Source organism: Pongo pygmaeus, chromosome 3 (assembly GCF_028885625.2).
Source record: "Pongo pygmaeus isolate AG05252 chromosome 3, NHGRI_mPonPyg2-v2.0_pri, whole genome shotgun sequence".
Taxonomy (NCBI): domain Eukaryota; kingdom Metazoa; phylum Chordata; class Mammalia; order Primates; family Hominidae; genus Pongo; species Pongo pygmaeus.
In genome coordinates this window covers 123,411,426-123,483,514 of record NC_072376.2, presented here as the reverse complement: position 1 = coordinate 123,483,514, position 72,089 = coordinate 123,411,426, and the positions used below count along the sequence as shown (strand labels likewise).

General features: G+C 43.5%; 1 protein-coding gene across 6 annotated transcripts; it reads left to right on the top strand.

The window, feature by feature from the left end:
• Positions 1 to 28,528: 28,528 nt before the first annotated feature.
• PITX2 (paired like homeodomain 2) lies at positions 28,529 to 53,291 on the top strand. 6 transcript variants are annotated; one of them, XM_063663975.1, is made up of 5 exons: positions 28,529 to 28,732; positions 37,654 to 37,709; positions 38,182 to 38,319; positions 49,325 to 49,530; positions 52,027 to 53,291. In XM_063663975.1, the coding sequence occupies exons 2-5, from the start codon at positions 37,664 to 37,666 to the stop codon at positions 52,588 to 52,590; spliced, it is 954 nt and encodes a 317-aa protein (XP_063520045.1). In that variant the 5' UTR covers positions 28,529 to 28,732; positions 37,654 to 37,663; the 3' UTR covers positions 52,591 to 53,291. The 6 variants fall into 6 exon arrangements, with proteins under 6 accessions (XP_063520045.1, XP_063520048.1, XP_054341215.1 ...); XM_054485240.2 differs by lacking the exon at positions 28,529 to 28,732 and adding an exon at positions 33,082 to 33,881; XM_063663976.1 differs by lacking the exon at positions 28,529 to 28,732 and adding an exon at positions 33,595 to 33,881 and having other exon boundaries at positions 38,221 to 38,319.
• The last annotated feature ends 18,798 nt before the right edge of the window (positions 53,292 to 72,089 follow it).

Sequence of the window (72,089 nt, the reverse complement as noted above, 5' to 3'; positions counted from 1 at the left end):
AAACAGAAGGGATGCCTAAGGTGGTCAGCAATTCTAATAATTTCAGCTGAGCCATACATGCAAGTCAGAGAATGCCATTTTTCTCAGAACTCGCCTCTAGGAGGGCAGAAATGATTCTCAGTATCTGGGCATGATGGCACTCACTGCACCATGCAAATAAACGCATAATTATGCACTGTCTTAAAATGTTTTCTAAGACTGTGCCTGCCTTGAATGACTGCAGGGCTCTCAGGGCAGGGCCTTGATATCTACAGCTTTGATGACCCCTGCAGCACCAAGCTGTAGTCTAAAGTATTGACTGATTGCTTGGTTGACTGATTGATGTAACAACTGGCCCTACGATCTGCTTAGTTGAGAGTACAGCCAGCCCGCTCCCCAAATGCAGATGTATAATGGTTGCACGTTTACAGGTGCCAGAGCATGACTGCCTGGGTTTGAAGACTGCCTCCTCCATTTTCTGATTATGTGACCCTAGGCAATTGACCTCACTTCTTTGTGGCTTAAAAATCTCTAAAATGGGAATCACAATCATCTCTAGTCTGATAATTAATTAACTTAATAATATAAGTGCTTAGAAAAGTGTCTGGCTATAAGAAGTGCTTAGTAAATGTTAGCATTGTTGACTGGCTAGCTCAATTGACTGAAAGTGGTCTCAGTTGTCCAGTCACTTTATAGTCATATGGTGTGTCCCTGTCTGAATGTTGAGCAGAAAAGAGCTTCCCTTCCTTTTGTGAGTATAGGCTATCCGTCCAACAGTTCCCATGGCAGCTGTGCCCTGCCCATCACTCCAGCAGCAAATGTGTGCCAAGCATACGTACCTCCATGAATCATTTTGGCTGTTAAGAATCATTCACCAACATGACCTCTTTTCTTCTTGAGCCATGCTAATAAGGCTATACGACTCGCCACCCACTCATAAATATACAAGTGAAAAAAATTAATCTTGCAACAATTATATAGACTTGTCCTTGAGCACTAAGAAGAATATCTGTTCTTTTATTCCCTTATTCTGACAGTAAACATTTATTGAGTGTTCTATATCTAGATCCAGGGCTAGACATTGCAGTTATAACAGTGGAAATCTAGTTTTAGACCAGAATTTATAATCTGAGGGAATGGAGACAGGGGAGGTATAGCGGAAAAAGAAGTAAATAGGCAAACATAAAGCCAAGTGGTAAGTAAGCATAGGATTTTAGGGGAGGGTGGGACAGTGAGAGGGGGAAGAGGAAAAGAAAGGGTGGGTTTTCAAAAAATCAGGCACCAAACAAAAAAAAATCATAGGTTCAAAAAAGGTTTCCCAAGAGAAAGTGGCCTCTAAACTGTGATCTCAAGCAAAGCTATGTTAATTCTCACAATTATTCTATTGTGTAGGTGGAGAAACTGAGGCAGGAAGACACTGGTCTGAAGTTGTAAAAATGTATGAGAATGTATGAGTCTTGGGAAGAAAACATTGTCCTGAAGACTTGGAGTTCTTTGCTTCCACCATCACACCATGCTCCCTCCCTCCAAAAGATCTAAACATTTTAAGTTTATGAGTCTGACAACTTCAATGGCATTCCTTACCCAGGCTATAAAATTCTAGCCCTGCCACCACAGAGCTGTTTTTTCTGAATTTCACAAACTTAGAGATAACACTGACTCTAGTTTTCTTTCCAACAACAGTAATGAAGCCCAGGATCTCGGTTTATATTTGAAGACTAACTTTACAACTGCAAAAAAGCTGTTGCCTGTGAAATCCAGGCCAGGGGGTGAAGGTAAAAGAAAGGCGCTTTGAGATTCCCTGATTTGGGAGAGCTAGAACTCTAATAATTTCGTAAATCTTGGATTTTCCTTCAAAGTTATGTTTTTAGAGCATGTTTATATCAAAATACCATGTCATAGCAATATCTATATAATAATAAAAATGTACTATCTATTCAAAAATAAACACTGAAAAAGTTAAGTAGCTATGATATAATTATTGACTATTCAGCAAAAACAAAGGGGTTAGATCGACATGTCACCTTTGCACAAAGGAATCAACACATAAACATAACTCATATAACTGAGTTTATCAGTAAGATGATAACTAAGATTTTCCCTATGTTTCAATTCAATGTATGTGTCCATCCTCTTGGCTCTGATATAATACAAGCATTTACTAACCAAGGAACTTCATGTGCCATGGTAAAATTGGTTCAACCAAATATTCAGATCCTTTGCCAAGCATAGGAAAGCTATTGCTGTTCCAGCCAAATCTGGCAGCCTTCCACTTTTACAATCATGTAATTTGACAAATGACATACCCCTAACCCATCCTAATATATTCAGTCGGACTGGTTCTGCTGTATCAGTATAAGCGTATAACCAAACAAAGAAATGTATTCCTAGAAGAGAGAAAGATATTATTTTGGCATAATTTTAATCAGTGACCTGAGGCATGCCAAAGTTAAGTCAATAAAGGTTATTTATAAAGCATGAGGTACCACAGTACTGTTAGGAATAAATAGAACCCAGGACTTCAATGCCTGACTTCAGCTAACAGTTCTTTCTCAACTGACGTAATTCCTTCTGAAGTTCTAAAAAAGCAATGCTGAGAAGAATATCATCAGCAAGACTATATTTTGCATTCTCTATTGAAAGAATATTTTAGAAATGAAATGTGATAATGATCAGTTGTTTACTCTTACAAAGAGGAATGGAGTCATATCAACTTGTGCTTTCTTTGTCTGGTTGTAAACACTCTATGTCTGCAGAGCTGCAGAGAATCCAAGGAAGGATATAGGCCAAAGTGCGTGGGAAGTGCAGAGAGAGCTTGAGGCTAGAAAGCACATTCACTCAGGGTAACGGCCATCTTTCTTTGGTACTTTGCAGTTTACAAATTTTGTTTTAATTTGACCAATATCCAAACGCCTTCTTCGTACTGGTGTTGTCCCAGGAGCTCTGGTGTCAGCGGTGAACAAGTTAATCAAAGTCTCATCCCTAACATCTTATTTAATCCTTGAAACAAACTTATGGGAGGTAGATGTTGTCCCCATGTCATAGTTAAAGAAAAGTGAAGGTTAGCATGATTCAGTGATTTTCCCAAGATTACAGAGCTATCTTATTACTGGGAAATAAAAGATTACGAGCTATTCTTATCACTGAGAAAGTAATAAGAATCTGAAAGCTGATTATTTGACTCCCAGGCCAGCACTCTGTAAAATACATCTCTTCACCTCCGGGAGGTGCCCTCAAACCCTTTGTGGCCATTCTCAGAGTTTTTTCTGTTTAAGCCACCTATTTTTCTGGAGAACAGCTCCAGCAATCAGCCAACTGACCTTTGAACAAAAGGTTGGGCAAAAGGAAGAAGGTTCAGAAACTGAAGACAAGGATTGGGTAGAAGGGGATGCTGTAAAGAAAGTGAGGTAAGACTCCCCTGCCTCAACCCTGCTCTCCTCCCCCGTACCTGAATAAGGGGAAATTAAAGTTTGTCATTATTTTAAAGTAGCTGTTAATTCTGATATTAATGTGTTAACACTTATTTTTTAAATAGGCTTGGCATCCATCAAATTCTGAATTTACTCCTAGATTCAAAATCATTTAATATCCAGCCAAATATCAACCAATAACGAATCCCATACTAGGCATTAATATTTAGGCCATGTTTCTTAACACCGGCCGAACATTAGAATCACCTGGAGAGTTTTTAAGCATTACCAATTCCCTAGAACGCTCTACAGGCTAATTAAATCAGAAACTCTAAGGATGGAACCCCAACTTGGAGAGTGCTTAAAAGCTCCCTGGGTGATTCTCCTGTGCATCAGAGATTAATAACCCCTGCCTTACAGTGGTTCTCAAAGTGTAAACCAGGAGACCAGTAGCATCAGCATTATCTGGGAACTTGGTAGAGATGCAGATCTTCAGGCCCCATCCCAGATCTACTGAATCAAAATCTCTGGGGGTGGGGCCTAGCAAGCTTTATTTTAAGAAGCTGCCAGGTGATTCTGGCACTTGTTCAAGTTTGAGAACCACTGCCTTACAATATTTTGTCAAAGAGCTATCCTCTACCCAAACACTGAAAACAGCTTCAAAGCCATTTTATTCTCTGGAATTAAAAAAGCTACTTGAGAAACATACCTTGCATTTGAAAAAATAAAAGCCACAGCAAATAAATCCAAACTAAAAGAAGGAGGGGGGAAAATTCACTTAATTCATTTTTTCTTCAGTTTCCCTTCATTTTTCATAGATTTTTTTCCCTTCTTTTCTATTGATCAACTGCTGGAGTTTTCAGAGTGCTGGCCTGATGTAAATAAGTCCCCTTTCTCTTTAATTGTGTGAGACACATGTGAGCACAGAAATATGAGTTACAGATTTACATGTATTAATCTTTGTGAGAGCAGCATTCTCCAAGTATCATGCAAGCCTCATGTGACCTTCTTGGGTGCCACAGGCAGGCATAAGTTGTTTATATTAGCAAATATGTTTCAACTAAAACACATGTTGGCAGTTAGCACTCTCTCAGCTCCTCATATAAGCCATTCTGTAGAGAGTGAGACTTTGTTAGAAGAGTTTGAATTTGAAGTGTCTCTTTTTTAATTTATTTACTTAATATTTATCTATTTATTTTATTTTATTTTATTTTTTTTTTTGAGACAGAGTTTTACTTTGTCACCCAGGTTGCAGTGCAGTCGTGCATTGTTGGGTCACTGCAACCTCTGCTTCCTGGGTTCAAGCCATTTTCCTACCTCAGCCTCCCAAGTAGCTGGGATTACAGGCACCCGCCATCACACCTGTTTAATTTTTGTATTTTTAGTAGAGACAGGGTTTCACCATGTTGGCCAGGCTGATCTCAAACTCCTGACCTCACGTGATCTGCCCGCCTCAGCCTCCCAAAGTGCTGGGATTACAGGCATAAGCCGCTGCGCCCGGCTAGACATAAAAGTGTCTTTCATATCTAACAAATGAAGAACTCAATACATTTGGATGTTAGATTTTCAAGTGTCCATGGAATATGAGGAGTTAACATGACTGATCCAAAGCTGTCAAGTAAGACATTTAGAGCTCTCTGAGCCACAGTTTGAGTAGACATCTTAGTATAAACGCTTGTGGGAAAGATGTACAGGAAATTTATTATTTAGAAGCCAACAGAAAGAGCCCCTCTTGTGGAATTGGGGACATCAACAGTCTGGATATGTGCAATTCTGAAGAGATGATGGTTGTCATTAGAGTGACAAAGGCTGAGGACAAGCAAGTCATTTTCATAAGGCGGAACTGCTACTCAGCTTGTGGGGCCAGCCTTTTGCTACAAAATGTAAATATTTCTATATTGACCCGTAAATAGCTGAATCTCTGAGCTCCCACAATGTGACCTCATTGAGCTAGCCACCTTGATGCCTCCCCGGGGTCTTCTGATGTCCCCACTCTTATTGCCTAGCTGCAGAAGTGATGCCAGGCAGGGCAGGGTGTTCCTGGGCCCTGCTGAAACAGTGCATCTGACATCTGTTCTGATGACCAGTGCCCAAGCCATATAGCTTTTTATGTGTTTGAGTAGCACTCCTATGTCCATAAGCCTCAAAAAATGACCCAAAAAGGAAGAAAATAAATTTCAAGTGATGTAAGAAATTTTTAAGGTATTTAATGTCTCAGCTTCACACCAATCTATTTTTGTTCTACAATGAAATGCCCTTAAACATGTACATTCTTAAAAGCGGAGGTAGTTTCCCTCCAACAAGGCCCTGTTCCTAATATTAGCATGGGCATTGGCAGTGTTCACAGTGGCTATCATGGTCACAGTCATGGTCACAGTTGTATTGGCATTCCACCCTCCTTGCTTCTCTCACAGCACACATCTCCTAACCAGAGTACCATGGGTCACCAAACTGAAGAGGGTTTCTTCTCTCAGAGCAAGTATTGAAAAGAGCACAAAGGGGCTTGGAAAAAAATGCATAAAAATTGCAAGCTTTATAGTTTGATTGTGAAAACTTGTGTGATCTCTTTTTTTTTTTTTCTGCCTTTATTTCAAAGTGTTTATTTCTGCTATACTGAAAACACAGTTTTCCCAATGCACATGTCCTGATCAGCTGTCGATGAGCTACGTTGCAGATTTGTAAGCCAGGAGTCTTTTTCTGATTAACCATCTTCACCCTTCTCTTTCAAGCCTATCTGGATAATCCAGAGAAAGGGGAAGCAGTGAGGAAGCACATGGTACTACACAGTCAAGCAGAGTGTCAACTCCTGCTTGACAGTAGGGCCTGACTGTCTGAAGCAGGTTCGGCCACAGTCATATAGCCTCTGAAAAATTGCTTTCAAGCCCTCACCTCCCAAACCTGTTCAATCAGCTTTGCCTGTTGTCTAATACACACCCACCAATTCTCTCCAGTTCTGCTTTCATTCTCTGCCAGCTCTCTAGGCTAGAGGCTTTACCAGTTCCTTTACTTCCTGTTCCACCCTTGACCCCTGTGTCCCATGGCTTCATACCCTACGGCCTCAGAACAATGGCTCCCACACATCCAGCCTCAGCTCCTGGAAGCCCACATGAGCAGCACCCCCAACACAAAGCCCCTGCCCCCAAACTACTGCTTACTCGAAGGGAGAAAAGGGAGGATGTCCAGGTTTTTTTCCACATCACTATGACATTTTCACAAGGGGAGTTGCTGACCTCAGGATCATTCACTCCTCTCCACCTTGTACTGCCATTTAATCAGCTACTTTTAAGCACCAGCTCTTTATAAGTTGACTTCTAAGAGCTTTAGAATCCATGCCTTACCAGAACTTAAATTATTAGTGGAATTACTGATGAGTCAGAATAAACACAAAAGAAAAAGGCATTTTAAGACTTCTGCCAAAAAAAAAAAAAAAGATTCAAGTAAATGTAAATATCTATCATTTTCAGCATGGAAAAAAAAGTTCCCTTTATATGCCTCTTTCTTATGTAGCTGCTAATAAGGAATTTCTATTCAATATAAGCCCCCAAAGCATGTGTCCCATGAAAAGTTCAGCTTCCTTTTCTAGGTTTTTCATTTTTTTTTAATTCTAGAAAATGACATTAGTTTAGAACCCAAGACTTTGCTTTAGTCCTTTCATCCAAATTCTGATGAAGTTTACTATGTAAAGAGGATTAACTTTAACATTTAATTTAAACACTATAAGGATTATATTATCCATAAATGTCAGTAAATAAGTATTATCTTTATCATTTGGTATACAAGATGTAACACTCTCGTGCCCCCCCCCCCTTGCTTTTTCAATAACAGTTTGCAAGCTTGGTTCAGGGTGGAGTTTTTAAGAAACTGGTGTGTGACCAGCAATATAGGTTAAAGTTCCATCCGGCTATTAAATTCCTTTATTTTTTCCCATTTAATCTAGGCTTATGTAAGTTCTGGTTTTTAATGAATCAGCCTCATAGCAATACTGCTCAGACCTGTGTTGCTTATCAAGCACTTCTATATCAATCCCTGCCAGCGAGAAAGAAACAAGAAATTAGATTTACCACAGCAGCAGGAAACTTCAATCTAGGAATCTTTGCTTATCAATTTGTTCTTTATCACAAATATTTTTTGATTCTTCCTAATTTTATTATCACATTCCCTGTTGTTATTATGACTCCATTGACAGATCTGGCTATAAATTCATTAAAACTAGAGCTCTTGACAAACTCACTATAAAATTATTCACCTTAGACCATTATCCCAAATCTCACCTCTACTGGAATTACAAGGTTAATAAAGAGGATTAGATTTCTAACATCACCCAAAAGTCTTACTTTCCTTATCAGTTATTTCATTTTGCAATATCAATATCAGTATTTTACACCACTTATTAAATGCTTCCAGAACCTTCTTCAGTGACCTTACCTAGACACGGGTTTACAAAATAATATAAGGTATTAATGATGTTGCAAGGCAAAGCATTGGAATACATAAAAGTGAAAGAAGAGGGATGAAAATTAACCAGTGCTCCCTTGATTTCTAATGTTCCAAATCAGAGTTTTCACTTTGGAAAATAGCAAAACAAATAAAGATATGCTTCTTAATTAACTGTGTTTAAAATTGAACTAGATTTCAATAGGTTCCCCCTAAAGTGTATTAATAATAATAATAGCTACCAGTAATTAAAGCATGATCAGCCACCTCTTCTCTGTTGCCTTTGAGCCTCTAAGCATCAGCTGCCTCCGGACTCTTGGCCCTTTATTTTGCTCCAGGTGCTGCCTCTATGACCATCTCCAAAGGAGCTCCTCCCAGCCACCTAAGCTCACTGTACCTCAACACCACCCAGAGCTCCTCACCCCTCATGGTCTGCACACCTCTTACCTCTCATCATGCAGAGTCCCTGCTGCCTGGAGTACAAAATGTTCAAGACTTCCTCCTCAACACACATGAGCAACTCCAAAGTGAAAGAGAGTTAATACCCATGCAACAAACATGGAGACTAGGAAACAGTAGATAAATTGTTTTCCTTGCCATCTCCATAAACTTCCCTAGGATGCAGCGATTCACGTGCCCTTTCAGGAGACAGTGCCATGAGACTGTCTGTACACCAAGTAGATGCAGGCTTGGTAACACCTACTTATATTGGCTTCTTCCTTCATCGCCTTTTTTCCCTTACTCCTGTTTCCCTGGGATTGCATTCCTTTATTATGTCTTTTTATTTAAAACAGGTGTTACATAAGCTTTTGCCTCAGTATATTTTCTGGGAGACGTTGTTACATTAATTAACTATTCCTGCATGGCAAACTACAAAATCTCAGTGGCATATGAATAGAAGGATTTAATTCTCACTCCCAAATTTGCCAGTCAGCTGGGACAACTTTGCTTCACTCCGCAGTTGTTAAAATGGCTCTGCTCCTAGCTGTGGGTCTGACTGGGCTTAGCTCCTTGCTGCATGTTGTGCTATAGTCAACTCCACATGTATGCATTGATGTATTAATTATGGAGCTCAGACTGAAGGAGCAATGCTTTCCAAGGGAAGTTCTCGTAGAAGTGGCATTAGTACAAGATGTCAGCACAATGGCAAAGCACCATTCAAGCCCCTGCTTGTGTCACATCAGCTAACATCCCATAGACAAAAGCAAGCCACATACCTGAGTCCAGGTAAAGAGGAGGAGAGTGCATCTAGTGAGAAAATGCAAAGTTATATAGCAAAAGGCATGGGTATAGGGAGGGATGTAGAAATTAAACTAATAATTCAATCTACCATACCTGGTTAAGATAAGTAAGCAACCTGGCAACATATTTAAACAGTTATCTCTAGTTTACAAAGGAAAAAAATAACTGTCCCAAGAGATAAAGGAACTTTCCCAAAATCCCACTTATGACTGAGCCAGAATGCTAACACAAGTCAAGTCTATCAGACTCAAAAGCCTTGTTTATTCACAGATTGCAACTGGATGCCCACAGTGATCCAGGAAGCATGCAATGTATTAAGGATACCAAGGCCTATTAAAAGTATCATTCTGTCCTCAAAGAGTATACTGGCTAGAGGCAAGAAAGACAGGCAGACAAATACAGTACAATAATTGCTATAATGGTAATATGGGCAAGCTTGGTTGAGTGTGTGGAAGATGGGTAGGCAAGACCGAACTCTAGGGACAATTAGAAGAGCCCTCACTTTTCACATTTTCCACCACAGCAAGCTGCTTGTTACCAGCGCAGCCTGTTTCCTACCTAACCAGGGTATTTGTTCTTCAAGTACATTAGTATAAACAGAGCTAAGAAATTCCTGCATGCCTTACTGTGTAGGAATGCCTTGGGCTTTATTTATGGAAAAGATAGAAATGTGGACATTCCTTCTCCAATTGAGATCAGTTTCTTGTATATAAGTAACAAAAGATAAAGTAGACCTTCCTGACACTCTTTCTTGCTGGGAAAACTGGCTAGACATATGCAGAAAACTGAAACTGGACCCCTTCCTTACACCTTATACAAAAATTAACTCAAGATGGATTAAAGACTTAAATGTAAAACCCAAAACCATAAAAACTAGAAAAATACCTAGGCAATTCCATTCAGGGCATTGGCAGGGCAAAGACTTCATGACTAAAACACCGAAAGCAATTGCAACAAAAGCCAAAATTGACAAATGGGATCTAATTAAACTAAACAGCTTCTGCATGCACAGCGAAAGAAACTAGCATCAGAGTGAACAGGCAACCTACAAAATGGGAGAAAATTTTGCAATCTACACATCTGACAAAGGTCTAATTTCCAGAATCTACAAGGAACTTAAACAAATTTACAAGAAGAAAAGAAACAACCCCATCAAAAAGTGAGCAAAGGATATGAACAGACAATTCTCAAAAGAAGACATTTATGCAGCCAACAAACATATGAAAAAAAGCTCATCATCACTGATCATTAGAGACATGCAAATCAAAACTGTGTATCACATTCTAAGAACAAGAGGAAGCCATTTAGTATTTAGAAGTCTAGAGAGGAGGTGAGAAAGAGTGACAAGAACCAATTTATCCCAATCAACATGGGAATGAATGCTCCTCCTAAACCCCGCAAGAGACATATTGAGAGTAAAATGTTCACCAACTAGTGAATCTCCCACTGGTGGAATAATTTAATAAAATTTGTATGAAAATGAAGCATATATTTGTAAATCATGCACACAAAACACACTGTCACCTGACTAAGGCCCATTCATACTGGTGGTAAATCAGTGTGATACACTTATAAAAGTAAGTCAATACCCAGTGTGTTATTTTAATAACTGACTTTAATACTGTGCCATTCTGCAAAATTTATAAATGATGTTTGTAATAGCTTATTTATTGCCAAAGCTAAGTGTTGTTTTTTGTTACTATATGAGCTAAGTTCCTTCTGAAACGAATGAAATACTCGTCTATTTGCCCAGGAAAGGTGGTATTATTTTAAGCAAAAACCATTAATTTGATTTTCATTGATGAACTTTAGCCAGTTGACAAATCTTCAAAGGGAAACTTATACCTATATATGAGCACAATTGGATTTCTGGTATGTTAATAAGATTGCTCCCATGAAGACTCTCAGCAAGATATATAAACTGTGGGAGAAAATGCCTTTTTTTCTAGATGACATATTAATGGTTTTAATGACTTCTTCCAAGCCCGGCATAAACATAGTGCCCAAGAAGAAATTATTGGGTCTGTGTTTAAATTATCATTTTATGACTTAGCTAAATCTCCTATTTATTTTTAAAAGTGTTGTCCTTTGTATTAATTTCCTCAGGCTGTCATAACAAATACCACTAACTTGGTGGCTTAAAACCACAGAAATTTATTATCTCAGTGTTCAGAAGTCCAAAGTCACCATATCCATAGGCTCTAGAATAGCACGTGTGAATGTGCTAAGACAAAGAGTCTAGCTTCTTCAGGGAACTAAGAAAAGGCACCTGAGGCTCAGGCAATGTGTGTTGGTGAGGGAGGGGTATCATGAGGCAAGACATGAAGGATTCTTCCTTGCCCCTTCCAGCTTCTGGTGGCTCCTGGCATCCCTTGGCTTGTGGCAGCATCATTCCAATCTCTGCTTCTGTCTTCACATAGCCTCCTCCCCTGTGTCTCTGTGTCTTAAGTCTCCTTCTCCTTTCTCTTATAAGTACCCATTATCTGGCCCATCCTGCTCAGACAGACTTTTTCCTCAAACATTTTACCTCAAACTGCGGCAAAAAAAAAAAAAAAAACCACTGTTGAATGACAACAACTTAAGTCCCATGTAGGCAAGTGATCAATGGTCATCCAAACTAAGCTGAGAGAAAGGAAGGAATGCTCCCTAAGTGAAGACTTAAAGCAAGGAATGCTTCTGGAGTTCCTGTAGTGGTAACAGTCAAAGTCCATCACAGACCACAATATTGACTACAGAGGTAGCTTACTGTAATATAAAGGGGGTCGGGGAGAAAACTCAGCTCTAGGAAATAGATCTTATACAAATAAGACCAGGAAACAAGCCCCAATATGCCAGCTAGAGTAGTGGGCTGTCCCCCAATTCCTCATTGGAGATAGAAAGCTAAGACAAAGAAATTCAGAAACAAAAAAGACTGCATACAGGTAAATTGCCAGATGGCTTTAACAAGAGTGGATTCAGAAAACCCTTGTCACAGACTGCTGACCACAACCACAGAATCCAGTACCCTTCAGGATTGCACCCTAAAAAGCAAGGGAGATGATGACAATTGCCAAATAGTAAGTGGGGAAAATACATCTTAATACCTTGACAGGTGAAGTTCCAGCACAACCCACTGGTGACAGCCATCCACAAAGAGCAAAACCAAGTTTCAGTGAGGTAAGAACTGACCACTGCTTTCTAAAATACATGTATATTTGTACTTAAAGTACCATGTTAATTTCTTTATTGATCTACATCTGAGGGCTCTTGTATAAATCCTAAAAACAAGATTGTTTTTATAGTAGAACCCACAGCTAAACCATTTTAGGCCTTCAATTGTTCTGTTCCTGGTTAGACTTCTTCTACTCTTATCAATGAAACTGTTCTTTATTAAACCCTTGAGTTTATTTAAAGAGACAATCCTGTTATTCTGAATCACTGTTAAAATGAACAAATCCAAATCTCTCATTAATAAACTTATGAAGGGAAATCTTCTGAGTTCAGGCAGGGGTGGAAGAATTTCTGTGTTTCCAAAATGGTAGAGAATGATTTTTTCAATGTTACAATTAGAGTTCAGATTCATAGAACCCAGAACACTAAAAAAAAAAAAAATAGCTCAAGTATTAGTCCCACCACTACCAAAAGTATAGAAACAATTGTGTGATAAGAGATAGAGAATTTTCAGCCAAGTGCAGGGGCACATGCCTGTACCCCCAGCTACTCAGGACACTGAGGTGAGAGGATAGTTTGAGGCCAGCCTAGGCAATATAGCAAGACTCTATATAAAAGAAAAAAATAGATAGAGTACTTTCATCTGTTATTGGATCACACACTAGTCATCTGACCAGCTATAGCTGTCAGAGATTATATAATCTCTCTCAGACCATCTTTTCTTTTTACATCTATAATAAGGAGATCAAATTCCCCAACAAACACCATAGAATTAGTACAAAAACTATCAAAGGAGACAAATGTAAAGGCACGTTGTACAGTATAAAGTAATACATCAATGCAAGACATTAGTATTCCTACAACCTTGAGCACTTCTTTCCTCTAGCAGTATTTTTCTCATTGTCACTCACCACAGGACCAAAGTAATTGCCAGGGTGGTGGAAGGATTTTGTTTTATGTTCATTGTTATATAGTTCATGTTCTCATTTCATCTTTCAGGTTTTTATCCTGATTCTTTGATTTGTTTGCTGAATTTTCATTTTGCTTGCTCAGGAATAAAAATCTTCTGTTTATGATCCCTTCACTGCACAATTTTACTCATTCCACAGCATGGAATTGTTGGTGTATCCTTAAAGGCTTCTTTCAGGAGAGCACGTGTGCTTGAAGAAAGAATGACTGCAGATGTTCTTTTGGTGCTGATTGACTTAAGAAGTGTGACGGGAAAGTAAGATAGTTCTCACTAACTTGGTGTCTTGTAGATAGAGGGAACACAGATCTTCAGCCTTGCACTCCGCCTTAAACACAGGGAATCATTTGATGCACCTGCTTAGACACAGACTTTTCCCTCAAACAAGATTCTTTCCACCCTGGCTGAAGTTCTCCCTGACAATAATAATTATGTTGGTGTTTTTGAGGGACCCCAATGTGAGCACTAAGCCAATAAGAAGTAAGACAAAAGCATCAGCAAATAAAAAATATATTATATTACTAATCCAGACTAGATAGAAGAACTTTGCTTACTGTAAGAAACATGTGCTTGCTCATTCTCAAGTCTCAGTCTACTAGACTCAGAACAGCCCACCTGAGGGAAACTTTGAGACCACGAAGCAGACACACTTATTCAAGTCACTGTCTCCGGCTGCTCTGAGTGGAGAGTGAAAAAAAAAAAAAAAAGGAGATACCAAATCTCCCCACACTCAGTAATTTTAATGAATAAACCTCTACAAGCGAAGAAATTGGAATAATGGCTGTCACTAGACAAGCAGGTCACCAGGAGGAAGAGTAAGGAATGAGTCAAAAGACTGAGTGTACATAGGGATCATCCCTTCTCACAGAAATAGGGAATCAGGTGTTTCTCCTTGATAAAGAATAATAGCTAACATTTATTGAGTTCTCACTATGTGCCAGGCACTGCTATAAAGCATTATCTGGATTAACTCATTTAATACAACCAGCGTATGAGGTGGTTGTATTAAATGTTGTATTTCATTTTTAAAATTTTTAATTTTTATTTTAAGTTCCAGGGTACATGTAAAGGATGTGCAGGTTTGTTACATAAACATGTGCCATAGTGGTTTGCTGCACCTATCAACCCATCACCTAGGTATTAAGACCAGCATGCATTAGTTATTTTTCCTAACGCTCTCCCTCCTCGACCCCAAACCTCGACAGGCCTTAGTGTGTGTTGTTCCCTCTCTATGTTCATGTGTTCTCATTAGCACTATTTCATTTTACAGATGAGGAAACTTGAGGCACATAAAGGCTAAGTCATTGAAAGAAAAGAAAATCATAACTAAGTAAAAAGCTCACTGAGGAGCAAGCAATATCATATCACTTGTAGAACTTTCTGAGAAACTCCAGCCTAAATGGAAGAATTTCTTTTCTTCTACATTCAGGTTTCTGCTCCCAATACATCTAGGGCTATAAGAAAATACCTACACCCAGTGCTTTTCATAAACTGGGCTGATCTTTATGGGGTATGGCAAGAAGGACAGGAGGAATATTCCTCTCTATCCAAAATGTCTCTCCTTTAGGCTGGTGTGGAACCTGCACAAGATCCCCACTGACTTCGCTCCTCCTTCAGTTAATTCACACAAAGTGGGCTGTAGAAGATAAATGGAAGTAACACAGGGTAACAGTGAATTACAATCAGCCTTTATCTCCTTGCAACATATTAATTTGGAGGTGAGGGTTTGCACTAGGAATAGAGCCTTGAAATGAGACAGAGGAAATGAGACAGAGGCTACAGAAGGTTAGAAGATAAGGAGGAGAGTTCTCGGGGCATGTGGCTCGGCAAGAAGGGCTCACAGACATCCAGGAAGCAGTAGGGAGAGGGCACCAAGGACTGAAGGAGTGTGAGCATCAAACAGGGAATGGTCTGTCCTTCCCTCCTTCACTTTATTTGATGAGATGTCCCCAGGTCTTTCTTTGGGGGACTTTTCCTGTTATTTGCAGAAAGGTCACTATTCTCAGTCTCCACCGCAATAAAAACGTTCGTCTGTTCCTGAAGCTCTTCAACTGTCCACCCCCACCCCAGCAGACACTCACCCCTCCTTAGAGTCTGTGAAGTCAGAAGTGGTTAAAACAACATCAGTCCTAGCTCTCTGTTCCCCCATGCATTAGTTTCCTGTGTCTGTTGTAACAAATTACTACAGACTGGGTGGCTTAAAACAATAGAATTTGATTCTCTCACAATTTTAGAGGACAGATGTCAGAAATGAAAGTGTTGGCAGGGCTGCACTCTCTCTGGATGCAATAGGGCAGGGATCCCCAAACCCCCGGCCATGGACCTGTACCAGTCTGTGGCCTCTTAGGAACCAGATCACACAGCAGGAGGTGAGCAAAGGGCCAGTGAGCATTACCGCCCGACCTCTGCCTCCTGTCAGATCAGTGGCGGCGGCATTGGCGGCATTAGATTCTCATCAGAGCAGGAACCCTACTGTGAACTGTGCATGTGAGGGGTCTAGGTTGCAGACTCCTTATGAGAATCTAATGCCTGATGATCTAAAGTAGAACAGTTTCATCTGGAAACCATCCCCCTCCCCAACCCGTCCATGGAAAAAATTGTCTTCTCATTTCAAACTATGAATTTAATTACGTCTACAAAGATCCTTTTTCCAAATAAATTAATATTCACAGCTTCCAGAGAGTAGGATGTGGACATATTTTTTTTTGGTACCAACATTCAACCCACTATACCCCACCAAAAAACAAGTGAGAAAAATGGAAAACCATACTGCACTAGCACAGTATATTAGAATCCCACCTCCCTCCCTCATTGAGCAAAATACTAACATGAGAGACTGTAGAGACACCCTGAGGAGAAGGCCAGAAAAATGCACTGGGTCCCAGTCCCAACCATGTTGCCAACCAAGCATGTGACCTTGGATGATTCATTTATCCTTTCAGGGCTTCAGTTCTCTTATCTGTAAATGAGGGATTGCTCAGATGCTCTCTGAGTACCCTTCCAACTTCAGCATCTTATGATTCTACACAAAATTCCAAGCATATTTTAAAGCCCAGCATGCACACAGAAAATAGACAAAAGTAATGTTATCACAGCTAGTCTTTCATTTGGCAAACACTGTTGAATGCCTTCTTTTTCCCAATAAAAGAAGTCCTCATTACATCAATAAATAAGCCATTGCATTAACTAAAACAATAATCTCCAGAATCTTTCAGTGATGCTAAAATCAACCAACCCCTCAAAAAATTAAACTGATTTTTGCAAAGTCTATTCTAGCAAAAAAGAAAAAGAAGGAGGAGGGAAAGAAGAAAAAAACCCAGCATAACTAATCTAAAGCAGAGCTGCCTGGTGGCGGTTCATAACGGCTTGACACACACCCGATTTTGTACTGTGCTAGGGGGGACGTTGTGGTGAAAAGTATGGCTTCTGGATTTAATTCCACCTGAAATCAGTTCTAACTCTATGAGATCTTGAACAAGTCTCTTAACTTTCCAGAACCTGTGTGCTCACATGGAAAAGGGGAAAACTGTAACAATGTAAATTCCATGGAGAAATGGTGAGGACCCCACTTGAAAAGGTATGGAAAGCATTTAGTAGCAGCTGCCTGGCATAGGTTGTTTCCTTCTCTTTGCCCTGCCCAGGTGAAAGTAAACACATCTGACCTTCAACAAAGTTGTAAAGTGTTTGAAGTTCACTTTTCACCTGCTTTCCTGTACTTTTCTTTTCACTCTTGGTGGCAACCCTTCCAGGCAAAGAACTTGTCAATTATAGTTGTTCATTGATTAAGCTGCCTTCCAATTATTTTGTCTCTAATTGTAGAATGTAGGTCAAAGTATGTTTGAATATGACCAAAGAGATGAAGGGAGATTAGGAGGTGAGAGTGGAGATGCTGATTCTGAAGTCTCTTGAAATGTAACTAGGCCCCATCAGCTGACTCAGACAGGGAATCTGGTTCAAACATTTTAGAAATACAGCCAAGGACTGAATCCAAGAGGAGATAGACTCTGGTTTCTTACCTAAGCCAGACCAAAATCTAGGATCTCTCACTCAAATTTGCTGCTAGAGGTGATTTAAAGTAATGATGGGAAGATGCATAGTCTTAAAATGAAGAAGCCAATCCATTGTCACATTCACTCAAGTTTACATATTGTGACCACTTCTATTGCTCCAAGATATCAAGATGCATAATAAATGTTTTCTGAAATAAAACCGTGTTTTATTCGTATTTGGTGATTTTTTTCTTGCCTAGCCCTTTCCCATAGCTGTTATACAAGAAAACACACTCTCTGCTTCCTAACTATAATTATGAAGTTTCCAGCAAGAGCATGTGCTAGAATTATACTCTTCATTAACAGAGGCAGTTAAAAGTGAGTGTGAAGGTTTGGGCTCTAAAGTCTGACAGGCCTAGATCTGCATTCCAGATGGTGATGATTTGCTCACTCTCTGCTTTTGTGATATCTTGGGAAAGTTACTGTCCCTCTTTAAGCCATAGTTTTCTCATCTACAAAATGGGAACAATAATAGTAAGTTGCTATGCAATTTGCATACTCATATATGCATATCAGTATAATATACTCATTATGAGTGCACTATGATTATCACCCAAAACATATATATATAAATAAAACTTTATTGCTTCAGTCTTGGGAATGGGAGAAGCATTAGTCTGAATAAATCAAATACTTAACTGCAAAATAATTTTCAAGAAAAGAACATAAAAGAGTGCCATGTTCTCCATTGCCTGGTGAAGAGCCTGCTTGTGTGATAAACCAATAGATAAGACATATTTGTGAGCCCATGTAAGGGATCCGTGATGGGCAATTTGACTTCAGGGAAGCATTTAAAAAAAAGAAAGAACTGAACCAAGTTGCCCACAGGTCAGTCCAACTGTTATTATATCACAACTGCCAGATAGGCCAATTTTAGGTTCTGATTATTTTCATCACAAGGACAATTTGTCAATTTGATCCATTTATTTTTCCATTCAACAAATAGCGGCCAGGCGTGGTGGCTCATGCCTGTAATCCCAGCACTTTGAGAAGCTGAGGTGGGCCGATCACCTGAGGTCAAGAGTTCGAGACCAGCCTGGCCAATGTGGTGAAACTCCGTCTCTACTGAAAATACAAAAATTTGCCAGATGTGGTGGTGCACACTTGGAATCCCAGCTACTCGGGAGGCTGGGGCAGGAGAATAGCTTGAACACAGGAAGCAGAGTTTGCTGTGAGCCTAGATTGTGCCATTGCACTCCAACCTAGGCGACAAGGGCGAAACTCCTTCTTAAAACCAAAAAAAAAAAAAAAACCCCAAAAAAACAAATAGCAATTATTGATATCAAGGGACTGTGATAGGAACACTAAGATAATTAATACTTAGCCCATGGCCTATAAAGCTACATAGGTGTTCTGTGCACACACAAGAACACCTAAAGCTTGCATATATGTAAGTAGTCAGATAATCATGTAGAAATTTTGCTAGTTCCGTGTTCTCCATATTTATAAGAAAAATAATTACATTCATTCCTTAATTCTCAAGATTATTGGCTGGTGGAGGTCCCACGAGAGCTGCTAGACCCAGCATGGTAGACAGAAGATGCTGGTGCTGCTGAGGCCCAGCGGGAAAAACCAACGCTGGCCTGGTCCCTAGAGAAGGAGTTTAGGTTATCATTCCCACCACCACCAGTTCACATCCAGCCCTGGTTTCCAGTGCGACTCTTTGGTGGAGGCACGGTGAGTGAACATGATCTTTAACCAGGTCCAGTCATAATTTTCGCAAGTGGAGTTGTTGAGCCAGGCCTTGTGGACGGTGGACCCACTAGGCTTTGGAAACCCAGAAATCACCATCTTGGAATGGTGGTATCTACAGAATCGAGGGAGGACATGCACCTCAGCTTGGCATTGTGGCACCGAGACCGGCGTGCCTGAGGTCAGAAGATGAAATTGATTTGATGACTTCTTGAGGTCCCATGCATCACGTCCCACGCTTTCCCACATCCTATTGCTTATGACAGCCTACGTTACTGTCAGGAGCACTGCAGGACCAGTCCTGCTCCTCCTGCTAAAATTGAAGAGGGGCAAGTATCCTTCCATCTCTGTATTCCTAGTTCCTGTGTCTTGATAGCAGTTTATTTTGATGTAAGCATAAGTTTGTAGTACTATTTTAATAGAGAAACGAATTTCCTTGTTTCACGTCCAATGGCATAAATATCTTTGCTCACGTAAAATAAAGCAAATGTAAAGAAAAAAGGAATATTGGTAATATTAAAGAATTTGAATAAAGTATTTAAAAGTTTCACTAACAGCATATGAAAGCATATGGATAACTTAGATTACTTTTATTTTGGTTGCACTGATACTATTTTGAAAAAATTAAAAACATAGGCAATTGACTAGAAATTTCAACTAATTCAAGTGAGCTCCCAGAGTTGTCAGTCAGATGCATTTATTTCTCTCTAGCTGCTTATCTACATATTTGTTACTTTCCTATTGCAAGAAAATTAACTGGAGCAGCACAGGTAGTTAAAGTAGACAACACTGGCTGGGCGCGGTGGCTCACGCCTGTAATCCTAACACTTTGGGAGGCTGAGGCGGGCGGATCACGAGGTCAGGAGATGGAGACCATCCTGGCTAACACGGTGAAACCCCGTCTCTGCTAAAAATATAGAAAATTTTCCAGGCATGGTGGTGGGCGCCTGTAGTCCCAGCTACTCGGGAGGCTGAGGCAGGAGAATGGCGTGAACCCGGGAGGTGGAGCTTCCAGTGAGCCGAGGTGGCGCCACTGCACTCCAGCCTGGGCTACAGAGAGAGACTCCGTCTCAAAAAAAAAAAAAAAAAGTTGACAACACTTAGGAGCCTGACCCAAGTTGCTATGTATACACAGTACTTGGGAGAACATAAAATTGTCTTTTAAAATATTATTTAATTTTGACCTTCACTAATGCTCCATTTTATTCCTCTGCATGGTGTTTTGGTTTTGGTTTTGGTTTTTACAAGATAAACAACTTAACAAGCTGTAGGCCTGTCGCTCAAGGGTGCTCTCTTCATTATGAGAGTATAACCGTTAATAGTTTTAGTTTCTTTTAATATAAATAAACTATGAAAGCAAGTAGCCAAGAATACTGACTATAACCTAGAACAGTTAAGGGTCATAGGGAGCTTTATATTCATAAGGAGAAATAACATTTTTCATAAATTTTAAACTTGTTTTTCAGTTTGTTGTTGTTGTTGTTTTGTTTTTTGAGACAGGGTCTCACTCTGTTGCCCAGGCTGGGGTGCAATGGCCATTCTTGTGCCTCGGCCTCCCTGAATAGCTGGAGCTACAGGCATGTGCCACCAGCCGCGGCTAATTTTTTTGTATTTTTAGTAGAGACAGGGTTTTGCCATATTGGCCAAGCTGATCTCGAACTGCCGGCCTCAGGCTGGTCTGCCTGCCTCTGCCTCCCAAAGTGCTGGGATTACAGGTATGAGCCACTGCACCTGGCATAAATTTGCTGTATTTTTAATACAGAATAATTAGCCAGCCCTTTTGACATAGAATATAAGAATGAATGAAAAGATTGGGGGGATTTTTAACTTCCTCAGGCCAAAACAATCCAGTGGTTAGAATTGACACATTATATGTCATCTAAAAATATTCCAGCCTATCATTTTATACCTCGAAGACCATGTCACTTATTTTTTTTAATTGGCCTGAGACAAGGAGGTTTTCATTAACTCTCAACATTATTCCAAAGAAGAGTCAGCTTCAGATAAAGCCATATACTTTTTTAATTATGTGTAACTACGCCAAGGTGTTCTTGGGGAGGAAAAATAAAAAGCTCCCGCATAACCCTTACTAAGAATCTTACCATAGGGACTTTACTCTTATTTAAATTAAGAGTCAATCCTTTATTAAATATATTCTAACTAGCTATTACTGTTATAGGAAAATCACCTCTATGAATGAAGAGATTAGGGACAGGAGAGGCAGGGAATGTCTGAACTGGAATGCTTGGTTTTTTATAATGCACCAACACTTTTCAGAGAACGCTTTCTAAAAATATAAAACATTGTTTTCACATTTTAAGCATTATCCTATACTGAGTGAAGTGTGCAGTTAAATTTTGGGCTAAATCTTAAATAAGGGCTACATGAATTCACTAGGGAATGAGACAACATCTTTGATAAATAAACTGGGAACATTTAAAGAATTCATATGAGTTGTCTAAATGAGTCAGAGGGTTTTCCCATCTTGATTATTATTTTATCCTATTCTTTGTTTTTGCTGTCAAAATTATAAGCAGATAGGACTTAGAGGAAATGTTGATATATAATGTATATATATATGTGCATAAATATTTATGCACACATTTATACAGGGTAGTTTATTTAAAATCGCAATGCTTCACATGAACCTCCTATTTTGAATTTTTTAAGCATTTTTTCATTTCTCTACATAGAGAATACAGGGTTAGGCACAGAGAATATATTCTCAATTATGTAACTATTTTAAACTGTCTTTTAAGATGAAAACTTTAATAGAACAAAACGGCACATATAGTTTAATCATTTTACTTCTAAGTAGGATAGAGAGATCAGATTTAGCTTTCTTAAATGTTTCATGACAGCTTATTTGTATTTTTTTATAGCTGTGAACTCAAATATAAAGGAAAAATCCTGGCAAGAATAACAACCTCAGAAAAAAATCCATTGTTCAAAATAACAGCGAAAACCACAGTCAATGACTTCCAAAACAGTGAGATATTTTTCAGCTCCATAGTAATGTTTGTTAACTAAAACCTAACACTAGTAAAGAATATGCGGCTATTATATCACAGTCTCCTTGGTCATCAGTTGCTTTGAAGGTCTGGGTTTATATCAGTTTCACAATTTTCAGGTATCTGCTTATAACCTAAGGTAGGAAATCAGAAATGATAAATCAATTAAAATCAGTGAATATTATCCAGATCAGTATTTCATTCTGTTTTAGAATTAATTTTTTATTTCACATAAAAATGTTGATTTTTATTTACTCCCCACTCAGCTCTACTCTTTATCTTTCACTATCCATAGGCCATAGCCAGACAGGCATAGGCCAATGAGCTAGTAATAAATAGAACACAGATGTTTGTTCCCATGGGGCAGCAAGTAGTCTGGTACATGGTAACAGAGGGGAACCTGGAGGGTTATCATGCTTCTACCCCAGCCTCCCAACCCAAGCTCCTCTGTCCTGGCAGACTCCTCATTCCACACGGACTGCGTGATCACTAAACTTGGCACTTCAGGGGGCATATCCTCTTTTGAGTAGCTCTCATAAACATGCCTGCCTGCGGGACATCCAGATTTGCTGGTTTGGTAGTAAAGCAACATAAGAATAGTCTTGAACCTGATGTTCATCCTTGCCCTCTTTCTAATTCCAGGAGCCCTCTGAGGTCTGGACTAACTCACTGATTAGGAAATAGTATTTGGAAAGTCTAAACAAAATACTATTTCCAGGGAAATAGTATTTGGAAAGGCCAAACAAAATATACTTTCTTAGTTTTCTCAAACCTCTCAGAAGATATATTTTTTAAAAAATAAACTAAGCTAGCAACATTTAAACTAAATCCTTGCCTTGCTTACAATACAAAAGATCGTAAAAAAAATTGTTGGGAAGTTGAGAAATTAACTTCACCTATAATTGGAAGTAAAGTTTTCATTTAAAAATGTAATACCACTTAAATTCAATTTGGGAAGCAAAAAGGACTCAAAAAACAGTCTGCTAACGTCAATTTTCAAACAATTCCACTCTCTTTTTCTTTAAGTTGTATCTCAGGTTTAGATCACATGTGCAGGTTTGTTATATAGGTAAACCTGTCACAGGGATTTGTTGTACAGATTATTTTGTCACCCAGGTACTAAGCCTCGTACCCAATAGTTATTTTTTCTGATTCTCTCCACTCTCCCATCCTCCACCTTCCAATAGGCCCCAGTGTCTGTTGTTCCTCTCTTTGTATCTATGAGTTCTCCTCATTTAGCTCCCACTTATAAGTGAGAACATGCGTTATTTGGTTTTCTGTTTCTGATTTAGTTTGCTAAGGATAATGGCCTCCAGCTCCATCCATATTTCTGCAAAAGGCATGACCTCATTCTTTTTTAACTATTCCACTCTCTCTATTACTCTTTCTTCTTCCCCCAATCCTAAACACTACCATGTCAGTTTAACCACCCCTTTTCTTTCCTTTTTCTTTGCTCATTTGCATATAGTTAAAAGATGCCATGAATTTTTCTTTTTAATTCAGCATATGCCCATTAAAGATCTAAAAATATTATTTACATCATCCAGAACTCAGCTTAAGAAATTACCACAAAATAGAGCTACCAGAAAGTAACTGAATCATCTTGTTGAGCCACAATCCTAGACCTCGACTCTGCTTTTTCCTCATTTTAGGTAAGTCATTCGTTTTCCTTTCTTAAATTGTTTTCTCTGTATTCAATAACACATTCTTGTGGATTTAGAAAGGGTGGAGTATGAGGAAAAGGAATATGATATATGTACCCTAGAGGAAAACAATAAATAAATATTTCAGGATGGAAAACATTATTTTTATTTTTATTTTTATTTTTATTGAGTTTTCTAGAGTCTATTTGATTTGTGTAAATCAGAAACCAGTAGAATGACATTAATGAATTAATGAAAAGCAGAATGAGTTATCAATTGTAACAAAAAGAATAAAGAATTTCAAGAACACAGCTTTAACCATGCATGGCTGCGGGGAGAGAAAATAACAAAATGCTCTCAGTGAATACATCTCTGAGAGAAGAGAGGAAATACTTAAGGAGAGGATAAAAAGAGCAAATATCAAAAAAAGGAGTAAGAACCCTATTGCTTTTCTTAATTGACAAATAAAAATTGTATATATTTATTGTGGACAACATGATTATTTTGAAGATTACAATCACTTTTGATTCATAAATTACATTCAGGAAAAAGAAATTCTCAAAAAGTTTGGGAACATATGAATTTGAAAGAACATTAATACTCAGATAAGGACAGTACATGACAAATTATTCTTGCTCCAACATTTTCTCTCAGGAAATTTAAACATCTTTCAGTGAAGCACCAGTTTCTTGAAATCAAGCATGAGAAAAAAAGCTAAATTCACCTGTGGAAAAAAAGACGTAGCTAAACAAAAAATCAGTTGTTATAACCTCAAGAGTGGCATGAACAAAATGATCAACGTTCTCCCAAGTGACAGCACAAATATCAAAAGTCCTAATAAGTGGAAGTGGTCCTGTCATGACAAAAGGTGTGGTATTTGTACAATTTCCAGATAAGAACAAAGTCATGACGCTAAAACAGTAGCCGCACTGTTTGTTACACGTGATATTTGAAAAATATGACAACCATCTCAATCTGCTCAAGTAGCACTCATGGTAAGGGTGAAATTTTATCAACATTGGTTAACTTATGGTGTTTTAAAAAACTAGCAAGGAGATAAATTGATGGATTAAAAGATAAACTACTCACAGGCAGACAAACAGAAGAACAGATAGAGTTACAATCAAACATGTACTTTACTCAGGCAGAAAGATAATAACCAGCCCCCAAGAAGTGACGTGTCTGCTAGGAGAGCCCTGAACATAGAATTTCCTGACTTTGTTTTTAATTTAGTTCTTTCAGGCATCACGCTGCATAACCAGGTGTAACTCTCTAAAAGTCTCTATGACAGAATTTTCCATCTGTTAAATTAGGCTGATAATATTTTCATCTTTTTTTAGGGTAAAGACGTGAAATATTTGAAGAACTCTGGAAAACATGCCCCCTACTAATTAGAGCTTTTTAATGTGACATCATTTTCTTCGGTACTTGGAGTTTAGTCAATAGATATACAGTGTAGTTGTGAAATTATGAAGCATGAGAATGCATTACCAAGGGACCGTAGGAGGCTCTTTACTGAAAAGTGTAGCTGGCTATATTTCTGGAAGTAATTTAAACATAGGCTGAGGGAGAGGAGTACCCTCTAGATCCTTTCCAGACCTTACTTTCTATGAATTCTAATTTCTCTTTCCCATTTAGAAAAATGAGAAATCCACAGCGTAGAGATAGAAAATAAGGCTCTGTGTGCCCTCAAACCTTACTTTCAAAAATACCACAGCATTCTGGAGGAGATAGTCTTGAATTCTTGCAACAGCACAGGTATGAGAGTTTTTACCAGAAAACAGGAGACTGGATTGATTCTTTCATTCTCCTCCTATGCTTCCTAAAACTGAAAAGCCATACATACAAATTATATTTATCTATCCCTCCTGGAAAAGGCCAAAATGAAGCCAATTTTGGATCATTTTCAATAATGGGACAAACCTGAATTGGGAATAACCTTTGGGATCAGTCACTGTCTTTTTATGATAAAATGGACCTTGTAGAAAGCTACCTCGTGTTCTCCCCTAGCTAACTTTCTACCACCAACAACTGGTATTAGTCCAGCATTGCTCCCCACAGGCTATGTCCTTGGAATCACTATCTTTACACTCCATTTGTCTGCTGACACCCTTCCACCCAAGATGTCTTCTTCAGCACAAGAAGTCATTTCTCTTAAAATTGCAAATAACTTTACTACAATAATAGAGTTGCTAACTAGACCTAGGTAAGTAATGATAATAAAAATCTGATTTCTACTTAGAGTGTGGCATGGTTTAACACAATAACCAGAGTCCTAACAGGTTTTTCTAGATTTCACTCCTACTCAACTTGCATGTTCTTGCAATATAGATGTTCTTATTACTCGGTCCTTACTTCCATCTCTCTTTGCTTCTGGAATAAAACTACTTAAACCCAATTCAGAGATTTTATTCTCCCTTGGAATTATTGGGAAACAGTTCTTGTAAACCATATTCCTGAGATCCTGTATTATTAGGCTTAGTCCAAACTGACCATCTAAGCATTAATTTTCCTGTGGCTCAGGAATATCCCTGAGCTTACCTTTCTCTTCCTAAACTGCCCAGGACAAATACCGGAGTTTGGCTTTTCTGCTTTCTCATCCAATCATTTCTCGTTTCCTCCTCTTTAGCATTTAGAACATTTCTGACTTTCTCCATCCCTCAAGAAATATATTTGCTTTTCCTGTCTCTGCATTTTTCTTTTGCTTATAAAATATTCCATATGTAAGTTCTATATTTCTTTCCCCCAGAGGCCCCTGGTCTTCTGGTTCCGGTTGCCATTGGTTCAGTGTACTAGTTAACATTTTGGACTTTGGAGTTACACAAACCTAGATTCAAATTTCCACTGTGCCACTTACTGCCTACGTGACCTGAAGCAATATCCTATCCACTGTGGCCTCCAGCGGTTATAAGCTTGTGCTGTAACCAGCTGGGTGACCTTGGGCCAGTGACCCAATCATGCCAAACCTCACTGTCTTCATTTGTAAAACGGCAGTACCTACCTTGTAGTGTTGGCATAAGGAATAAGTGTGATTGTCAATACAAAAGTGTTTAGTACAATAGCTAAATTAACTAAGCACTCTGTAAATATTAGTTTTTACCATTATTACTAATTCAAATGACTAGATGCACTTTGTGTATACCAGGTTTCCTGACTTCACTTTGTTCTCAACAAATACTATTATTCCTAGTATGTGGCCTATATCACACTTCATTAGCCAGAGGACACGTGAAGCTTAGAGTAGAAAGCTAGGGCAGCAGGAAGCATTGCCACACTTTACACAGTCAAAGCCATTTAAACATGTCTGAATTTGAGTTCTGCTGAGTCCTTACTTGTCCCCATCTCTCCTGTGTGCTCCAGCTTACTAATAAAGCAGGTTTAATATAAATACACTAAAAGCCTAAACATTGAGATCATGATAATGAATATGAGGGCTATGACTATAAAATATCATTGAACCAGAGACCTGCTATGAAACCACATGGTGAAGACCACAAGGGAGGAATCTGCATACACACCAAGTGCCTTGAGATCCCAAAGTGGGAAGAGTCAGTGCCCCAATTAAAGAGAAACTCGGGGTGGGGAATCAACCACAACATCAGTCACCTCACTGAACCCAGGCTTGTTTCAGCTGCCAACTTCCAATGTCCCCTCCCTCCCTAATTGCTCTCAATCTATTCCTCCAGAAACTGAAAGCCCATCAAAGAGGATATCTTCCCAGAGAGTTGTTCCAGTTACTACAAGCTCTTGCTAGAAATTCCAAGAAAGTTTACAAGGTACCTTTATAAGATGACATTGAGTAAGTCAGAAGCATTCCAAGTACCAATTATCATGCAAATAAGGGCTTTACTTTTAGATTTTGTTGTTTGTGGTGGTGGTGATGCTGGTGTTCTCTCTGGAATCCAGCCTAATCTCCAAAAAAGTAAAAGGAGTACAAATAGTAATACAAATTATTATTACTTACACTAATTAAAATAGAAGTTTTGAAGGAGCAAGGAGCTAGAGGAGGTAAAAACTGGGAACTTTGTATATTAAAAGGTTTTTATTATTTGAAAACTAAGATTATGCTGGCCAAATAGGATGTTTTAAAATCAGCATAGTAATCAAACTTGCTTGTAATGAATGTACACCCAAACAGTGATGTCAGACCTGATAAGGACTTGCAAACCCTAAAAGAGTGCAAAAAGACCATAGAAGAACAATATATTCCTGCACTTACAGGAACGGTCAGCTCAAGAGATGTATCCAGTTCAGGGTGGCTGTAAGCTTCATTTTCTGAACTTGCTACCAGAAGTTAAAAGAAATTCTATATAACTGCTTTTGATGGAAACACAAATTGGTTGATGTAAATGAAATACATAAAGCAGTTGGTGTCTTATTCATTCCCACAATTATAAGTGGAATTAAAGGATCAAAAGTTATAGACTTTGGGGATCTTCTTTTCACGGAGGAGCCCATGGAATTTGTCTTCTCTAGTAGCAATAACTCTGTTGACCTATTTTTTCCTGTCTAATTCTGAATATACGAAAGCTAGGTGGTTACAAACAAAACCCAGAAATACAATTTACATTCTAATGAAATGACTTTAAAATTATTCCACTTTTTACTGTGGCTTTACCTGTTGTCCCACAATGCAGGTTTCTCTGGGCCTCTGCTTAGAATGACTCTCTCAATGTAGATGACAGCCAGAGTTGAATGGGGAATCCAGAAACTGGGGATTCTGGTTCTTGATGCAATCTATATGCCAATCTACTTCATCAGTTCTTCTTTATTTACAGTTTGGTAAGGAATATGGGTGGAGATGTTCTGGGCACACTTGCACACATGTCCAAACTGCTTTGAAAAAGGAAGGGCAAGAGAGAGTGGTATCCAAGTTGGAATCAGGCAGGCATTTCGGATTTCAAGAGACGAACTGGAAAGGGAACATCTGTTAGATCCCCTGGGTTTGAAGGCAGTCTGTGTAAGTTTTCATATCTCTGAGTGTGTGCACACAGTGGAGAGGGTGGAGCCTTCCATCCTCAAATCTGAAAAGATTGAGAGATTTCGGAGGGCCCAGATGTGCCAAAGGTCAGAGGGATCAATACACAGGCCCTACCACGGAAAGGGGGGAAAACGTTCGAATAGAAAACTGCTGCAGAAGAGAAGCCACTGAGAGGTAAGGGAGTTTCTGAATAATTAAAAAGTTAAGAATAAGCAAACTCAGTTGCCATGGGGGAAGGAGGTCGGGTGGGGGATAAAAAAAAAGCAGTTGCTGTGGTAATTAAGAATTTGGTGGGAGCCTGGGCAGGTCACCTTCTTTCTCAGATCAGAGCCCCATCAGAAATTCTTTCAAGTGTCCTTCTGCGTCGCCAAAGATGACAACAGCAAATCAATAAGTGCTTGAAATGAAAGGGGATGTTGACTAGCCCCCAGGCTACAGATTTCCCGCCGCCAGCCTTTTCTGAACTCCTATAGCGTGCCTTTGCACCGCCTCTCTTAAGAAGAGCTACCTTTTATTCCTATTCTCAGGACGAAGGTAAGTGCTCAGTTAGCATATCTATTAAATGTCGGCTCTGGTTCCAGCTCTCCGATTGCGCGGAAAGCTCACTGCCATAGCTCGCCCAGCCTGCCGGAGGGGCAGACAGAAAAAGGAAGCTTGGCCTGGCGACTTGCGGGGCCACGCACATCCAGGGCTGGCCCGGAGTCTTCCAGAGTTTAACGCTCCTGTGTTAGAACTGTAAGGTCCCGGTCCGAGCAAAGGGCCTGAGCCACCGTAGCCATGGGAGCGTTCCTTCCACTTGAATGCACTCACAAACAAGCACAAAATCTTTTTAACAACAGAGGAGAAAGACCCCTGCTCCAAAATTAAAGCTGGGAATCACCGGAAACTCCGTTTTGAGTGCGAGATATTGGTCTGTTACCTTTCTAATCTTCATATCCCTCCTGTAATATGTCTTGATTTAACAATCTTTCCAGCGCCCAGCATTTCCTGGACGTTTTAATTGGGTAATTCATTAGTGAGTCAATACAGACATTTATATATTCTTTTAGCTCAAGTGGTTAAGTACTAATTTCGAAATGATTATAAAACACCGGAATCGGCAACGCATAGTAATTTTAATTTATATGCAAATCAATTGGTTCATCTTAAATGCCTTTTTTAAAAAAACAATTATTGTATTGTAGCATCGGAGGCATGGATCAAACCTCTAGAATAGACAATTCGGAAACAAGACCTGGACTAGGAAGACAATTTAGAACAGCCAACAAATCAATAATGTTTGAGGCAGTTAAACATCGCTAGCCATTGGTATTTACATACTGGCTTGTTGTCAGATAAGGAGCTGGGGAAATTGCTTGCCAGGATTGAGATCATCATCCAGAGTGAAGAAAGTAAATGGTAGCACACAGCCCGTCACAGTGGGCTCTGAAATAATACTGTACCTTTCCCAAATCCTGACTCTTGGGTGAGAGGGAGTTGGCGGAGGTCACCCCATATTTGTCCACGGTTTTGCCCCACTTTGATCACGAAATTGTTGTTCTCCCTGAGCTTTCCAATTTGATTACCGTTCTAACAGTTCTGTCACTTGCCTCAACATATTGGGGGGAGGAGTGTAATTGAGATTCTCATTAAAAATTATCTGAACCCACTTAGCCAGCACTGTTTCACCTGAGCTTAGTTTTATGGGCTGTATTTAATTCCCCGTGCCCCCCACACATTAAAATCAGATCATCGAAATGTCTGTAGGAAAGGATGAAGGAAATGGCCCAATGCTCCAGTTTACTGGAAGACTATTATCTTTAGACATAGTTCAAAATTTTGAGGAAATAAAAAGGATATACGCTTTGGGGGAAAAAAAGTTTTAATATTCTAGAATGGGGGTATTACTCCCAGGGATTACCAGAGAATCCACACTGGAGTTGTTTATGTAAAAATGTAACATCCTTGAAATTCACAGATAAGTAAGGTTAGTGTCTCCCCTTCCCCAGGCTCCCAGTCCAGGCGATCTAGCCCTAAAGGAGCTAGTACCTTTGATGCTACAATCTTGTTTACATCTGCAGGGCAGAGAATTGCTTGCTTTGCTTGGACGCTCCCTCTACCCACTTCTAATTTGAAGTAATCGGAATCTAAATACAGTCGCCAAGGCCCGCTCTTCCTTTACTGCTTTGACAAGGGAAAAACCTGAAATCCACGTCTTAAGTCAGCTCAGTGGTTTGTAGCCCCCCAGCACCCTGCTTCTACGATTGCATGCCTAATGTATTCCCTGGTGATTCTGGGCATTAATTAGTTGTTTAATAGGAGTATGACTAAAAATGTAAAAGAAGGATTAGGAGCGTGAAACGTATGTCCAGCTCCTTCCACACACTCGAGGAGGGAATGAGAATCATTCTGTATCTTCTATTTCTCCAGGAGCCATTTGCATTTCCCACCAGCTGCTCACTTCAGCTGCACTGGCGCTGGGCGAGGCGAGGACCCAAAAGCTCAGCGCAGTGTCTGCGGCGGCCGGGACTGGGGTTAACCAGCCCCTGGCGGGCGAGACTCCAGACAGAAGGGGGGCGAGAGGAACGTGAGCTTCCCGAGCCCCTTCCTCTCAGCCCTGGTTTGCAAACCTCTGAAACCTGAAAGGGGAGGGAGTTGCACGCGCGTATCTGTGCGTCTTTCAGCGCAACTCCCTTCCCTCTCCCTGTGTCTCTCCGCGGATCTCTGAATCTTTCTGTCTTTGGTTTTCACATTCTCTTCCAACTTTTCCATGAGATTGCCTATCCTCGCCACCAGCTGAAGGCGAGGCCGTTCTGCTACGAGCGCCTCTTAATCTCTACAAAATGAAAAGAAAAAAAGAGAGGATTATTAGCCCATTACTCAGAGGAATGGGGAGGCTGCAAAAATCGTCGATGGGCAGAGGTGAAAATGTCTTTCTCGGACTGCATTTTCCGGTGTCCTGTAACTAGCGTTCAGTTGTGGGACTTGTTGAAGAAATTTGATTTTCTTGACTCGGCGAGATTTCAAAAACCAAAAATAGAAATTCTCAGAGTCAGAGAGGAAATACAATTAAACAGCACGTGGGCATTTTCCCCCTCATTTCTCTCCCCTTAAATAACACTGCTTTGAGTTTCCACTGGGTAAAGAGAGAAAGTTTGAGTTTTCACGGATGTTACGTGGAGGTTAGAAATGGCTTAAAATGTAGATCTCTAATCAGTTTTCTTCGTGGCTGAAGAGGCTAACCCTTTCCATAAAATGAGTCCATCTGTCGACTGTTAGCTATTTCAAAGTGAAGGGATTTAGCACTCAAAACAAATTGAGCAAGTTTGTTTGCCTGTTTTTACTGCTAACTCAAATGAATTCAAAACACGGAGTAATTCAAGAAAACACATAACATGTTCCAGACAGCCCCCAAAAGTAGGGAAAGCCCAGCACCTATATAGTGACTAGGGTTAGTTTTAAGCACCAGGCTTTTTAAAATGTATCTATTTTATGCACATTCTCCCGAGTCATTATATATTTCTAAAATTGCGGGTATTGGTATATTGATTTAGGAAGAGCAATACAACTTTTAGAGGGAACTTTATTCTCAATTAGGGACCAAAGAGATGTCTTTTTAATAGCGGGCCTGAGTTTTGCTCTCAAGCAGGAATTAATATTGGTGGGAAAATCCGAATCCAGGAGCAATGGCTGTGTTCCGACACTTTCCAAAAACATACATTAACAGGATGCCCTTGAGATTGAAAAAACATCGTCCCATATGCCTGGCAGAAGCCTTCACACCTGGTCCTCCAGGCGAGTTATATTTATAGTCCTTCCACTCAGAGGCAGGACAGAGCTAAAATATCCTGCTCACTACCAAAATACACATCTTTGCTCAAGTCAAGAAATCAGAAAATCAGGGTTCAGAAGTAAGGCACACTTTTCGAGTGAGAATATGCCCTGTAATTTCACACAGTCTTTGCTTTACAGGAGCAAATGTGGACTTGAGGGAAACTCTCTCCCCCACCCCCACTTCCATCCCGTGCAATTTAATACCATCCTCGCCAGGAACCTTAACCTCGTCATTTTAAAAAATGAGATATCTGTGACCCAGGGTGAACTTGTTGAATGTAGGTACAGCAGAGGAAATTCTAGACTCTATGAGAGTCTGAGCCTTGTCCAGCGCAAACCCTTCGTGAACACTGGTCAGTGCGTGGCCGTGCCCACCTGTGCGCCGATACTCTCAGCGTGCCTGGTCCACCCGCCTTGACCTCGGGCGCGGCGTCCCAGCTAAGCTGGGCCCAGCGTCCCGGCCTTCCCCAGCTGACAAGCCTAGCTCGTTCGCTCCTGGCTGTGGCCCTCCCACCCTCTCCCACTGCTCACTCCATTCTTCCAGATTTCTCCTCACTCATCCTCTCCCATCCCCACCGCGCCCACCTCCACTCCCGCCCTCTATCGGTCTCTCACTTTCCTCCCTCCGCAGTCCCTCTTTGCTGTGACCTCTTTCCTCAACTCTGCAGGCCTGAAAGAAGGTCATGCACGCACGCTCACACCCACACTCCACACGCCTCGTCCCAAACAACCCCATGCACATTGTCCTTTGTTCCGTCTCTTGGGCCACTTTCCCTGTCGCTTCCTCCCAGCCCGTCCTGATTTGCTCCCCAAAAGTACGTTTCTGTCTCCCCGCTGCCCTGGCGCTCCCCCTTTGATTTATTAGGGCTGCCGGGTTGGCGCAGATTGCTTTTTCTTCTCTTCCATCCCATCCTCCCTTCTGGTCCTCCTTTCCACAGTGGGAGTCCGTGCTCCTGCTCCTCGGTTGGCTCCTAAGTGCCCCGCCCGGTCCCCTCTCCTTTCGCTCTCCCGGCTCCGGCTCCCGACTCTTCGGCCCGCTGGCCTCTGCTTCCCTCCCCTGCCTCGTTTCTCGTCGCCCCTGCTCGCTCCCCCCGGCGCTCGCCCGGGCGCTGTGCTCGCTCCTGGATCTCCAGCCGCGCAGCCGGGCTCGGCCGGCCGCCCGCGCGCCACTGTGCAGTGGAGTTTGGTGGAATCTCTGCTGACGTCACGTCACTCCCCACACGGAGTAGGAGCAGAGGGAAGAGAGAGGGATGAGAGGGAGGGAGGGGAGAGAGAGTGCGAGACCGAGCGAGAAAGCTGGAGAGGAGCAGAAAGAAACTGCCAGTGGCGGCTAGATTTCGGAGGCCCCAGTGCACCCGTGGACTCCTTCGGAACTTGGCACCCTCAGGAGCCCTGCAGTCCTCTCAGGCCTGGCTTTCGGGCGCTTGCCGTGCCGCCGGAGCCTCGGCTCGCTGGAAATCGCCCCGGGAAGCAGTGGGACGCGGAGACAGCAGCTCTCTCCCGGTAGCCGGTAAGTGGAGGCCATCTATCCCGCAGGGATGTGAGATAATGCGAGTCTGGAAATTTGTTCCACTTCGGAGAATCTTCACCGTAGGTGATTTGTGGCTTTTGGGGCTGCGTTTCGCCCAAGGTAACGCAGTTGGCAAACAGACCTTGCAAAGCCCTGTTCCTTTCGTCCCCCGCCACAGACACTAACAATCTACAGGGTGCTGAAGTCGAGTGGGAAGCCAGACCATGGCTGGCATTTTAAACGAGTTATCTTCCCTTAAATCTCGGTGCCAACACTGCAGGAACAAATCCTCGGGCCAAGGATTAGCATTCTCAAGATAAAGGGCTGGGTACAAAGTTTCAGCTACTGGAAGATTAGCCCCCTTCCCATTGTTATCCATTGGAAAGAAAAAAAGAAAAAGATTCCATCTTAACTGGCAGTTAGTGACCTCTCAAGCAGGCCCAAGCGAATTACCTGGGAGCCAGGCCTGGATGCCAAGCTCTCACCATTTCTTTGGATTGTAACTCCTTTAAATTGATCACCAGTCAACTCCAATCTGGCACTTCAGGAGATACATTTTAAATGGATGCAGAGAACTATTTTCCAACTGGAGATTAAGAAAAAAAATTTCGATTCTAAACCTCAGAAATATGTTCCTCTTTTCCACCTTAACTACTTTACTTTCTTAAGCAATTTAGAAATCAAACTATCATAAGGTGGTGTGATTTTTTTTACTCTTTTGTGTGAGTATTGTCTTACTAAACGGAAAAAACATTTACCATTATAAATTTAAATATCAGAATTCATACATTCTAAAATATTTTTATGAAAAATTAATCTGATTTAAAGAAATTTCCTTGCATTTCTTTTAGTCCATCAATCAAAACTAAAGATGTTTTTATCACACAAAATATCATTTTGGCAGAAATCCATCTAAAATTCAAATACCAATAATATCAAGAAAACAAAGCACATAAGCAAAATAAATTGAAGATTTTTGTTGATGTAACATGAGCATACAATATTTCAATAATCAAACTTTCCCTAAAAAATTAAATAGCCACTTCATTTGTGGAATGTTTTACTTTAACTCAGCAAAATTACACTTAAATTATTTAGGTGCTTTGTTCCTTAAGTTAAGCGTGTTTGTCTTCAAATGTTCCTAAAGCACTTATATTAATTGGTTATAAAGAACGCATACACATGGTAAAATACAGAACTGAACTGAGCAGTATTTTAATTTCCTTAAATAATTACTTACTACAAATTAATTTACTGGCTAATTTCACAATTTAGTTCATTTAAAACACATGTTCCTGTGCTGTTTATTTTTAAACTTTCCATTAAAGATTTTGTTATGGGGTAACAAAGTGTATGAAAAGGGGGGAAATGTGAAAGGATTTGGGATTATTCGAACTGTATTTTTCCTGCACTTTCATTCTTGCGGTAGTCATCAGAAATTATTTTTAAGCAAATTGTTTTATTTCTTAGGGCTTGCCTGCCTGCTTTGCCATGGTTCCGCGTCCTCCATTAGCCGTGTAGTGCTTTTTGCGTGCTCACAATATAAAACCCAAGTTGGCAAAAACAAGAGTCCTTGGCATATACATTCCAACTAGAACATGAACTTTGGGGGTGAGAAATACCTCCCATCAGGAAAAGTCTCCCATCTCAATTTGTAAGATTAGCCATTGAAGCCAGTCCCGAAGTCTGGCAGCCAAATTTCTCACAGAAGACTTGTCTTGATAGGGCAAGTTTAAGGATCAGTAGGCGGGAATTGGAGGTCTCTTTTTAAAAAATTATCTTCCCCAGTTATTTAGACTCAGTTCTTCTAGTAGGCCTGGTCATTAAATGAAGCATAAAAATGCAGGTCTCAAGGCTCATTTTGACGGCAAAATAAATCTCCAAGTCACAAGCACATGTAGGAGTGAGCTAAGGAACACGCCTTGACCTTCTTTTCAGTCCTTAGAGTGGAGCTCTATGAGTTCTTGAAGATTTGTTTTGTATTGCTTTGTTTGGTCTTCGGCACTGAAGCACGGGGAGTGGGGGGAAGAATGTGTAATAATTGACTGACTTTACACCGAGCAACGCAATCTTTTTCTTTTGTATATTTCATTCTTTAAAAAATAAATAAATAAAAACTATTTGCAGTTACCATCTGCAGTGCTCCGGCTACCAGCTAATAATGCAGCCAGTTCAGACATATAAAAAAAAAGATTATCGAAATGATGATGACATGCAAATTTCCTCCGAAATTATCATAAGTAAACATTTGAAGTCTGGACTAATAAAATCCCATCTGTGTTACTTCATATCGAGTTAGTAGAAAGCTGTGATAATGAATTTTGTAATATCTCACGAACAGACATCTCAATCAGGGACTAATCCTGTGATTTTACTGCAGAATCACTAAATCTGGAGCCGCCAAACTGCTACTTCTGGGCCCACGGGCCCACAAGGATCGAATCGGCAAAGTCCCCGCCCGCGTTCTCGCTAGCGGGTGGGGGAACCGCCTGGCGGTCCCCACCCTGGATCCCCACGCCACAGCGCCGGGCAGCCCCTCCTGTAGGCAGCGACCTTGGCCAGAGGCTCCCCAGGGCCCAGCTCCCTTCAGGAGAGGCCGAGACTCAGGGAAACGCTACTCAGGCCAGAGGCAGGCCCGCAGCTCCCTGCCCCGCCTCTGTGCCTCCGCCAACCCGACAACGCTTGCTGCCAACCCGACAACGCTTGCTTCCACCCCGATCCCCGCACCCGCGCGAAGTGGGCCCTCGGTCGCCGGCGTACCCTGGTTAGCGTGGAGAGAGGCAGGCGCTGAGATCGAAGGGTCCTAGGGAGCCCTGGACCTTCTTTTCTTCCGTCTTTAAAGCAACCGCGGCTCTTCTACCCACCCGGTGGAGCCCCTCGAGACCCACCTCTCCCGGCTTGCCTGTGGCAGAGAAGGGGGAGCGCGTTAAATGCTTGGCTCGCTGCGTTGTGGTTGAAAACGTGAAAAAGATTTGTCCTGCCCGGGAGAGAAAGGGAAAGAACTGGGTAGCAGTTATACCAGAGCTATTTCTCCGTCCTTGGCGGGCAGTAAACCCTCCAAGAACGTTTGCCCTGCTCTCCTCAGTCTCGCTCAGTCCACCCGGTATCTCTCCTCTGCGATCTTAAATCATACTTTAGGGTAAATAAATGGCCGGGTTAGTATCTCTAGGAGAAAGTGTGGCTAAATATGGAATAGTGGCTCCTGATGGATGAGAGGCCCGAAGTCAGCTCGCTCCTGGAACACCCTAGGCCAAGAGCCCGTTCGTTTCAGAATTACAGAAAACCGAGGGAAACTGCTGTCTAGGACAGGGGCACGTTGGCTCTGATGTTCTACAAATGTTTAGCGAGCTCCAACTTATGGACAAGCACTGAAGGGTGGTCTTTGCATACAGCTTCCCAAAGAGAAAAGTCCTCTCCACCCACCCACTCCCCCTGCCATTGCGTTCAGATGAGTTCTTAACCTCGGCACCGAGATTCTTGAAAGTAGGTCCACAGCCTCCCCAGCACACTGTGGTTTTACAGTCCTCTAACCTCTGGGCCCTTTTGCGGCACCTCTGGAGGGAGATCCCCTCTTGATAAATATCTAGATGTCCTGGGCCCGGAGCTAGGCTGGAGATGCTGCTGCACAGCCAGAGGTTGTCAGGTCGGAAAAACATTCCTGAAGCCTAGCACACAGTAGGCGCCTAACAGCTAGTGTAACGTAGTCTCATCTGAGCCCTGCGCACTCGACGGCCGCCGCTTCTTACAGCCTTCCTTCTTTTCTGTTTTGCAGATAACGGGGAATGGAGACCAACTGCCGCAAACTGGTGTCCGCGTGTGTGCAATTAGGTAAGAGCCCGCTTCTCCTGCCCGGGTCATCGGACGGGAGGCCGCGCCACGTGAGGGCGGCAAGAGGGCACTGGCCCTGCGGCGAGGCCCCAGCGAGGGGCGCTTCCCCGAGGGGCCAGCCTGGGCAGGAAGGAAATCAGAACCAAATCGCCAGTGGCCTCTCCCTGTGTCGGGGCGGTGGACTAGGAAGCAGCGGCGTGCTGTGTACAGAAGCCCCCCAGCCTACCCCTCCCGGCTGGAACCGCGGGCAACCGGGGAGGCGCAGAAAGAGTACGCCATCCTGCCCCGGGTTGCCAGAGGGTCCGGGGGACGGGGATGCCGTCCGCTCTTTCCTCTAACTGGGTCTTTGCTCTTTGTCCCTCTTTCTCCTCCGGCCTGCCTCGCGCCTCCCCCTCCTCCCGTCCCCGGCTCCTTTCGGCCGCGGTCCGGGGCGCCTCTCTCCGCACGTGGGGCGGGCGCGCGCGTGGCCCAGGCGTGCAGCCGGCGGCCGTTGAATGTCTCTTCTCCAAAGACTCCGAAATCAAAAAGGTCGAGTTCACGGACTCTCCTGAGAGCCGAAAAGAGGCAGCCAGCAGCAAGTTCTTCCCGCGGCAGCATCCTGGCGCCAATGGTAAGGCCGGGAGGGAAGCACAGGCCGCGCGCTGGGCACCCGCCTCCGGGATTCTGGGCCTCGGGCGAAGCGCAAGAAGGCGAGGCCGCCAGACCTGGCGCGCCTGCTGCTTAGACACTCCACCTCTGGGTGGGACTGGAAGCAGCCGTCCCAGGGACGTTAATTCCTTTCCCCAAATTATACTGCACTCCTGAGACCCAACACCTCTCCCTCTCGCTAGCTCCCTGTGGTCTGATCCCCTGCGCACGCTCCAGCAAACCTCGGCGTCTAGGCTGGCGTGGAAAAGTGGTCCAACAGCGACCTCTGTCGCTGGTCATATCCCACTGCGCGCAGCACCACCAGGGCCCACTCAGTCCCTCAGGCTCTCAGCCACGCCCCACCCAGACTTGTGGGTGCGCGGTTCATCGCGGGAGGCAAGCAAGGGAAACTTGAGTTGGCGAAGGTTTGCTTTGGCTGGTTGGGGGAGGGGCGGGGGGCCGACAACATCCCTGAAGAGCTGGAGGGCAGCCACTGTGCTTAGCAGCCCAGGGTAGAATGGAGGTTTGCCCCTATCGACGCGAACCTGCCTGAAGTACTGGTTGCCAGGCCTTGGGTTTTGGCGATGTCGTTGCTTGATTGGCTGGTTTCACTCTGGAGGAGTCGAGGGACATTGCCAGAGGAGGTCTACAGGCTTACGTAAAAAGTTTAAAAGTCTCCAACCTACGCCACAGGCCTTTCCTGAATCGAAACTTGTTTTGTAGGGGGGTGTGTGTGTGTGTAAGGGATGGAGGGGGGAAGATGCCTTTCTTTTCAAATACATGAAAAAAAAAAAAACACCCTCAAATTTACTGTTCCTCTATTTTCCTGGCTCCGTAGTAAATAAGTGCCTAGCCTTAGGAGGCTGTTGACCTTTGATAATGTGAGCAGATAAAGACCCCCACAGCCCTCGGCCCCAACCCCCTCTTTCCGGATTAAAGTGTAAGAATACAAATGTAATATGGGATGGAGGGGGGCGATTTGGGACCCCGGTCAAAAAAACAAACCGTATTACTAAGAAGAAAACAAAGGTCTTGCATTGGAGTTTCCCCGTGAATCTGAGAGAAAATGATCATTTGTTGAAATGAAGCGTCTAAAGCGATCCGGTGCTTCACGCCCGGACACTGCACTACACCGCCAGTCGCCCTCCTGGGCCAGTTAAACGCTCACTTGTCCGGGATTAACCCCATGGGGTTAAATGGGGGCAATGCAGAGATAACGTCGCGTGATTTCTGTCATTTAGATTGTGTTAAATTCTTCTTCTGTTTGATAATCGGTAGTAAAAATGAATTATTAGACCGTAGTATGTTTGGGATATGGTTAAAAATCAAGAGCAGCGATGACTTCTGGGGAGAATGCTTTGTGCGGGCTCAGCCCTGGCTCCGGCCAGACTAGAGGAGCTCCCCAGTCTCGCTTCGCGCGGGGCGGGCTCGCAGTCGCCCAGCCGAGGCTGACATTTCTTATTGTGCTGGGAGCCAGAGAGACGCAAAATGTCTCCTTCCCCCAGTCCCCACCCCGGGTTTCCTAGACATGGGGAATGCATTCTGAGGACAGGTGGAGAAGCCTACGGTGGGATGGGGTCCTCGTAGGTGAGCAGGAAACGGCTAAGAGCGGAGGAGTTCTGCTTGCGCCAGTCACAAGCCGGGCAGGCGCCCCTGGTAGTTCGCTTTTGATAACTAGCAAATAAAGAACTAGAAATAATGAATGATTGCTTTCTTAACTACTACTTTCAGGCCCGCATTGTTTTAGCGCACGTGAAAGGCTCTTCCCCTACACTCAATATGTCTTTTTCTACTTTTTGACCGAAAAGAAAAATTGCTGCCTAAACACGTTTAATGCCATTAATTAAGAAAAGGCATGTAATGGGAAGAAATGCTGAAAATCTTGATTTAATTGGCTTTTAAGGAACTAGTAGACAAGACAAAAAAAATCACACATGAGTGGGCAAAGCTATAGCACTGCTGAAGCTATAGCACTGCTGAAGGATAGAGCACCTATCCTTCCCTGATTTTAAGTTAACTTATGGAATATCCAAAGTCCTGGCCACAGCCTGCTTGTAAAACAAAAGGATTTATTTCTTGTATTTTTTTAAAGTTTTTCTTTGCTTTTAAAGAGAAAAAAAGTTCACAATGACATATGACTTCTTCAAAAGGCCGTGATAGTCTATTACGCTACCCTCTCCGTCTCTGCCCCCCACGCCCCCCAAAAATATCATGTCCTCGTTAAAGACTAAACGTTCTGTATAGGCAGAGTCCACCTCTAAGCAGTCCAGGCTCTGCCTTCCTTCCCTAGTGAGTCCCATTCCCCTTGGTATCCATTGGGCAGATGCCCAGCCTGGACAGAACTCCGAAACGGGGGTAGCACGAGAGCGACTGGAGACCCCTAAAAGCCAGAGGTTTGAGAGAGGGTGCACGCAGCTAGCAGAAGATGGTGTAGAAGCCAGCTGAGAACGACCCCCTAGAGCAAAGAGACCTTTCTTTGGCTTTTCTTCCTTTGGGGGTCCTGAAAGGTGCTTTCATCTTGTGGAACTCATAAAATGGTCTTCACCTTCAGGAGGAGGACGGACTGACCCTCCCCTGTCACTGGCTCAGAAAGTTTCAGGGCGGCGGCTCTGGGTTCCGTGCTGAAATCGGACTGCACTGCAGCCCCTTTGGATCTGATGCCTGGCTTTGCGTCCGGACACGGGGCGGGTACTTCCCCCGGTCTCCCCCAGGAACGCATTAGTTGTTAAATAGCTTTGGCCCAGTGGATGGGCTGAAAGTGTTCGACCCAAGTCTCTGGTGTGCACAGACTTCCTCCCTCTGGGAGTGGGCTCCATGGCCCGTTGTGGCAGCCCCAGCCGCGACACACACCTTCACACGCGGCAGCAGCTCGGTCCCAACCTTCTTCGAAGGACCTGGGTTAACCCTGGCCGCCTTGGCGGCTGCAGACCCCTCTCCGCCGCCCCGCCCCCGCGCCTCTCATTCAATCAGCGAATGTTTGCGGAGCATATACTACGTGGACTCCTAATGTGCCCCCTGAAAGCAAATAATACAGTTTTCCTCGCCGTTATGAAGCGATTTTAATCCTAACATGGACACCAACGAGATCAGCCCAGACCGTCTCTAGCAAAACGCAAAATGGTGGTGCGTGGGGTGGTGACCAAGGTCCTGAGCCTTGTCAGAAAGAAGGAGATGTGTAGAGAAAGGTGGAGAACTCTAGCTGTGGCTAGCGAGGAAGGGACAGATGCTTGCCTAAGGGGGCATGAGGCTTGAGGAAAAAGCAACGAAATAGGGGTAAGGAGAGTTTTCCATTTTCTTTCCTCCGCCCGACCTCCGCCATCCCATTCTCCCCTCCCCTCCCCCACCCCCTACCCCAGTCAAATCTGCAGCTCACTTGAAAGGTGCCCCACCGCTTTGTGGTTTTTCACCACCAGGGGAAATTGTACCAGTTGTCCGAAAGTAGTCAGTCCCTGCGGATCCCTACCCGCAAAAGTGGTCTTTACAGGTCGCGTTCCTCGCTGCTGACTCTGTACACAAAGTTTCTTAAGGCTGGTTCGGCTGTTATTCCGCACCGCCGGCTGCTAATATATGCAGCAGTTGTTAGAGCGGCTCGGGGGAAAAGGAAATGTATAACGAAAGCTTATTCGTGAGCAGGAATATACTAATGGAACAATCTGATGTCTTCTTAATCCTATGTAAAAAGCTTTGTCGTCTTCCTAATATTGACTGAATGAGTAATTAATGGCTCTTCATCTAGGCGAATACCCTGTAATCCAAGATAGGCAAAAGACCAACAAGCCCAAGGTAGAAGACAAAAGGCCCAACTGCAGCGGCGTTTGCCCGCCTCCTACCCCCCAGGGTCTCTGACTAGGAAAGTTTTCTCTCAGAGGAGAAAAAGGCAGGAGTGGGAGAATATATACCTATCATTTCGGGGCTAGACTTCACCACAGCACCTGACCACCCAGCTCAGTTTTCTGTTACTCTGTTTTTCCACCTCCAGTCCTTCTCCCTGCATTTTTTTTCTTCTTAACTCCTCTAGGATGACCTCCTACCACCACAGCCATTGTGGTCCTAATAACCTTTCCCCCTAAACCCCACATCTTTCACTTCAGCAATCAATGAGGCTCTTTTCTGATCCAGGAGGAGATTCCTCTCTTTTAGAACCCAATACGTAGTCTTTGAGAACTAAAGTAGTTGGTAGGGGAGGAAGAAATTAATAGAAAGGGAGAGAGCATACAGAATTGCGTGTGTATGTTAAAGAGCGACCAGGAATGACAGAGTCAACTTCTTTGTGAGGATCTGACGGGAAGAGTGTCGAAGACTCTACCAGCATGTTTTTAACAGGCTGACATTTTAATTTAAACCTTTAGAAGTAATATATTACTTGGGTTACTACAATGAGGTGGGTTCCCTTTTTTTGTCAGCTGACAGCTTTTAAAATATTATTTCGCTAGGGAAATAAAAGCTTCATCTCAGATTATAGGTGGGTATTTTTGGATTTATGTGATTTATGGTCACCATGACAACTAATGCGGAATGTTAGCTACCAGCATGTCTGGGAGAGAGAAAACAGAAAGAAGGGAGAGCAAAAGAAATAGAAAAGGGAGATGGACATGAGTTGGAGAGGGAAGAAAAGAGAAAAAGAGGAAGACAGATGAGTGTTTAATCCAACTGTTGTTTAAAAAAGTGGCGGGGGGGGGACTTCATTTAGCTCCTTGCCACTTCCTTCTTTCCTGACCTGGATATCTATGCTCGATTTCATATTCCACCCTTCCTTCCCCTTCTCCAAACACATGTGCTATACCCTTCTCCTTATTTTACTTAGTTCGGCAAGTAGTTGCTTTCTGGAGACTCGGTGACACCTAGGAAAACTGTGGCGGTAACATGCAAATGTGAGGAAGCATTAACAGCATGCATGTTCGTTGAGTGATTTTAGCAAATACCCCCTCTTCTAATCTCTTTCTTTTCTCTTCCCAAGGCCACTGTGAGGTGGTAACTTCCACTGCCATCTGAACACTGTTCCCCCAGCTAGTTACCCCAAATCTCAAATGGTTGAGCAGCTAGAGCTGTGGGATGGAAAAATGGATACCATTTGCAGGGACCCAGAGAGGGTGGCTGTTGCTCAATATATCTACAGACTTCCAATTCAGAAAATAATCTTCCCCTTTTGACAAGCCAGAGCTTTTTAAATTCCATTTAGGAAATGGGGAAAAGGACAGCTACAGTGAAGCTTTTAATTTCTGGGTTATTTGGTTCCATAGCTATGAGGGGTGGTGGGTAGTGGACTGTTTTCAGCTTGGTTTGTATGCAGAGAAAAGCCAGATAGTGGAGGGGGTGGGGCACTTCTCGGGCAGGGTGCAAGGTCTCCATCTGACCTCTGCGCCTTACCAGGAGCTCACACACTCACGCCCATCACGTGGCTCCAAGCTGAGTCCAGGCGGGCCTCGTCCTTGAGCTAGCTTGGGCAGGGCAGGACTCCCACCCGTCTAAGGCCTGACAGCTCAGGGAGATGTCTAATTAAGCCATCCTCCGGGTGAACTCTGAAGACTGACTCTTTCCAAAAGTCAGAGATCACTTGGTTGAGTCCCAGGCCAGATTGATACGGAGAGTTTGGCGGCACAGCCCAACTGCTCACTGCCATGGCCAGAGGGGCTTTGCGCAACTAACACTGAAGAGTGTGAAATTAAATAAGACTTTAAGACTGGTAATCGGTGGCAAATACCAGCACAAAACACGGCTGACCCCATGTCACACGTTTCCCTCCTCTAGGGTCTTTCTTTGAAAGAATAAGCAAGAAACCCCAATCGAGACAACCCCTGATGTCTCCCAGACTCAAAACCTCACGCCAGCACTGGGCTTTCCTTCTTTGCCCCACGTAAGCCATGCAGCACCTCCAGTTTCCCTACAAGGATCTCACTGATGTTCTCCGTATTGGAAACTTCTGTGTTAGAGGCTGAACTCATAGTAATTTCTAAAACCAATTAAGAAGAACTTAGCCAGAGGTCACAGTAATGCTTGAATCACAAAATGCATAAGATTTATTTTCTTCTGGCCCCTTTCTCATCTATGCTGCCTATGCCTGTGCACCCACAAGTCTTATGTACATTAAATCTCCAAAATCAACCACCACCATGCCACAGAGTTTTCACTGAACAGTGTTTCTTAGTTCCCACCACATACCTCCTTTTCCCCATGCAGACTTACCATGTTGGTGTCCTGCCACACAGGGGGCCTGAGAAGAATGTCACCCAGTCGCCGCTGCTGTGAGTGTGTAAAGTGATTAGGAGATTAGGAGAATGTTGAAACTCCTGCTGGAAAAATGCAAAGAAAATCCTCACTTTGAGTCAGTTGTTTACAGAGCCATTGTGTGTGTGCATGTGTGTATGTCTGTAATATAAAATGGATGTGAATATATATATACACACAAATAGATATGGTTTTGCTTTTACTTTAATCTGAATTCTCTAGATAATTGTCTTTATTCACCACTTGACTTCAATGGGTCCACACAAGTTAGGACTCCTTATCTTTTTAGGCATCTAGGCTGCTGCTGATCCCCAGTGCTTCCAACATCTCGCACACGTTGGCACTATGAGGAGCAGTCACGTGCCCTTGGGTTTTTCAACCACTTTGGAGGCTGATTGAGGTCCTTCATACATGTATATTTGTCATGATGAAAGTTCCATCAGTAGAGTGGAGCCACCAGAGCTTAAATCAAAATTCTGTGGGTTTATGAGAGATGGGTTTAGAAATCTATATGGCTCTGTGGGGCTTCTCGGCTTTCTAAAATAAGGCATTAACACCCAAGCTTCCAAAAATATTTGCAGCTTTGGGGTTTGAATCTTGAAAAACAAGGAGTGAGGGGCTGTGTATACTAACTACAGTGGAGATTTTTTCATTCTTTAATGTGATGGAGTCCGTTCATGAAATGAAGCTTTAAGGGGCATGGTATTGTGGGGACCACAGCTATTCTGAGGTTTAAAAGAAGAAACTGGAATATGATTAGTAAACACTTTCGGCAGAAAAGAGCTGGATTCTTATTGACTTAGTTATAGGTCATTGGCTGGCAGTGCAATGGGAGGAAATATTTACTTTACACATATACTTTATGATCTTGGGGGAATTAGAGGAAATTCAATAAGAAAATGGCTAGAAACATTTAAAACCCTTATTTAAAAGACTTAAGCAAATTAGAGTCTTATCAGATTAAAAACCACTACAAATGTAAGAGCATTGTCTTCAGTGAAACGCTGTGGCGTCTGAGAAGGAGATTCTCCGCCAAATCTCAGGGATAAAATGCGTCATTTAAGCACCAGATAATGAGCAGAATGTAAATTAATTTAACCTTCTTTACCAACAGGCTGCTGGTGTAATGTGTATAATTTAGTGATAAGATTGCAGGACCTAATATAGCTGGATGTATGAGCCTCAGCTAATGCAGACCTGTCACATGCGGATGTGTTCTACTCTGAGCAGGTGTCTGTATGTGTGGAATGGGGTAAAGTGGAATAAAAGGTTAAAAGCAGAAATGCTGATTTAAAGCTTACTATGAAGAAATTCCTCCCTTGCAGCTAAATTATTCTTAAAGTGGGACGATACTGGTGAAGAAAGACGGAAAAACAATTCTCATTTGGGTCTTTGGACTGCAAGTTTAAAATGGGGAGGAGTTGCAGATAGGGTTTGGGGGTGGTCAGGGCAAAGGAGAGACACATAAGTTGCAAATATATTTGTAGTCTGCTTCATCCACTTTGTTCCACACTGAATAAGTTTCCCAATCTTGTGAACAAGGACAAGGAGGGAGTGTTTTAAAGATACTTCATACTGGCATTGCAAATCATTGACTGTAATGTCAAACAAATACACATTCAGAGATGATAACACTAACTCCATAGTAAAACAATCGCCCATGCAGAAACCCAGAGGAGATTAGTTTGTCCTCTCCAGCTGACCTATGCTGGGGGACAAAAGGACTTTCAAAAATTATTTTGAATATGTTTGGATTTCTTTCTTTAATTTCTTTGGAAATTAAATTTACTTGGAAACAGTGCTGTAAAGAGTTGATGTCTCCAAAGGTGATTTTTTTTTTGTTTTATATAAATAAATTAGGCTTTGCTTTTCCTAGTTGAGCGCAGTTCTAGGCTTTTCGCCCTTAGCCCACACATATCCCTTCTGCCTGCTTGGACTTTAACGGCTCAAGACAGCCTTGAGCTCACTGGGAAAATAAAATGACTGTTAAAAATTATCCTTGAAATTGGTTATTTGGCAACATTCTTAATTGTATGGAAATTCATTAAGGCATATTTCATATATAATTAGCTCAAGGTTGTTGATTCTACAGGCTTTATGGATTTGAATCTGATTGATAATAAAGTAAACAAGAGAGTCGAATTTAAAGCGTGGCTCTCTCGGGTTAGGACGAGCTTAATACACTGTACAAGGAATTTGAAAGATCCAGGAAATGTGTCTTAATCAACGTTAAGTAGAATGGATAAGCTTTCAGCATTTTGAAAACGCTGGGTTAGGGTTTCTATTCTATTGTGTGTTTTCTGTCTGGGGACTAATAAGCATCACAGAGGACGTGATCTGAGGCGACTTTTTATTCTTGTATAAATCCAGAGTGAACCACCAAACAGTTGTTCGTTTAAAGTCAAGGTAATTTTCTTTTGACGGGTCCATTTGCTTCTCGATTTCTAATTTATTAGCCTGCCTTTTCAGGGCTCTGTCTTCTTTGCAATTAAAGTAAAGCTTCTTCAGATTAGCGCAGCATTCACTTGACAGGCTGTTTGGAAAATTTAAGATCGGAGAGGTGATTTGTTGCTGTTTTTCAAATTTTCTAGTTTTAAGTAGCATGTCTCCTTTTTATATGGGGTGGGGAATTGGAAATGGATGCAGTGAGACACAAAGAGTGGGTGTCTTGTTGATCCTTGTACCTTTCTCTTCTTGACCTTTCCACTCTCTTCTCCCAAGCCTTCGACTCCTAGCCTCATCTCTTCACCTTTGGGTTCGTACTAAAAGCCGGATCGCCTTGGGCTGGGCAGGAGCGGAATTCCCGGGAGCTTGCCTGTGTAGACCCAGTGGGCACGGCGAGGCAGTAGCCCGGACCCGCACTGCTGATAGGTGCAGGCAGGACAGTCCCTCCACCGCGGCTCGGGGCGTCCTGATTGGTGCGGAGCCACGTCACTCGCACCGGAGAACTGTCTGGGAGGAGGCGGAGGCGGAGAGGGCTGGGGAGGGCAGCGGCGGAGTGACGTCTCGGCACCAGGAAGCCCGCCTCTGGTTTTAAGATGTTAGGCCAACAGGGAAGCGAGGAGCCGCAGATCTGGTCCGTCACTCGCCTGGGTGCCTGGAGCTGAGCTGCGGCGAGGCCCGGCTCCTGTTCGACCGCCCGAGGGGTGTGCGTGTGCGCGTTGCGGAGGGTGCGCTCAGAGGGCCGCGTCGTTGCTGCAGCGGCTGCCGCCGCCGCAGGGGATCTAATATCAGCTACCTGTCCCTGTCACTCTTGACACTTCTCTGTCAGGGCTGCCGCGTGGGGGGGCGGGCAGAGCGCGGTCGGCGTTAGCTTTCCTTATTGGAGGGGTTCTTGGGAGAGGGAGGGAGAAAAGAAGGGGGTCTTTGCCCACTCTTGTTTCGCTTTGGAGCTTGGAAGCCTGCTCCTTAAAGACGCTCCGAGTGGTGCCCTTCTGCCCACATCCCATGTCTTCGTTTGTCCGCTGACTTTCCGTCTCCGGACTTTTTCGCTTGAGCCTTCCGGAGGAGACGGGGGCAGCTTGGCTTGAGAACTCGGCGGGGGTTGCGTCCCCTGGCTCTGCCCGCAGCGGGGAAACTCCGCGCCTAGAGCGCGACCCGGAGCGGGCAGCGGCGGCTACGGGGGCTCGGCGGGGCAGTAGCCAAGGGCTGGTAGAGCGGCGCGCTCCCTCGTCCATGAACTGCATGAAAGGCCCGCTTCACTTGGAGCACCGAGCAGCGGGGATCAAGCTGTCGGCCGTCTCCTCATCCTCCTCCTGTCACCATCCCCAACCGTTAGCCATGGCTTCGGTTCTGGCTCCCGGTCAGCCCCGCTCCCTGGACTCCTCCAAGCACAGGCTGGAGGTGCACACCATCTCCGACACCTCCAGCCCGGAGGCCGCAGGTAAGGCGCCGCGCCGCCCTGCAGACATTCCCGCTCAGCTGCCCTGCGCCACCCGCTCCCTCTCGCCCCAAGGAAGTCAGCCCCTCCTGGGGGAGGCGTGGTGGGAGTGGTCGTTCGCCTGGCTCTCCGCAGAACTTCCGGGAGCCGGAATTTTGACTACCCCGCATCCCTTTAGTTCTTCGTCGACCGGCCCGGCTCCTTGGGCGCTAACCGCGCGAGCAATTCTGCCTCCCTCTATTCGTACCCTGGCCTCCCTTCTCTTTCCTGGGTCACAAAAATCCCAGCATCTTGATTCGAGGACCTTCAGATGCCGCCGACCTCTATCCCTGTTTTCCTCTCGGCTTTCAGCTCCCGAGGAGCTCCACTCGTTAGGAAATTGCCTGAAACCACTCAGAAATGCCCTTCGCGAAGAGGCATTATTTTTTTTTTCCAAAGGGCCGGCGAACTTCGGTACCCAACCGAATCCCCACATCTTTTCCTAGCCTTCCCAAACCGCATCGAAATCTGAGCTTTCTGCGAGGGGGGAGGGGGTCTGTAAACCGCGCGCGTGTGCGCGTCCCAGGAGATTTGGTGTGTCTGCGCAGAGGTGTATAAATATACTTGAAAGCACAGGCTATAAAAGTGAATGTGCCGCTGCAGTGAGATAAACATGTAAATAAAACGTGCGGCGCTGGGGGAGGGGAGGAAATGGGGCGCGGACACCCACACTCGCGCCTGCACACCCCACAGGCGCAGCGCTCCTCGCGGCCCGGAGCCGCCGCGCGCACCCTCCTCCGGCGCCAGGCAGCCCAGCTCTTCCACGGCTTCTGCCGCCGGTCCAGTTGGCGTCCGCGTTGCAGGTGGGCATGCTGACGGGAAAGTGTGTGTGTTTCGTTTTCAGAGAAAGATAAAAGCCAGCAGGGGAAGAATGAGGACGTGGGCGCCGAGGACCCGTCCAAGAAGAAGCGGCAAAGGCGGCAGCGGACTCACTTTACCAGCCAGCAGCTCCAGGAGCTGGAGGCCACTTTCCAGAGGAACCGCTACCCAGACATGTCCACACGCGAAGAAATCGCTGTGTGGACCAACCTTACGGAAGCCCGAGTCCGGGTAGGAGCCAGCAAGGAGCCTGGGAGGGATGGGGGGAGGATGTTGTGGAGGTACAGGCCAAGTAGACCAGGAGAGAATGTGGAAGGCAGCGCCGCCTGGGAGGGCGCCGGTGGGGCGCAGCTTTGCAAAGGCAGAAGGCCTCTCGGCGGCCTGGTTGCGAGATTACAGTTCCCTCTCCGAGGCCGACAGGACTGCCGCCCTGGCTGAGGCTGCCGGAGCGGCACCGGCTCACTGCCCCGCCATCCCGCGATCTCACCAGCTGGGCTGCGTGGGCAATCCCTTGCACAGGACATTGTGTTCCTGGCTTGCAGTTGCCAGACCAGAGCTAATAAAATCCCTACCAGGCCAAGAGCCGCGAACAGGCTCCAACCTGTGCGCCTTTAACAAGGAAAACCCGCCAGAGACACGGAAGAGCTGGCCCTCCCTAGGAAACCTTTGTGCCGGCCCTGGTCCAGCTTTTTCCCTCCTGGGCTCGCGCTTCTTACACCTTCTTTACGGTTGTTTCGGCCATTCAGGTCTCTCCCACACACCCTATTTCCTAGTTTTGTGATCTCCGGGAGCAAAGTTTTAATACACAACTGCTAGTCCTCTTAGAAGGAGAAAGAAAAAAAGAAGAAAGACTTTTCAGCTTGGTTTATTTATCTTCTCTCAGGAGTTGAACTCTGGAAATTGAAACTCACACCCCCTCTTCTAAATTATAATCATAGTTTTGTAAAAAGGGCTTACCTTAACTTTGTAGCAAATCTGTACTTTATGGATTGGCAAAAATGAGCTCAAATAAATTACCCAATAGCAACGTCCTGGTTTATGCTGGTCGGTGGAAGATTCCAAATTTGTTAGGATTCTGGAAGCAGAAAACAGAATCAAGCAAATCAAGCGGCATCCAGAGGCTTTGCTGTTAAAAAAAAAAAAAAAAAAAAAAAAAAAGTTAAGTGCTCTGGGTAGAAAAAATAAAGCCCCCGGTTAGAGCAGAGAAAGCAAAAAGAAGAAAACAACGATAAAAAGAATAAAGACCAAGATGCTCTCCCAAATCACAGGGAATGAGGACACTCTCTGGGTGGCATTTGTGCAAGGCATGAGGCTATGCTGGTGGATAAAAGGCCAGGAAGAAGTTGAAAATGGTTTTAGTTTAACTGTCCAGAGCCAGAGCTGGGTCCTGGGCGGCGTGGTTTTGAGCAAGGTCAGTCTTTCATTAGCTCTCTTGCACATCAGGGGAACGGGCCTCTCACGTACTCTTCTCGCCTGGGCAAAGTTTAGATGGCCTAGGGTAGAAATGGCAAGTAATTAAAATAAAGACAGAGTCTATGGGTTTTCCGGGATCCTTCGAAAACGCCCTCCCACCCCGCCCGCTATTCCGCAGCTCCACCCTAGTGCTTTGTAGCCGCGGCGCTGGGCTCTCCTTGCAGCTGCCTCTCCTTCCAGGGCGGCTGCTTGTCGAGCCAAGTGGGAGTGAGGCGTGCTTTTTATAGCAGTCGGGTGCAAAGAGGAAGGGGGATAAAAAGGAAATCAAGAATGAAAGGAAAAAGAGAAAAAGCGGATTACGCGGCTGGGCCCGGCGGAGATGTGTAATGTGAAACATCACCGGTGTCAGCTCGGAGATCTCAGGCCAGGCCTCTCTCCAATACACAAAAGCCGCCGTCTGGGGCGACAGGCAGGCCCGATGTGGATTGGGATCGGGGTTGCGGCTGGGCCACCGGACACGGGTGGCGGCCGGCCGGCCTGGGCGGCCGCCTGCAAAGCCAAACGACCTGGCTGGGCCTGGCGCGCGGGACAGGCCTGTGGTGGGCTTGGGGTAAAGAAGTGGCAGAGCGAAAGAAGGGGGAATCTGCAAAACTACCCTTTGCGGGTTCCCGGAGTTTAACATGCCAAGCTCCTGGAGTTAACAAGCTGACGAAGAGGTGGTCTTTTGCTCTTTATTTGGTTGTTTTGCTAGGCGAGAAAGAGTGTTGGCGGCCTGGTCCCTGTTAAGGGAGCACGTACCAGGGTGTGGGGGACGACAGTGGAGGTCAGGGAAGGGAGGAGGAGTTGCGTGGGAGAAAGAGCGGTCCTCTAGTGCCCTTCCAGCCCTTTCTCCTCATCCGTGGGTCTGTGGCTTTGGAATGGAAGCAAGTTTGCAAGGTGCCCCGGGAAGGGTTGGAAAAGCCTGCTGCCCCGCGTTTATTTTACATTAAGTGTTTTTGGACCTGGAGAAAAGCCTGGCTGAGTGATCAAACGGTCCACAGGTCTCCATGCGTTCGGCTGGGGTTTGTGGCGTAGCTCCGAGTCCCAGCTCGCAGGCCAGAGCAGACCAGGTCTCCTGCGCTTGGTGGAGACCCGGGCCAGTGACTGAAAGCTGGCCCTGGTAGCTTGGTGTGCAGGGCGGTGCAGTGAAGCGAGGCCAGGGTGTGTGAGTGCGCTAGCGTGTGTGTCGGGGGAAGGCGGGGGTTGGCCTCCAATGGAAGTTTTATTAATCTGCACTGTGGCATCTGTTTGCTCCCTTGCCCCAACCGCCCCCAGGTTTGGTTCAAGAATCGTCGGGCCAAATGGAGAAAGCGGGAGCGCAACCAGCAGGCCGAGCTATGCAAGAATGGCTTCGGGCCGCAGTTCAATGGGCTCATGCAGCCCTACGACGACATGTACCCAGGCTATTCCTACAACAACTGGGCCGCCAAGGGCCTTACATCCGCCTCCCTATCCACCAAGAGCTTCCCCTTCTTCAACTCTATGAACGTCAACCCCCTGTCATCACAGAGCATGTTCTCCCCACCCAACTCTATCTCGTCCATGAGCATGTCGTCCAGCATGGTGCCCTCAGCAGTGACGGGCGTCCCGGGCTCCAGTCTCAACAGCCTGAATAACTTGAACAACCTGAGCAGCCCGTCGCTGAATTCCGCGGTGCCGACGCCTGCCTGTCCTTATGCGCCGCCGACTCCTCCGTATGTTTATAGGGACACGTGTAACTCGAGCCTGGCCAGCCTGAGACTGAAAGCAAAGCAGCACTCCAGCTTCGGCTACGCCAGCGTGCAGAACCCGGCCTCCAACCTGAGTGCTTGCCAGTATGCAGTGGACCGGCCCGTGTGAGCCGCACCCACAGCGCCGGGATCCTAGGACCTTGCTGGATGGGGCAACTCCGCCCTTGAAAGACTGGGAATTATGCTAGAAGGTCGTGGGCACTAAAGAAAGGGAGAGAAAGAGAAGCTATATAGAGAAAAGGAAACCACTGAATCAAAGAGAGAGCTCCTTTGATTTCAAAGGGATGTCCTCAGTGTCTGACATCTTTCACTACAAGTATTTCCAACAGTTGCAAGGACACATACACAAACAAATGTTTGACTGGATATGACATTTTAACATTACTATAAGCTTGTTATTTTTTAAGTTTAGCATTGTTAACATTTAAATGACTGAAAGGATGTATATATATCGAAATGTCAAATTAATTTTATAAAAGCAGTTGTTAGTAATATCACAACAGTGTTTTTAAAGGTTAGGCTTTAAAATAAAGCATGTTATACGGAAGCGATTAGGATTTTTCGCTTGCGAGCAAGGGAGTGTATATACTAAATGCCACACTGTATGTTTCTAACATATTATTATTATTATAAAAATGTGTGAATATCAGTTTTAGAATAGTTTCTCTGGTGGATGCAATGATGTTTCTGAAACTGCTATGTACAACCTACCCTGTGTATAACATTTCGTACAATATTATTGTTTTACTTTTCAGCAAATATGAAAAAAATGTGTTTTATTTCATGGGAGTAAAATATACTGCATACAAATTGGTCTGGATTCTTTCTGCCCTCCTCTGTCACTAACTTGGCCAGGGCATCTCAGTCACTGCTTCCTAAACAAACCAGTTCCCTCTGCCTGCCTAGTTAAACATACAAGGCAGCAGTCCTTATTTAAATTTGGTAGAAATAAATGATAGCCATTCATCAGAAACTAAAAAGAAAAAAAAGGCATTCCCAGGGGGAAAAAGGGCTACAAAATCTAATTTTGTCTCTCCAATTTTTCTTTGGCTTAAACCCAGAGGATTCCATTATGGCTAGCAAATAATATGAAAAAGAAAAAAGGAGAAAGAAATTTAGCAAGTCCATCAGCTTAAAATGACTCTCAAGTTTACTCCTTTACGGGGAAACCTACACCTCTAGCAAATTGTTCTGGAGAAATATTTGTGCATGTATACATGTATAGTTTATATGCATTTCTCTCAGGAGGAATACATCTATAATAAATTTACAGGGAAACATCTCCAGTTCAAAATATTTAGGCCTCCACGTTTATCTTTCAGGCTTAAGTAGAGAGATCCTTCATGTTATATTGCATTACTATTTCCAAATCCTTTGGAGACATTAAAAGAAACAAAGACGATTTCTAATAACTACAGCCCTTCAGTTTCTCAAAGAACCCAGGGGTTGAGAGGTTAGAGTGGAGTTTCCTGAGTCTTGTAGAGCAATATGTAGTTGAGGCAAAGGTCATGCTCCCGGTGTTTTGTTTTAAATAATATTGACCCATTAATTCTAAACCTGCTTGTTCCTGAAATTATACAGGATTATAGTTTGCAAACTGCAGGACAATGAAGCAAATCAAGATGAATTACAGCCCTGGCCCTCCCTGCCATCCTCTGACATCTAAACAGGGAATGATTTCGGTGTGAGTGTTTAAATGAACTTTAAGCACCCGATCCTTCTTTATCCGCGATTTTCAGCTTAAAAAAAAAAATGTGAAATTTGATTTCATAACAAATAGAAACAAATACCACTTAGTCCCAGAGAATTCATCCTCGTGGCGCTAGGAGGGTCGTCGTGGAGGTGGGGGGAGGGATGTGCTGAGATCTTTTGTTATGCTTGTCAACCCCGCGCACAACCAGAGTGGGCGAGAACAAACACCACGCTGGGGAACTTACAGCAAAAAGTAACCGCCGATTTTCTGGAGCCGAGAATATCATTGTTTTCTCGCCTTAGTTGCTTTCATCTGAATGAAACTTTACCTAGAAGCTTTTGGAGCTCAAACACTGAGTCTTTGTTCTGCAAGAAACTGCTGCTGCCATTTAAAGAGATCGCAGATAATGTCCCCGATTTAAGATCAGTGCTCAACGCACACTAACTTTCTTTCTTTTTAAAGCTCTGCCTCCGACTTGCGAAGGGATCACGCAGCAGTGGTGGGCAGATAAAAGCCCTTTCTTTGGACGAGGGTCACCTCCCTCCATGTTGTTCACTTGAGAGCAGTGGAGAGGAAAACTGTCCCCACGGGCGGACTTTGGCTTCTGGAGCCGCAGGGCCCAGCGGTCCCGGCCTCTCCTCCTCTCAGCCTAGTAGGGGGCGGGGAGGGGCAAAGGCGGGAGGGGAAGGAAGGAGCTAGAAGAGGGGATTTGGGGATGGGGGCTGGAAGCGCTAACGAGACCTGCCCGGAGGATTTAGTTCTCCTGCAGGTTGGTGAGTGATTTGGGAGCTCTGGGTGGAAGAGGTGTACTTCGGCCTAGTTTGGTTGCTGAACTAGAACAACGCGAGGAGATCAATCAATCCGCAGGAAACAAAAAATGGAAGTCGAGGTTTAGGAAGAGTTGTCACTTCCCCGACTTGAGTGGTGCAGGCTGGGGGCGGAGACTTGGGACCTAAGAGAGGCCATTTCTCTCACCTCAGCTCCCTTCCCTTGGACTTCCAAAAGGAATAATTTTACTCTCTCCTCCCTTCTCCCCACAACTCTCATCCCCGCTAGCCCGCAGGCCGCCTGCCCCTTTCCGCACCTCCTTTTCCCATCCAGCGAGAGAAACCTAGCTCCCAGAGCCGGTGCAGTCAGTCCCCTCGCCCCTCCCGCCCCTGCGCGGGTCCCCCTCCAGCCGTCGCTGCATCCACCACCTCGGTTCCACTCAATCGATTTTTGCTGCATGTCAACACTTATTACCGGTGAGTGTGAGGGTATTTTTTCTCCTTCTCTAGGTCTCTTAATGATTTCTGAGCTAGTGGTGTATTAAAGTGCTTAAAGAAACCTTTAACATAATCTATAGCATGAGCACCAACCTTCCCCGCTTGGGTTCAAAAATGGCGAGCTCGAGGTTGGGCCCGGAGGCGCCCAGGCCTCACTGGCCTCAGCGCACTGCCGCCCGGCTCCTTGAGCGCTCAGATGTTCGCCAGGCCTGGGGCAGGAACCCCGCGCAGGCGATCCGCCGTCTGGGGGCTTTCTCCCCGCCACCCCCTTCCATCTCTCACCTGTTACTCGCAGGCACATTTTCTTCTCTCGGTATCTTTGGCCTATCCTCGGGTTTTGTTTTATTTTTTTTTTAAAAAGTAAACCTCTTTAAAAATTTCCAAGGCCCCAAATTCTTCATTCCGCTAATACCGATTTCAGATTAGTGGAGACCTGGGAAAAGGTGTATGCAGCCCATGATTGTCTCTACTTCCTCCCAATTCCTAAATCTGAGTTTTAGTGTTTACGACTTGGTTAGAAATTTAATTTTTAAAACCATGTTGGAGAGCCTGGGCCGAATAAGTAGTTTGATTAGCAGGCAATTCTCTTCGCCTCCTTGCCCTGCTTTTTCTCCCACCCTCACCCCCTTTCTATTAGGTGCTGAAGCCCGGGGGTGTAGGAGTGCGGGTTAGGAGTGTAACAAAAAAATTAATGGAAAAATATAAACAGCGTCTTAAAAGTCCTAATATTCCTCGAAAACCTTATAAATTAACCCTGTTAAGAGTGAGCCCTTTTAAGGCAAGTCTATAAAAATCCAGCGTGATCTCGAAGGAGGACGACCCTTCCCCCAATCCCTGTCGCGAATGTGACCAAACAAAGGTCTGTCCTGCAATCCACATCCTAATCCACGGACGCCCCCGCCGCCGTCGCCGGGACTCCCCAGCCTCCAGCCGCCCACAGTCGACGGAGCTACCCTGGGAGTCCCTGGCTCCGCGACTTAACTTTTTTAGAGAGGGGGAAAAAAGGAGGGGGTGTAATTAGATCAGAGGCCTTTATGAATATAGACTCCCTATTGATTGATTTATAAACCCCCTGACGAACTGCAGTTAATCTAAGCACACCAGGAAGCAAGAAACGTGGTTGACTGAAGAAGTCTGGAAGTAAACGAGAGGAATTTCTGGTAGCAGATTTTCAGAAGGAATTTTTTTAAAAATAGTTTTCTTCCCCAGCCTCCCAAACAATTTCTTTAACTGAACTTGAGAAAATGGTAATTCGAGTTTTTGTTTTTTTTTAAGGGGGTTAATTAGAAACGCCATTGTAAACACGTAACTGCTTTAACCTTTTCAGGTTCTAGCAGATGAACCCAGGGAAATTTTAGTCTAATCTTAAAAATTTATCACCCTTAGCCCCTCCCACCCTTCTCTGCCCCCTCCCACCCTTCTCTGCCCCCTCCCCAAAGGGAGGACTTCCCATTGTTGACTGACTCTCTGAAAAGATAGAAAGCAGCATTTACTGTGTTTGGGATGCATAACTTCATTCACTTCTGTGCTGAGTATTTTATGCATTTTTAAAATGTAAATGTTGATTTTAGATTTTGTTTGAAGAGTAGAGAAATCCTGCAAGAAATGAAATACCCCATTGAAGATACATTTAATTATACTTAATTACCTTTAAAAGTCATTTCTACTCCTTTTGTAACAATACATTGCTAACAATTCAGTGGCAGTTGTGGAAAACAGGAGCTATTTGAAGCTTAAGTTACTCTGCAGAAGAATGGCTATAAGAGCCATCTAAATTCCTTACAATTAAAAAAATTCAAAAACATGTAATGACTACATGGTAAAAGTGTTTACTTTTTGGTGGTAGTGAGAGGTGCTTTTTAAATTTCCTTCCTTCAGAAGGACTAAGAGAAGTGCAGACTCACTGGGCTCTCCCTGGGCAGGGTGTGTGTCTGCACCCTGGGACTTTGATGGATCTTTCCAGACCTAGTTCTTCTAGTCTTACGGCAAAAAATGTTTAAGGTGTTTGCCCTCCCTCGCGCTCTTTTTCTCCTCCATCCTCTCCCTCTCCTGTTTTCTTTGTCCACAGCCAAGGTTTTGTTTTGTTTTGTTTTGTTTTGTTTTGTTTTTCCTCCATTCATGCAACTGAGGAAATGGCCCGCTGATGCTGGGACCTGATGTACCCACACTAAGGCATGAGGGTGGATTCCTCACAGCCCCGAGACTCCCTCTGCCAATGCTTCCTCTCTCCAGAAACAGCAAAGCCTCTCTGCCTCCGCTGACAGTTGGTAGCAGTGCGGGGCCCCCTTGCACACAGTCCTGGGCAGGAACTTTTATCCTCGTCGCTCTGGAAAGATGAGACCTAGAACCACCACTGCTGTCCCCTAGAAAGCGGTGGGCAGCTTATTGAATGTGACTTGGGACCCAGACCAGTGGCAGCCCAATTCTTGGGCGCGTTTCCCCTCTCTGCCTGTGTCAACAGCCCTCGAAACTGCTTCTGCTTCTCTGGGCAGGTATCAAGGGGAGTGTGCGTGGGGAGCGGCTTGCTGCACCCAATAGAACTTCATGGCATCTTTCTATGTCCTCCCGGATCGAATGCAGGGCCTTCTCGGCGTCTCTTCAGAGGGTGCCTGCATTTGGTTGCCCACAAGTCTCCCCGACAGCTTCACCCCGCTGTGTGTGGGCTCGGGGATGGGGGTGGGGAGCTGAAGGGAGAGAGGACACCAAAGTGGACAGAGGTGGAGACCCTGCAAGCCATCCCCAGGGCAAAGAAATGGGTTTTGCCTGTCAGAGCCTAAGGTTGCAGACTACGGATCACTTTGTTAGAAAATAAATAATATCAAGCAAAGTAGAGTAAAATGGAACCCTTCTTCTGTGGGTGCTAGGCCTCGGGCGATGTTCATTCACAGGACACTCCTGACGTCAGTTTCTCCAGCTACCTCTTGAAATCCGTGACATCGAAGGAGACGTTCTTATCTGATGAGGCGGTGTCTTGTTTATCTGTTTCTCCGAACACGAGAGAAAAAAAAGAAGAATCTCTTGCGAATGCTGGGCTGCAGCTCTGGGCTACAGCTTCCCGGCCGAAGCTCCCCATCCCGGATCCTCCTTCCTCTGGGTGGCCGGGCCATCTTGTCATCCGCCATGCGCCAAGGGATGGATGTTTGGACAGGTGACTAGGACCTTTTGGACCCATGAATTCCGTGGGGACCACGCAGCCCATCCCTTAGAACGACCCGAGGTGCAGCCGCTCCACCTGAACGTGCCCCCGGGGCGGCTTTTCCTAGGACTTCATTAGCCGTCTAAACCGGGTTTTGGGTACAACCTCGCCCTACCGCTTTCCATTGACTAAAACAGCTGCTTTATCTTAATGTTCAGTTTTTGGCCAATGACATGGGGGAAGGGCGGTGGTGGTAAGACTTACTGCCTGTCTCCCTTTACCCTGACGGTATTTTCAGAGGCACTAGGAGAAGCGGGAACCCGGAGGGCCACCTATGCACCTCCGGGGTCGCCCTCTTGGCCCGGGCACTCGAAGTTTGCACGTCCCTCCGGCCAAAAAAAACGGAATCTAATCTGCAGCTGCCGCCGCACCCCCACTTCCCGCCCGCATCCCTAGCCCGAAGGCTCAGGCAGGGCATCGCAGCCCACACGCTCGAGCTGCACCGACCGCCCGCGGGGTCCAGCTGGGGCGAAGCAGGGGCCCTCGCGCCTGCGCTCGGGACGCCCCCGCACGCGCCGCTGCTCCGGGCCTGGCGGGCCTCCTCGTGGGCGGTCTGGGCTCAGCTCTGGCGCTGCCTTGCTGCTGCGCCTGCAAAGGTCGCGCACCAGGCTGGCCCACAGATGTGACCACTTCTTTGCCCTTTTCTAGTCCACCCAGGGAGTCCACGGCCGGAGGAGCCCCCCGCCACATCCCTTCTCACCCTTTCTCGGGCCTCCGCGCCTTCACTCCCGAGCAACCATATACCTTGAATGGGTCATGCCTGCCTGCCTCCTTGGAGCTGCCTCTCGAGGCCCGGGGGTTGAACATTAACCAGCTGTGGCTATAGACTGGGGTAAAACGTTACGTATAAAAATGAATCATCCATCCAGTCCTGGGAGAGCGGACCTATAGAGAACTCTGCACCTAGAGCAGCCCCAGCCTTGCCCCTGGCCCAAAGTACCGAATCTTCTGGAGGCCACTTATCAAGGACCGTTCAGCCGCAGGAAGCGGAGGACAAATGAGGGATTGGAGGAAGGGGGTTGACTGAGTCAACCGTCCTCCTTGCGGAGTTTGAGGTTCAGGGCTTCTAACACAAGAGAATTTCCTTTTCTTTCACACTTGAGAAGGTGTGAACAGCTTTTCATCTCTTATAAAAGTTAGTGGGGGAAAGCTGGAGTCTAGGAGGAGCGGCTGTCCACAGGGCCGAGAAAGGTCGCTCTGCTGCCATCCCTGGCGCCCGGGGTGGGATCCCAGGAGGCAGGGCTCAGTGGGTTGGGAGTGGCAGCAAGAGCCCCGGACCAGGGCCTGGGGACGGAGGGGAGGCGCGCGGTGGGCGGTGCAACCGGCGCCCGACCTGGCCCTCGGACCTGAGACTTCGCAGAAGTCCTGGCTTGAGGTCACGCTGAAGTCCTAGGCTCCCATCCGATCCCACCCACAACTGGTCTGGACCCTGCCTCCTTCCGACTCTGACCTGTTAGTTTTTTCTTTAAACATAAGTAATGGAAAGTAAAATGATACGTCTGCACTGACTTATGTGCTAGGCCCACGTGCCCAGTCAAAATATACAGAATTTACCAAAAGATAACAGAGCTGAAGGAAGAATTCAAGACAGTGTACATCCTAAGTTCCTGTGCCCTCACCTGGAAACATTACTGACTCAGGCACTGAGCAAATTCCTGAATAGGAAGATGATTCTGTTTCTGTATCTCTGTCTCTCTCCCTCTGCCTAACCTCTGTTCCTCCCGTCCCCCACCCCCATTGAAGAAAAATCTGAGATAAGGTGGTTGCAAGCAAAAGGGAGACGTGATGTTATTAGAGCTTTCAGAAATTGCCAACCAACCTGCCGAGCAATTCCTGTACCTCTTAAGAAGATTATTTTTTTCTTATACAAAATAGTTTTATTTAAATGCATGCCTGACTCATTATAACCTCTTAGTGTATATATATATATACACACACACACAAACACTATATATATATATATATATATACACACATATTTTTTTTTGAACAGATGGCACACTCCACCTCAACTTGGACCCTGCCTCTGACTTGTTTATTGAAACAGAAATTTTGCTGAGAGCATTCACTCAAATCTCTGTACTTAGGGTTGTGAGAAAGGGGCTGTGGTGGTGTGCATGTCTGCTGAGAACACTGCATCGTTGCATTACTCTCAAGGTCACATCCTAGCTTCTTCAAAGGCCACTGCTCCTGCTTCAGTGTGTTCACAGCCTGTATAGTGATCCTGAGAATTTCTGGCAGGGGATGGAGGGTGGCAGCAGAGACATGCAGTAAACAAGGCTTTCTGGAGTCTCAGCAGGCATCAACAATGTGACAAGTGCTGTGTATGTGTATTAATTGGACATCACCAATCAGTTCATTCTCAGAGAAAATGGCTTTCTGTTTAAGATGTGGTTACAGAGTGTTCATCACTTCATGTAGTGTCGCTGCTCTAACTGCAGTGCACACAATACTCTACGTCATTCCTATAGAGCAATACAGCTCAACTTTTTCAGCACCCAACTTGATGTTATTCCACTCTCCCAAGAAAAATAGAATTGACTCAAATGTTCCACTAAGTTAGCTCTAGAGAGACAATGAATGCATCGAAGCAAATAAATACAAAGAAGTGTGAATCACACGCTCAGTTGCTTTTCAGTGACTTAGAGACAGAGAATCATAAGTGGAGAAAGCGCATTTACTTTTAAGGGTTTGAGTAGTTGGGGAAAGGAGTATTCTAAAGGGTATTGCAGTGTTCACTCAAACCCTCTTCTCCCCCACCAAATTACCATGTTATCCGACACCCTCAATCTATTTGTGTCCTGGGTAACAGACAGTTTGACCAAGAGGTCACAGACTAGAGGGCTTGGGTGACTGGAAACAAGTTTGACAAGAAAGGAATCTGGGTGGGGTGCCACCATGGAGGTGGAGAGAGGATGAGGCCACAGTGGCTGGAGCAGCCTGGCAACACAAAGTCTCTGCTGGACACTGCATTTACACAAAATGCCTTGTCAGAGAATGGTGGATTAGGAATAGCTGTCAACACAGCTTCATGGATGAGAGAAATTGAAGTCTCTCTCCATTCCTTTTCTTTACCTTCCCTTTATTTTCTACCTTCTTCATTTCCTTCTTTTATTATTGCCCTTCTTCTACATCAGGTGACTCTCCCCAGAATTTTGGCTGCTCTTGGATTATGCCCTGCTTATCCTCTCTTTCGAATTAAGACTTCAGATTGTTTGTAGTATTCACTTTTCCAGATATGATACATTATTTTATTCAGTCAAGAGTCTACCTGTAAACCATTTGTACTTATGAATATTGAACAATAAAAATTTCTGGTAGAATAAGTAAAGCATGCAATATTGCATAGCTTGTCTTTTCAGAGCACAAAAAGGACTGTGCACACTCTTTAATAAAGCCCCACTGCATGCTGGAGAGGCTGGGAGAGTGAGTGAGCAGGCTTCTTTCACCCAGGCAATATGACCGTTGGCATTATGGCCACCAAAGTGGGAAATCTCCAGTTTGCCATTCTCACCATGAAAGCTCCTCCTCTCCTGAAACTACCATCTGTGGACTCACACACATTGTCAAATTTGTGTGTTCCAAGAAAACACTGAAACAGTTTATAAAATTTATGTACTGAACTTTACATATCTTTTCACATAAATGCATTTGTTTTTCTTGTGCTATATCCTCTTTTTATTGGCTCAGCAGTATTTTATTGTGATTTCTCTTCCTTGTACAATTGAGAAACACCTTCATTGTCATCCTGCAACTCATTAGATTAGAACTTGGTTGAAACATATTTTTTATTCCACAGAAGGGCTGCCACATTTCACCCTCCTTTGGCTCCTCCTTCTCCTTTCTATCTTCTTCCAAAATCTCACTTAGAGGTTAATTCTAAATCTCATAACTCTCTCCCTTTTTACTTTTTCATTTTATTTCTGAGCAATTACTGCTCCCATACTCCCAAACTAACTTTCATCCATATTACTCCTTTGGTAATTACCATATGGGGTGTTTTATTATGAGTTAAGATTTTGTGGGTCTTTTTTTTTTTAGCTTCTTGTGGTGGCCTGGCACAATACCTTGTAATGGAGTAGATGTTCAATAAATGCCTGTTGATCAAATGTTACAATTAAAATCTTTGTTCACAAAAATAAAAGTTCAAAGACATTAAAATCTATTGAATTGGCATAAATTAAATCTCAGATTAATTCTAATTAATTTCTAATCCTTTTCCCAACAAACTAGACATGTAAAAGAATTCTTTAGCAGAAATTCTATCATAATGTTTTTCAACACTGCCGGCATCTTCCCTACATCAGAGCAGTTTTAGGACGGTGAATCATGATGAGGGTTCATAAGATACTGAACACATTTTAGTATTTCCTAATATATTATTAAAATAAAGAAGTTTTAAAAAATCTAGTGTGGTAAGGGGAGTATAAAAGGGTGGGAGACACATAGATGACAGAAGTTTCCAGCTCGCAATTGTCTAGAGTCATTTTACTAGTTAAGGGATTATGATGTCCAATTCTCCCTTACTTTATGCTTTTTAAAATTTCACTGCTCACAATTTGTAGTAAAATATAGTGTATCAAAATATATTATGGACAAAGATTTTTTTAATTCTTAGAGACAAAAAACCTAAGAAATTAAAAATATTGATCCAAAAACAACAAAAAAGATTTAACCCAGGCCGGGTGTGGTCACTCATGCCTGTAATCTCAGCACTTTGGGAGGCTGAGGTGGGTGGATCACCTGATGTCAGGGGTTTGAGACCAGCCTGGCCAACATGGCAAAACCCCATCTCTATTAAAAATACAAAAAATTAGTGGAAGACAGTGTGGCGATTCCTCAGGGATCTAGAACTAGAAATACCATTTGACCCAGCCATCCCATTACTGGGTATATACCCAAAGGATTATAAGTCATGCTGCTTTATATGTATGTTTATTGTGCACTAATATGTTTATTGCACATGTATGTTTATTGAGGCACTATTCGGCACATGTATGTTTATTGTGGCACATGTATGTGTATTGTGGCACATGTATGTTTATTGCGGCACTATTCGCAATAGCAAAGACTTGGAACCAACCCACATGTCCAACAATGATAGACTGGATTAAGAAAATGTGGCACATATACACCATGGAATACTATGCAGCCATAAAACATTATGAGTTCATGTCCTTTGTAGGGACATGGATGAAGCTGGAAATCATCACTCTCAGCAAACTATCGCAAGGACAAAAAACGAAACACCACATGTTCTCACTCATAGGTGGGAATTGAACAATGAGAACACATGGACACAGGAAGGGGAACATCACACACCGGGGCCTGTTGTGGGGTGGGGGGAGGGGAGAGGGATAGCATTAGGAGATATACCTAATGTAAATGACGAGTTAATGGGTGCAGCACACCAACATGGCACCTGTGTACATATGTAACAAACCTGCACGTTGTGCACATGTACCCTAGAACTTAAAGTATAATAAATATATATATATATATATATAAAATAAATAAAAATACAAAAATTTAGCCAGGTGTGGTGGTGGGCACCTGTAATCTCAGCTACTTGGGAAGCTGAGGCAGGAGAATTGCTTGAACCCAGGAGGTGGAGGTTGCAATGAGCCAAGATATCGCCATTGCACTCCAGCCTGGGCAACAGAGAAAGACTCTGTTAAAAAAAAAAAAAAAAAGACTTAACGCAATCAGACTTTGATTAGGGTCACAGACCGAACAAGTTATAGTTATTTTTATTTCTGCTCATTTTTGTCCAGTAGGCTTCACATATTTTTGATGAATTTCTGGGTGGTAGAATATTCCTTAGAACACTGACCATATCCACTTCTACTTTCCAGCTGTTACCTAAACAACAAACTAGACACACTTCACTGCAAACCGTGGGAAGAATGGTGTTACCTTTGATGAAACATCCATGGAACATTTGGTAACTCTTAATATATACCAAAAAAAAAAAAGTTTCACCTCATTGTGCTAAATAAATAAATAATACATACATAAACAAACAAATAAATAAAATGATAGGGACTTGAATGGTAGAGAAATTTTAATGAATTTTGATGCAGTGGGTTTTGCAATGCCTGCAGGACTTTCAAAGACCCCAGTCTCTAGTGGAAAACCACTAGTCCTGGTCGGCACTGCAGGGAGGGGTAGATGGCTGGAGATTCCAGAAACCAAGGGGGAAGATGACTGGGAACTCACAAAAAGGTAACAGATTTGACACATTATCTTCGGTTGTCTCAGTCACTATAATTTTAAAAATTATCTACACTCTCATAAAGCAATGGGTCAATATTATTTTCACAGTACTCTTTTTTTTTTTTTTTTTTTGAGACAGAGTTTCGCTTTTGTTGCCCAGGCTGGAGTGCAATGGTGTGATCTCGGCTCACCGCAACTTCCACCTCCCAGGTTCAAGCAATTCTCATGCTTCAGCCTCCCGAATAGCTGGGATTACAGGCATGCACCACCACTCCCGGCTAATTTTGTATTTTTAGTAGAAACAGGGTTTCTCCATGTTGAAGCTGGTCTTGAACTCCTGACCTCAGGTGATCCGCCTGCCTCAGCCTCCCAAAGTGCTGGGATTACAGGCATGAGCCACCGCACCCAGGCTTTCACAGTACTCTTAACATTTTTTACCTTTGTTTTATTCTTAACCATTTCTAAATATAACAATATACAGTGATGCAGAAGATAGTTTGTTGAGTACTTTCTATGAGCCAGGAACTGTGCCAGTGCCTTTTATATATTAATATTATCTCAATCAGTTCTCACAACAATCCTATAAAGTAGATAATATTATTTCCTTATTTGACAGATAAGAAAACTGATTCTCAGAAGTAACTTGCCTCAGGCTTCCTGAGTAATGAGTATCAGAGTCAAAACTAGAATAGGACTCAAGTTAGGCACAATATGACAGGACCAAAGAATTGCTAGTCTTCTGTATCACTTTCTGCTGATGTAATTAGAAAATGTGACTTATAAATTAAAAGTGCTATGAAAATAGTATTTCCTAGTTATCTTATGAGTAGTGATTGAAAAAGAGATTATAGTAACTGAGCCAATTAAAGGTAAAGACGTTTTACTCTTTCACATGTGTTTCAGTGCACATTTCCTACACTAAAGCAATGGACAACTTGTCAAGGCAGTTTGACATGTGACATTTTAGACATGATAGGAAAAGCAGCCAACTTGCTGATACTAAGGAAACGATATATACACACACATATATATATACACATACCTCCTTTATATATATATACTTATAAATACAAAATATACACATATATACATATGTACCTTTGTGTATATATACGTATATATACACATATCAGTTGGCATAAGATCAAGTAATTTTTTCCTTAGTCTTGTACATTATGACCTGTTCACTCCTTTCTTGCTTCTCTCTACCCCCATTGACCCTTTTTGAGGCTAACTCCAGATCTCATATTAGACGTCCCTACTTTGAGAAAGGCCTCCCTGACACTCTGGCATTAGGTTAGGTCGGCGTGCCCCTCCTGTGTGTTTCCATAACCATATCAAAGCACCTAACACACTTTTATGAACTTAACACGTTTGAAGATTAGAGATCAGTAATTTTATAGCATCTCACAGCTTGCCCTTTGAGACATTTCTGCATGATTAGATTCAGATTATATATTTTTTATGATATTCAGGATATCATAGTGCTGTCATGTTCTTACTGCGTCATATCAGGAGGCACACATAGCGATTTTTCAACACTTGATTATGTTAATGCATTACTTAAGGTGGTGTCTGCTTCATTACTTTAATGTTTAAAAGTTATTTATTAGCTTCTCTATTAACATTATGCTTTTTCCATTGTAATTAGTATTTCATGAGCAGCTTTATGGTGACAAATTGAAACCTCCTGCCAACAGCCATGTGAGTGAGCTTGAAAGCAGATTCTCCAGCTCTTCAAATAATGGCAGCCCCAGAAAACAACTTAAATGCAACCTCCTGAGAGTCTCTGAGCTAGAACTACCTAGCTAAACTGCTGTGAGATTCTTCAACCTCAAAACTGGGATGAGATAACAAATATTTATTGTTTTAAGGTGCTAAGTTTGGGGGTAATCTGTTGCTTTGCAATAATTAATACACCACCTACATTCTATATTCCCAAATTTTTCATCACTTTTCATCTATTATGGTCTCTCTCCTCCTCTGCACTTGGGGATTTATTTATTTTTTCTTTTCTGCTGCCACTTTCATAGCACTCTGGGGAAAACAGAGAGAAACAAATGTAATCAGTTCACCAAATTTTACCTGAAGTCCAAGGAAGTAAATATTAAGTGCAGATTTGGAGGAGGGAAGGGATAGGACTTAGTGATGCTGTGTAAGAAAAGCATTTGCACCAGAAGAAAGATGAGATAAACACTAGAAGGCAAAGAAAAACATTTTATGGAAAATCGAAAGCAACTGAAAAAGACACCTTTATTTCACATCTAGTAAATATAATTATGGTTTTTAAAAATACAATCTTAGAAACACTTATTTTGTCTGCCCAGCACTTTCCCCCTTTCTGGAAACAGAACTGTCCTCTTTGGGGGGAACCTGTTCTTCTCTTTACTTGTGCTATAAGTTCTAATGGATGCTGCCAATTCTAGAACTGATATCTCTGTATCCACAAGAGCAGGCACGTGAGCTTGGCTGCCTTTTGTGTCCTTCCACAGGAATCTTCAAATGACAATTTTGAAAAGAGAAGCAGTCCTTTTCATGATGAAGAGATGAGTTGTCAAAAGCCCAGTTTCCCCAGGGCAGAAGATTTCAGTCTCTGGTAAGACAGACTGAGAGAGAAGCACGGATGAGAGTTGGAGGGAGAGAGAGTCCTGCTGTCTCTCTATGATTCTGGAGGTCCAGTTAAATGCCCTTCCTGAGATTTTGCTACTCTGGTCAGCATATTTCCTGTTTTGCCTAAGGTGGTTCAAATTGGGTTTCTGTCACTTGGAAAAGACTTCCTGATTCAATAGACTAGTGTTCCCTCCCTCCCCCATAAATAGTCTCTCACCCAGAGAGCAAAAAAAAGTGCCTTTGAAGCCAGGATTTGGGATAGTCTTTTGGAATCCTCAGATGCTCATGTTTAAGTAGAAAAATTTCATCTTCTAGTGGCCCTCTACGAACACTGCCTGGGAATTATTGAGGGGGTGAGGAAGGAAAGTTGTGTACACACACCCACACCTGTTAAGCTTTTTTGCCAACACAATAATATTTATTGAAGATCTATTATGTTTCAGGCACTTTCATAAACAGCTGCTCTACATTAGTCCAAGACACTAGATTTTCACACTGTTCCTAATTATAGATGAGAAGATATCTTTAAAATAAAAGATGTTAAATATTAGTCTTTACAAAATGTAAACGTTATGAGTAAAGATTAGGTGCACCTTTCCACACCTTCTCCAGGTTTAACCTACCACTATTTGGATGTCTCTTTTGCTTTTATAAGTTTATCCCCCAAAAATGAAATAGAATTTCAAATGTAAATGACATTTTAGTATTACTACTTGAATGACTTGTTTCTAAAGACAATTTTGAGAAAGATGATTAAAAATAAACAAAAAATTTGAAACAAACTATAACTAAATAGCGTGACTTACCTTGAAATTCTAGCTTTATTCATATAAGTTTGTGTCCCCACAGGAAGCAGACTCAAAACAAGCCAGCCTAAATCTGTGTAAACAGATTTAGGTTAAGGAGAGTGGTGATGTTAAGGGCATTAATTACAGCTTTGGTTATTACTTTGAAACTTGGACAAACAGTGTTTGTCCAGTAATTGCTCATGTATTTTTTCCCCTCTTAGTCTTCCTGGGGGAAATGGTTACAACAGCCTAGAGCACTCCTTTGAAGAGATATCCACACTGGCAAAGGTACCAACTTTTCACTTTCGCAGTGGGTGGTCCGGCACAAAAATTCCCCAATGGCTGAGAATCTGAAGCCTGCCCAGGCCTCCCATAAGCTCCGGTATTTAAATATTTTTATATGTAATTTAAGATGTGAACTAGTAGAACTAACAATAGGTAATTGGCTTTTTCCAGTTTTCCCATTAGAAAATATTAAGGAACTCCCAGCATATTCTGTTGTTAAGACGATGACACCGTCTGTGTCAAAAATTAAATTTCTTCCCACTCACTTAAAAAAATCCAGCATCTTATTTCCTTACTCTACTCTGCCATTTCTATCCTCTTTGTTATATCTAAGATTTTTCTTAATTGTTAAATACATGTGCATATTTAAGATGTATCAAAATTAATAATATGTTTTTGTTTTCTAAATTGTTTAATAAAAAGTTATTGAGCACTATTACAAGGCTCTGTGCTAGGCACAATAGAGGATAAGAAAATAATAATTATTTATTAAGATAAGTGTTTTGGCAAAGTGCGGTGGCTCACACCTGTAATTCCAGCACTTGGGGAGGCTGAGGCAGGCGGATTGCTTGAGCCCAGGAGTTCAAGACCAACCTGGGCAACATGGCAATACCGAATCTCTACAAAAATTAGCCAGGCATGGTGGTGCATTCCTTACTCTGGAGGCTGAGGTGGGAGGATCACCTGAGCCTGGGATGTCAAGGCTTCAGTGAACTGTGATCACGCCATTGCACTCCAGCCTGGGTGACAGAGCAAAACCCTGTCTCAAAAAAAAGTGTTTTGTACCTAATTTATATCTCATTTAATTCTGAAACAAATCTATGAAATAGGCATTGTTATTCCCATTTTACCAATCAGGAACTTGAGGTACCAAGAGATTAATTTGTCCAAGATCATTCAGTAAGGAATTGGTAAAACTGAATTTAAATCTGGGATCATTTGACCTCTAAAGGTTTTTCTCTTAACCACATTATACTGTGCTCCTACCCAGCACCCCCAAACCAATGTATAATACTTAGCCAACTCATTTCATGATGATTCCAACTCAGGAAGAACCACTTTTAAGTAAGGCAGATGTGTTAACTACTACACATAGAATGATAACCTATCCTCTCAGGATGCTTAAAATACACAAGAAGAGATAAATCATGTAGGCAAATAACTGAAATTTATGTTAGAATTCAGTGAATACCTTAGGAGTGGTGCAAAGTATGATAGACTTTCAGAAAGGATTGAGAATACTTCTAGCTGGGAGGATCAAGGCATCATGTTTGAGATTTCTTTTGATTTTGGCTTTGAAAGATGGTCAGGGTTTTATTTTATGTATTTATTTATTTATTTATTTTTGAGACCGAGTCTCACTCTGTCTCCCAGGCTGGAGTGCAGTGGCACCATCTCGGCTCACTGCAACCTCCGCCTCCTGGGTTCATGCCATTCTCCTGCCTCAGCCTCCTGAGTAGCTGGGACTACAGGCACCTGCCACCATGCCCGGCTAATTTTTGTATTTTTAGTAGAGACGGAGTTTCACTGTGTTAGCCAGGATGGTCGCGATCTCCTGACCTTGTGATCTGCCTGCCTCGGTCTCCCAAAGTGCTGGGATTACAGGCATGAGCCGCCATGCCCGGCCAGGCAGGGTTTTAATGAAAGCATCAGAAAATCATTTCAGGCAGAGTAAAAAGCATAGTAAAGATTTGATAATAGGCCTGGCACAGTGGTTCACTCTTATAATCCTAGCACTTTGGGAGGCTGAGGTGGAAAGATCACTTGAGCCCAGGAGTTTGAGACCAGCCTGGGCAACGTGGTGAAACTCCATCTCTACAAAAAATACAAAAATTAGCTGGGTGTGTTGGCATGCCTGTAATCCCAGCTACTCTGGAGACTGAGGTGAGAGGATCACTTGAGCCTGGGAGGTGGAGATTGCAGTGAGCCGAGATCACAACAGTGCACTCCAGCCTGGGCAACAGAGTGAGACCCTGTCTCAAACAAAAAAAGAAGAAAAGAAAAAAAATGAAGACTTGATGGTAGATGTAGGATGAGTTTGGTGAACCAAGAATAATCCAGTGTGAAGTAATAGTGGAAGATAAGTCTGGAACGCTAAACTGTGGCTAGAATGTGGCAGACATAGAAAACTAGGCTGAGAAGTTCAGAGTTTATTGTGTAGGCAGTGAGGAGATGGGATTTCCATTGGGGTTTCTGAGCAGTGAATAAATGGAAAGAGGCTGTGCTTTAGTGAGTTAATGGACCAAGAATATGTGGCCAGATGAACTGCAACAAGAAGTAAACTAAAGGGTTTAAACTGGGATTCTGGTAGAGAAAAAAAGAAGACAAAGCTGAGGAAGACCACCAAATAATGGATGAGAGGGTTTAGAGAAAGAACAGGTAACTTCAAGTTTTTGAATTTATGTGACTGACTGAATGAGAAGGTTATTAACAAAACTCAGAAATGCTATTTATTTGAAGAGGAGTTTCTTAAGTTGGATGAACAAGAAAGGGAATCACTCATGGCAAGGCAGCTAAAAAGAAATAAAGTTTTGGAATCCTAGCATCAGGAAGCCCAGAAGTTTGGTAAAGAATGAAATAATCAACATGTTCATCTAAGACTGACCTTACTGAGAGATCAAGAAATGACAATTATTATGGTTTGCAAGGCAGCCAGAAGCTTGCCTCAAACTTTTCATTTATTTGTCAACTTTATCAGGAAATCTACACCATTAGATAGTCTATTATAGATTAAGGCATTGACAACAAATGCTCTCTAAATTTTATTAGAATGTCCAACTTCTTCCTTATCAGAATTAGTCAAAGTTTGATGTATAGTTGGAGATTTAAAAATACTCTCAGTTTGGAACACTGGGGGCATTTTTAGGGTGCCAAGGGAAGGTTCCTTGGGGAAGGAAGACTTGGATACTGACATGGTTTGGCTGTGTCCCCACCCAGATCTCATCTTGAATTCCAACTTATTGTGGGAGGGACCCAGTAGGAGGTAACTGAATCACGGGGGCAATTCTTTCCAATGCTGTTCTCATGATAGTGAATAAGTCTCATGAGAGCTGATAGTTTTAAAAAGAGGAGTTTCCCTGCACAAGCTCTTTCTCTCTTTGCCTGCTGCCATCCATGTAAGACGTGACTTGTTCCTCCTTGCCTTCTGCCTTGATTGTGAGGCCTCCCCAGCAACGTGGAACTGTAAGTCCATTAAACCTCTTTCTTTTGTAAATTACCCAGTGTTGGGTATGTCTGTATCAGCAGCATGAAAACTGACTAATACAGATACCAAGAGACTTCAGGGCATAATCTGTCAATAACTGATTAACAAGTTCATCAATTAAGAAATATTTGTTAAAGATCTGTTGGAAATAAGGCACCTTGCTAAATCTAAGGGGAGAAAACAACATTGTCTCTATTCTTGATGACATTATCCTACCTCATAATTTTGCCAGAGGCTAGTATTTTGTGTACAACTATAGCAATTCGACTATAAGTTTCAGTTTTCCAAATTAGAAAATTTAGAACTTATAATCTTTAGTACTCACTTCTTAAGGTTTTTGTCAGTATAAT

Coding starts and splice junctions, on each gene's coding strand:
- PITX2 (XM_054485239.2), top strand. CDS start 48,237: ATGAACTGCATGAAAGGCCCGCTTCACTTGGAGCACCGAGCAGCGGGG. Junction 48,445..49,324: donor CTCCAGCCCGGAGGCCGCAG/GTAAGGCGCCGC, acceptor TTTCGTTTTCAG/AGAAAGATAAAAGCCAGCAG. Junction 49,531..52,026: donor TTACGGAAGCCCGAGTCCGG/GTAGGAGCCAGC, acceptor AACCGCCCCCAG/GTTTGGTTCAAGAATCGTCG.